Source organism: Caloenas nicobarica, chromosome 15 (genome assembly GCF_036013445.1).
Source record: "Caloenas nicobarica isolate bCalNic1 chromosome 15, bCalNic1.hap1, whole genome shotgun sequence".
In the NCBI taxonomy this organism is placed as follows: Eukaryota; Metazoa; Chordata; class Aves; order Columbiformes; family Columbidae; genus Caloenas; species Caloenas nicobarica.
The window spans coordinates 14085090-14148504 of NC_088259.1; the positions used below are offsets into that span (position 1 = coordinate 14085090).

Consider the following 63415-nt stretch of genomic DNA (forward strand, 5'->3'; position numbering starts at 1 on the left):
AAGTCATCTCCTACAGTTTCGTGAAACGCAACGTTTTGTGATATGCATCTTGTAGCATGTAAATACACGTTCAGTCTCTAGTTCAGATAATCTAGTTTAAAGTATATGAGCATAAAGGGGAGGACTGCAGAACTGTTGTTTGGGCTGTTGGATATCTGTATTCTCTGGTGAATATTTTCACTGTATCATTACAGCATCTGTTTGACAAAGCCCTTTGGGAAACTGTTGCTGTTTACAATTTAGCAGGCTGTCAAGACTGCTCTGTAGGCTCACAGGCGACATTAATACACAAGAATAATTTGTTTTGAAAGAGCTTTCTTGAATTTCACAGTAGTGAGGTAAAGAACTGCCACACAGCTCCTAGACTGATGCATCTCCAGTTTACATCCACGTATCCAAAAATCTCACCCCTTGAGATGAAACGAAAACACAGGTTCTGCTGGCTGAGGCACCGAATACACAGCATAAACAAGTAAATACAGGATTATTCTTCTTGAAGTACTCCCATCATGTCACTCTCTGAAGTCACATAACAATCCCTCTGCACACACAGATGTGTCAGGGGCACACAGGGACCAGCATCTGGGCACGTATTGGCAGATAGAAGGGGTGGCAATAATAAGAAAAAAATATGCTGTGACGCACGTGGATCCCATAGGTTGGATTTCAGTTCAAAAAATGCATTGCAATTCTTAAAATACAGCAATTAGCACCAGTAGAAACACTGGTATGGCAATCCACAACATTCACACATTCTGTACTTCAAAAAGTATTTTTGTTCTGAAAGAGCATGTATCAGAAGAGGATTCTGTTTATCAATAAAGAATTTGTAATCCTAGCATATGCACTATACACAACACTTCGTTTTTCTTCTTCATTAGTTCATTTTACTATAAGCCCCATTGGTGCATAAAGATAGAAAGTGCTGGGGGAATGCTGCTAATTAGTGCTCTGGATATAAACAAGCTGTTAGCTACCAGAACGCAGGGCAACCAGGTCCCCGTGATCCAATTTAGAGAAGTTCTGGTCACCTTCTTGATTCTGGATACAGAACGAGAACATTATTAGTATATATCCAAAAATCCACCAAATCACTCTTTGACACTAATTAAAGGAAATGTGAACTAAAACATTCTCCCAGCTGGTTACCATTGTCTTTGTGCACCACAAGCCAATAATGAAAAGATGGCAGACCAGATTATATTATATCCACTTCATTAGTTCTAGAAGCAGCCTTCTGAATTTTGTGAAGAATTCAAATGCATGTGAAAACAGTTGTGTGCAAATATGAGGCTATACTAAATACTGATTATTAAAAATTCTGGAAAACATGGGATTTAGTTTTTATAAGATTATCAAACTGGTCAAACAACAGACAAAACATCTAATTCCTGCATTTACTGATCAAGTTACATCCATCTATCAACAAAAAGTTAGACGCAAATAAACAAACAAAAAAACCTCATTAAAAATAAATCAGTATCTACTAACAGGAAAGCAAAACCATCTGGACTAAACTGGCATTCCACAGAACAAAACTAGTACAGCATGCAGCAATATGAGGCTAAACCTAATGATATTCCACACTGCCGGCAATAATTTACTGAGAAAGGTTTTCCTTTACAGGTCTTGTTTAATACAAATATACTGAATGATTTATCCAATATGAGAGTGTTTGCTGAAAAACAACTCTGCCACAAATCTCACTGATAATAAAAATAGTGACAGGAAAAGAGAGAGTATTTGCAACTTTTATTGTTGCCCCTGGCTACGAAAGAACCTACATAATGAGATCAACCCAGCACTGTAAAATAAAGTGCAGTCAGTATTTTCTACAGTAATTAATGTAATTACTGAAAATTCTATGAAGAGTTGCCCTCCGCCCCCTGCCCAAAGACAACAGTAAATGTCCTTCAAAAACACAGCAATCAAAACATAACCTGAAAATGTAATCAGTTTAAATACATAAAGTGGACACTGACAAACACAAACCACATACATTCAGGGAAAACAAACAAACAAAACCCAAAATACCCAATACCCCTAACCAAAAACAATCGCTCTTTGTTAAGCTGAAATTATAACCAAACATTTGAAAAAATTAAGCTTCTAAAGTAGTTACTGCAAAATCAAACCGAGAACAAAAACACTCATTTTTACCACCACTTAAAAACACATTTCAATTAAAAGAGGCCATTCTGAACACTACAGAACTTTTACAAGTTCTATTTCAATTTGCACATTCGGATTAAAAAATAGATTTTACAGCAGTGGATGTGAAAGCAATTGTATATATATACACACATGTCTGTACGTATGTCTACAGATCTATGTGTGGAGGTCATATGTGACCCCACTGCTACTAAAGCTGAAGAAAAACTCACCTTGTGACAAACTTCTGATTTAATTTCTTTGAGAGCACGTTCAGAGAACACACAGCCACAGTTTCTCAAGAAGCAAAACCTTCAAAGAAAAGAAGACAAGGCGTACAATTGTTTTTAAGAAACCCTGTGTCTAAAAGATATATGTGCAGTGCTGATTTAACACCAAAACAATACGGCAATGGGTGAGCAGGCATAGCCAACCTTCTCTTTACAAATCCTTGCAGCTAATCGAAGTATCAGCACCTGGAAGTAGCTACGTATTCATCTGGACAATGTGAAGAGTTAAATGAAAAATATTGGTACATTAAACCACAACAAGTTTTGTTATTTCATTCTCGGTATAATTCAGCAAACGTTTATGACAATCTCTCAAGGCGATCATAGCAAAACAGATGCTCTTGAGATGTTTTTGTACATCTGCTATAGGTTGACACGTTTCTTTGGAATCATCGCCACAGCCTGTTTTACTAAGAAGTTAAACTATTTGAATGGTTCCACCTTCCACCAAGTTTCTTTGTCCCACTGACTCTGACCCCAGCTCTCCAGCAAAGCTGCCACAAGCGACCCCCGCCAGGGTCTGCACTCCCACCTCTCTCCTCTCCACACAGAACATTCTTGCAGGATTACATGAAGCAATTACACATGTGGTTCATGTGATCTCCCGTTCCTGCTCTTAATCCTTTCCTCTCCAACACCTTCAACTGAGTAAAAAAAGTTTTAAGGTGGCTCTGGTAAAAATGGGGTTACTTTTCAGGTTCTCTCTTTAATTCCCTCTGAATATCTCCCAGTTAATCACTCTCTGGAGGAAGAAATACTTCCTAGCTATCAGGCTTTGAATTGGGCCTGTTCTCACTCACCAGAACAAGAAATTGGTAATTTGCCCAAACCAGGATGCAAGGAAATGTCCTTTTTCAGCCCAATTTGAAAAAACTATACTATTGCAGGATTAGAATAGACATACAATCCACCTCCATTCTGATCCTAACACAGGGAGAGGTAGAATTGTTTGATGTGACACAAAGGGAGGTCTCTCTCATCTGACCTCCCTCTGCTTGCCCATACCGATTCCCCGTGGTTTAGCCCACAAACAGCTTTTAGTCACTTTTTTTTCTGCAGATGTTGTCCTCTATTCCTTTATTATACACAGAAATTCATTAAAGAAAGGGTTCACTTTTTATCTTTTCTCTTGAACATGAAATACAAGGATGCTAGTAGTCCCCAGAACTCCCTCCTTTTGACAGAAGGACAAATCTTCCCTGCAAAGGCTTAAGTACATGAGTTTGAAACATTATCGATTCAAACACTTTTACCTGCTCTATATTCAGGTTAGCATAGTACGCACTTCTAAAAACCGAATCCAGAAACTTACTGACCTGTGTCTTCCATTCATTTCCAGTCCCACCACAGGGCATATGAAGCGTGCAGACTGGATATCATCGTATTTATCACCTTTTATACTCTCTTTATCACCACTCCAAGCTGGATTATCTGCAAGGTTTAGTTCTGTTACGTTCTGCAAAATAAAAACGCAAGCCTTAAGCTGGTTACTAATCATTTTTTGAGCTATGATAACATTTCTTAAGTTTTTTTCATTGTGGTTTACTACTTTTAGCACTTTTCATATATAGTGAGAACAGGAGCAAATCGAGGTTTTGTAGCATGTTTTAACTTTCCTGGCATTCTTTAACATCAGACACAACCTGTTTACCTTAATGCTCTTGATGTGTGATGCGGCTTCCATAGGGGTTTTATCAGCTGACTTGTCCAACAAAAATTCAATGACGGCATCTTTATTATACAACCTGTAATATAAAATTTTTAATAGCCATATTTGATTATCATAACTTACTTATAAACTCGTATTTTTTAATATAGTGATCTATATGGAAACATTCACACCTGCCCAGCTCACAGGCTACAATTGGCCGACACAGCTTCTCTTGGCTCAGGGCACAGTAGTACCATCTTGCCACCAACTCAGCATTTTTGTCAACCTGAAGAAAAAAAATACTCGTGATTTAAAACAGCTTTTATACTTGCAAACTAAACATAAAATCAAGTAGTACTTGAAGCATTAACCACATCCCCAGTTATCCTACCAAATCTGCTTCCTGCATTCAAAGTTATTCTGTAAAGTAACTTCAACGAAACCTTTTAGCAAAATTCACGACCAGTTTCAAGGGTCTACCTCTATCTCTTGAACATGTTTCTGCATCCTAGGACTTGGGACCTATCTTCCTAACTCTAATTCAGTTTTCTTATTTTTTGTCACTTCCACCTGTCCCCTTCCCTCTTCACTGTTCTTTGCCCTTCATGTGTTCTCCACTACCCCTTCTCTCTCTAGTTGTACACCTCACTCCTGCTTTGCTCAACCAGCAGTTCCATTTCCTGAAGAAAACAAGATAACAAGAAAACGAAGTCTGGGGATGTTGGGACGCTATGTGAAACTCCAGCATAAAAACATGAACTTTATGACACATTAGACCATAAAAGAAAGGCTGACGTTTACAGCTACTCTGACAGTCAGGTGTGGGTAGAAAATGGATTTTATTTACTTTTTTTACATCAGCAAGTATAATTTGCTTAAGTTTTCTGCCACTCCTTGGGAGATTTTTCCTCATCTTTATCCATGCACCCACACAGGTGATGCCACCGTACATCCATTCACCTAAAACATCCTAACAGGTGAGCCCAAGCAACATTCAGAACGCAAGCAGATGGAACGGCCGCGTTCGACATCACCAACGGTCTGGTCACACTATTAAACAATCTTCCGAAAGCGTTGCCAGCAGCCACTGTTCCCCTAAGTGAAGGAGGCCCCTAAACCCCACACATTCAACAGAATGAGCAGCGTCCAAAAAGCTCTCCAGAAGACACTGTAGCTGCCAACGCCACAGCCACAGCGGTGCCCGCAGCGCCAGGCCCGGCTGGCAGCGCTGCGGGACGGGCAGGCCGGACCAGGCCTCCGCGGGGCCTCCCCGCCCGGGCAGGGCCCAGGCGCACAGAGCCGCTCCCGCCGCCCCCGGCCGCGCTCCCCGCCGCCCTCACGCCGCCCGCTCCGACCTTCTCGGCTTTGCGGGGCCCCTTGACCAGCTCGTGCCGCTTGGGGATGGTGCCGCCATCGCACCCCATCTTGGCCCCGCAGCCCTGCACTTCCGGGTCCGCTCCCGCCCACCACTTCCGGGAGAGGGAACTTCCGGCGTTATTTGAGAGCGTCATCGCCGTTTCCATAGCAACCGCTGGGGGCGGGGCGACAACCGCACCCGCGGGAGGGGCGGGGCGTCCCAGCGCGCGCAGCGGGGGCCGCAGCGCCCCCACCCAGAGTCACAGCGTCACCCAGAGTCACAGCGTCACCCAGAGTCACAGCATCGCACAGGATCACAGCGTCACCCAGGATCACACAGCATCACAGCGTCACAGCATCGCAGAATCACAGCGTCACAGTGTCACACAGAGTCACAGCATCACAGCGTCACAGCGTCACAGCATCACAGAATCACAGCGTCACAGCATCACAGAATCGCAACATCGCAGCATCACAGAATCACAACATCACAGCCTCACAGCATCACACAGAATCACAGCATCACAGCATCACAGAATAACAGAATGTCAGGGGTTGGAAGGGACCTTGAAACATCATCCAGTGCAATCCCCCCACCGGAGCAGGAACACCCAGATGAGGTTACACAGAAGGTGTCCAGGCAGGTTGGAATGTCTGCAGAGAAGGAGACTCCACAACCTCCCTGGGCAGCCTGGGCCAGGCTCTGGCATCCTCACCGGGAAGAAGTTTCTTCCCATATTTAAGTGGAACCTCCTGTGTTCCAGTTTGCACCCATTGCCCCTTGTCCTGTCACTGGTTGTCACTGAGAAGAGCCTGGCTCCATCCTCCTGACACTCACCCTTTATATATTTATAAACATTAATGAGGTCACCCCTCAGTCTCCTCCAAGCTCCAGAGCCCCAGCTCCTCAGCCTTTCCTCACACGGGAGATGCTCCACTCCATCATCTCCGTGGCTGCGCTGGACTCTCTCCAGCAGTTCCCTGTCCTGCTGGAACTGAGGGGCCCAGAACTGGACACAATATTCCAGATGAGGCCTCACCAGGGCAGAGCAGAGGGGCAGGAGAACCTCTCTGACCTACTGACCACCCCCTTCTAATCCCCCCAGGTCCCATTGCCCTTCCTGGCCACAAGGGCCCAGTGCTGGCTCATGGTCACCCTGCTGTCCCCAGGACCCCCAGCTCCCTTTCCCCTGCACTGCTCTCTAATAGATCATTCCCCAACTTATACTAGAACCTGGGGTTGTTCCTACCCCAGTGCAAGACTCTATACTTGCCCGTGTCCCCTCCCTCCCCTTGCTCAGCCCCTAGAGTGGGTTTCCTGCTTCTTTTGTGAGGAAATCACCCCCAGGACACCCACTTTGGGGGATTTATGGCCAAACCAGGTGTTCCAGGACACCCACTTTGGGGGATTTATGGCCAAACCAGGTGTTCCCAGGCTACCCCCCGCTGAGGAGGCGCCTCTTGCCCTTCCCGTCCTGAGTCGCCCAGACCCCGGCCGCTGTGACTGGTGACAAAGACTCGGCCGTTCCAGGAGAGAGTTTAATACAAAACGTACAAAGCCAACGTTACTGCGTTTCCCTGTGCAAACAGTAATATTTACAAATGTCGATGTTGAAAAAACGGTATAAAGCATTGTGGCTGCAAGTAAAAATAAATCTGAGGAAGGTGAGAGGGGTTTTTCCACAGACACCTGGCCCATGCGCTGGCGCAGCACGAATTACCTCTCAGTGCTCGCACACCTCACTGTGCGTTTTTTGAGGGCAAAGACACGGGTACAACATCACCCAGAAAGGCCAAGCTTTGAAATTTTAGATAAAAACGTTAAAATAAATTAATTAGGAGAAATACAAATAAGACAGGCGTGCAGACAAACTCTCTGGGTGGTCATAGGGGCTTCATCGTTGCTGGATTTTGGATCCGGCACATCTGGGGATAAAGTCGATGAGCTGCACATGGTGAGGGGCCAGGACGGGAATCCCAGGGCAGCCCGGGCCGTGTGCTGGGATCCCAGCAAGGAACAACATCACCCGTCCAGTCTGTAGGAAGAGCTTGTCCAAAGGCTGTGTGTATTTAGTGGATAAAATACATCCCGTTTCAGTGCTCCAAACAGCTTCGAGCTGCAACAGAGGACAGCGAGCTGCCCTCCCCAGAGATTTATCGGGAGCCAGGACTCCTCCAAGTCAGTTTTCCTTCTGGAACATTTCCCATTAACATCTAGGCTATAGGCAGTGCCTGCCAGATTTTGTCCTGTAACACATTAATTGTGCTTCTACATTAAAAACAAACATTAGCTTTGCAGCTGTTTAAAAAAAAATTGTTATTACAAATTTTGAGTAATGTCCTCAAGAAACAATTGATGATGGGAATATCCTAAGTTACAGAACATTGTGCGGCAAAATGTAAAGAGAGACTAAATATACCTGAATAGAAAAAAAAAAGAAAATATATTTATCTGACCTATAAAGATATTTAAAAATAAGAAATCAGCCAGATAATAAAATAATTTTGCTTTAATACACAGCAAACTTTCCTTCCCAGCCACTAAGATGATGACATTTCCAGGCAGGATCTGAACAATGGAGAAGTACGTACAGAGGTAATTCTACAACTCTCTTCTGCACCTGCTGTTGCGTGGATCTTCACCTGCTAAAAGGGCAACAGCACCTGGGGAACTGCCCCGCAGCAGCTCTTAGAGGTGAGAGAAAGTTGGTGTCACCGAGCTGCATCTGCTGCCCTTGGCTGCCACCTGCCAAAGGAGCAAAAATGGAGAACGTGTAGAAACAGCCAAGCGCCTTTCACTCCATCATCGCTCTGAACTGCTGTGTGTACGTCGACAGCTCCTCAGTTTGATCCTGCAGTTCCCTCAGGGCGCCTGCGTTTGGATATTGTATCGCAGCATTTTTGGTGGCGAGAGCCAGGTTCTTCAAGAGGCTGCAAAACCGGCTGCTGCTGTGGAGAACATCGTTCCGAGCGTCTCTTTCTTGAGTTTCCTGGCAGAGAGAATCCACCAACTTCTGCCCCACCATAATGATCAGTTTGCTATGGGATATGAAGACTTCGGGCGGCTGGTTGTTGCTCAGACTATTAGTAAATACGGCAATCGCCTTGTGCAGGGCACTGAAACACAGCTTACACTGCTCTGGGAGAGCAATTTTCTTTGCAGACTCCTGCTTGCTTTGGATTACAGTCTTTTTTGCAGAGGGCAAAACCTGGAGAAGGGTTAAAGAAAAACAAGAGATTCAGCTTGGTGGCACACTGAATGTTTCTTTATTTGCTCTACCCAATATTCTTCACGTTTCTTCACTTACAGGGAGTTTGGTTGGTTAATAGTCTCCAAATTGCCCCAGCCCAGGGGTCTTTTCCGATAATTTATTTTTCCATAAAGTACTGGACTTCAAAGTGGTATTTTCTCACGATTGCCTTTTTTCCATGAACAAATGTCACTGAACACAATTTTAAGAATGGATAGCAGACAAAGTGCTGTAGCTGAACATCCATTCTTCCTACGGGCTGCACTTCAAGGTTTCGCATAGTACAAAACATTTAGGCTTGATCTTTAAAGGTGCTGACTTCATGGGGGTTATGAATGATTAAAACTGTACGGTATCAAGAGGATCAATCCTTATACCAGTGCATTACAAGGTATTTTGAAATACTGAGTCTCAGAGTCTTATCCCAAATGATACACAAAGGCAAGCAAATAAGTAGTATGACTTTAAATCAGAGTGGTTTGTTGGATTTGAGGAAAAAAAAATGGTTTGCATGGGTATTCGGCAGTAATTCTAAGAACTAGTTCTGGAAAAACGAACTATGAGAAAACAAGTAGATCTCTATGTATAGATACGTGTGTCCAAATGCAAATTATTTTGAATTTTAGCAAGCGCAGAAATCAGGGACTAAAAGTCCTCATAAGTAATAGGTTTTTAAAAACAGAAATACCTTTGGTTTTGAATCTGTACTCTTCTTTGCTACTTCTGTACCTGAAATGATTTTCTGTGCCTATTATAAATCAAAATTAAAGCAAAATTGAAATGGCTTACACGAAATATTTAAATATAAATGTGTTTTTCTCTTATTTGGGGGAAACTTGCCCTACAGCCTTCCTGTTATGGACAACAATGGTACATTTATTAGAAGCAACTGCAGGTTTTTTTCCTACTAACAATTTAGTGTCTGATCCTGCAAGATCTAAGACTGAAACCAACATCAACAAAACATAACATTTCCTAAATTCTAAGGACAAGCCAGCATTTCTCTGTGAAACTGAGAGTAGTAGACATTTGAGTAAATCTAAGAAGAATTATTCTAACAAGCAAATTCAATAATTCACATCAAGGGTTTAATTTGTTAAGCCGATTTTTTTTACAAAAGCATGCTTTCCAATATACCTGAAGTTAGAAAATTAACAATTCTTTATAGAGGTGTCAGAGTCACAGAAAATGTACTGGCAAGAGAAGAACTTCTAGTCAAAAGAGAAGAAACCAATTGCTAACCCCCAGATAAAACCTGTGTCTCAAATGGATTTAAACAGGAAAGCTAAATTTTTTTTCTCAGTGCTGGCTGGGTAAATTCTCAAAAGCCAGTTCTCTTTGTTACTTATAATTACGGATTATTCTACATGCGTCAGCTTGCACTTTGAATTCACATGAAGTCTGGAAAATAAGAAGTAGCACAAACTGAATTTGGCACTAATGCAAAGATAAAATAGTCCTAATAGCTCAGTACCTGCAAACAATCAGGAATATACAGTAAAATCCAGCGATACAAACCTGTAACTGAACATAGTCACAGTCCTCAGGGGCGTTTTCTTTCGGTTTCTCAGAAGAGACCTGACTTTGGTTGGGTTTATCAGAGGCATTTCTTTGAAGCGAATCTATTTCTATTCTTCTTGGCACCGTGATTTGTTTTGCCACTTTGTATTCCGGGTTCACTTTTGATTGCTTCACTTCTTGTTCCTTCTCGTTCTTTCTGAAGAGGAGCTTTCCGTTGGCGATGATGATGGATACAAACCTCTTGATGTCATCTGGAACCGTGCGGGCCACCATAACAAAGCGATCGAGATCATCGGGGTTGTTCTGAGGTTTCCTGAGAACCAAAGCCTCTAGTGACCAGTTGCAGCTGTTTAGAGCTTCTCTCGTTTCTGTTAAGATTTTGAATGAGTTAATAAGGATTTCCAGCTGTTTTTTAATTCTGGTCTGAAGTTTGTTATCAGTGAGGTAAAAGGCATTTACCTTTACGACTTGAGCAAAGGCCAAGAATTCTCCCAGAGATACTTTTATGTGATCGACTGCTCTATGAATTTCTTCAATGCTTTTCTCTAGGTGCTCTTGTAATCTCCATTTACTACTCACAAAGATCATTAAACTCGCGACCGAGCTGGATACACTGTGCTGCAATCTAGTCAGCATCTCTATGGCTACCTCAAGGTCCAGTTTAATCTCTTTGACAGGCTCTTCCGATGATGATGTAGAAAAAGACTCAGCAGAAGAGTTTGACGATGTAGAGAGCGTGCTGCTCCTGCTGTCCACACTAGACACGGATAATCTGTCTTGTTCCAATTTGGCATCTCTTGAGAGCTGTGGAGGAGCACTGGACGCTGGGTCTCCAGAACTATTGCTGGTTTTTTCCATCTCTTTTTTGGACTGCACAGTGGTGGGCAAACCTTTTGGAATATCATAAACGTTCTCTTCGGAAGTCGGATTCTCAGCCTTCGGAGCCAGGAGACCCAAGGGTACGTCACAGCTACTGTTTTGTGGCAAAAGGAGGATGTCCCGTGAGGATGGGACATCATAGAGACGGATTTCTGGAAGCGTTAATTTCCGTTGTGTTGGTGGAATATCGTATAGTTGTGGATTTACTACTTTGGCTTCAGTGTTTGTTGTTAGCGCCTTGTACCTGGCTGGTGGTACATCGTACAGCACCTGGTTCTCTGAGGAATAGCTAGAAGGGTTTTGTTTCAACCCTGTTTTTTCAGGTGATACTGGAATATCATAAATCCATTCTGACTTCCGAGGATTTGGCAGAGTATTGTAATGGCCCCAGAACTTTTTCTGAAATTCATTTTCCGAAACATCAGTTTCTCTTTTGGGAGGGACATCATATAACTGCAACAGAGCACACAGGATTTATAAACGGTGTTTTTAAACAAGGACTAAGCAACAAAACCGAATTCTCAGAGCATGTAAATGTATGCAACTCCACTAATGTCAATGGAAATGCACTATGGAAAGGCTAGCCCATAATTTCAATTTTCTTTCTAAAAATGCGCAAGCTGCACATCCGAAGGTTAAAATATTTTGGGCACAGGTGATTAAATCGTACAGCAGTGTCCCCAGGCAGTGAAATCTGTGGGCTCTTCCCTGCCTCCTTTGGGGTGGGAAACTTTCGTAGTTTTCTGGAATGGCTACAAGAAAACTGAAATGCCAGTTTATTTATAGGTAACATCAAACACTGAGTTGTACAGAATGAAGGAGGTAAGATTCTATTAGCCTCTGTGTAAGAAAACACTTGATTTTCCAGCATCCTCACCCACAGTCATATGTATACCCTGACGAAACAATAAATCACCAACAGATACAACCGACCATTCTCAAACAACTACAATGACTTTAAATATTTATTTGATATAAACCTGCTAGGAGGGATATAGATCTCACGCAAAGCCTTAAAAATGTGTGTGCACAGCTGAAATCGCAAAGCTGGAAAATGCTCTGTTCTTGTGTAAGAAAATCCAGACTAATACCAATAGGCACTTCAGGAGAGATTGTGCATCACAAGCACGAAGCACAAGCATGAGGGAGTGCAAGGAGCTGTAGGAGTGTGCAGCAATGAGAAATAATTGAAGGTACCACTATGTGGCGAAAATTTTAGAAATAACTGGCCAGGTCAGGCTTCCCCATCTGCTGAATACGTGCATAGACGGGGAGCGCAGACATGGGCGTTTCAGACCAAAGCCAGAATTTTCCAAATTGCCCATGAACAAAGAATTCTAAGAAAATTTTCTTTTGGAAGCAACAATAAACCGTGTATCCGAAAGGAAATCTGCTGGCAGGCGGCTGCAGCTGGTTGCACAATTGCTGCCAGCCATGACGACGGCAGCAGCGCCGGCTTCAGCGGGCAATTGCTCCAATGCCAGCACCCCGGCTCGGGGTGGCACCGGTCCTGCTGTCACTGCTGGACGCACCCCGGGCAGGACTGTTTTCTCCAGTTGCAGGGCAGCCCTGAACCTCCAGCATTTCTCTTAAAATCCACAAAACCGGGAAACCTCGGATGTCCTGTGCTGGGACGGTCTGCCCTGAGATCCAGCACCCCAGCCATGGGGGTGCGCACTACGGAGCCCGTCAAAATTCTCTTGGATCCTAAAACTATTCAGGGAACCTGAAATATTTGGCACGCAACTAATGAAGAGTTTCCATTGAGGCATTTTCTTAGTTGTGACATTTCAAATCAGCCCTTTTTTCAAGGATGGTACTTGACACACGGTGGGGAGGAGATGGGAAGCCTGATCCCCCTCAAGGCTGCCCCCAAAGCCAGGTGTGCTCTAGTCCCAGAAAAGGTGACAGGAGAGTGCTGCATGAAATGGGAACATTTTTTATCTGCTTAAATGTTCTATCTGCTTAAATACTACGAACGATCAGTCAGTCAAGAGCGTAGGGTATTTAATTTGCTTTCCACACTGTCATAAAAAGAAACTGCAAGAAATCTTGTTGCCTGCAGTCTAATAAGCAAGCACAAATGGAATGCTAGTCCTTGTCTCAATAGGTCCCCTGCCTCTCCCGGGGCCAGGTACTACTTGTCCCTTTCTTCTCCCGAGTAGCAAGTGATAGGACAAGAGGAAATGGCCTCAAGTTGCACCAGGGGAGGCTTAGATTGGATTTTAGGAAAAAATTCTTCCCAGAAAGGGCTGTCGGGCATTGGAACAGGCTGCCCAGGGCAGTGGTGGAGTCACCATCCCTGGAGGGGTTCAAAAGGCATTCAGACGAGGGTCTTAGGGACGTGGTTCAGTGCTAGAGTGAGGTTATGGCTGGACTCAATGACCCTGAGGGTCTCTTGCAACCAAAACAATTCTGTGATTCTATGTGAAGGACAAAGTTCTGCACCAAGGATATGCCGGTCTTGTCCCCGCAAGCCTCACCTGCGAACACCGCCTGAGGGAGGTTCAGCACCTGTGCCCAACATCACAGCAATGAGAGATTATTCTCTTGTGTCCAACGAGACTTACTTACATTACCCGCTGGTGAGTCTTTCTGGATAACAGCTCCTGCCACCTTTTCTAGGCTGGACGGGATGTTGTAAAGCTGCTTCTGCTCCTCCTGGAAACACTCGGTGGATCTGACCAGCACTGAGCGCTTCCGTGTGCTGGGTGGAGTGGCACCGCTCTGCTCAAAGGGGAAAAAACCAGCTTGGCTTCAATTCTTTTATATTCCTCAGCGAAGACTTGGGTGGAATCAAAGGCTCCCAGGCCATACGCTGCGTAGCTCCTGGTTTGGACAGCCACAGTGTGGCTGCAGCGAGATGTAGAGGAGACATGGTGACATTCGCTCTCCCCAGGGGAGCAAGATCATGTAACAGGACAGTTCAGCCGTAGATGCAACTGATGTGCTGCCCTTACCCTGAACGCGTCACGGTTACGTGATCTAATCCCTTGCATTTTGTTGCCCAGGAGGCGGTGGCGTGGGTGACATTTAGTTTCTTTTTGTACACGCGCTAGTGACTTTCCTGTAAACATCTCGAAATCTTCCTGATCAAATGACACAGAGACAAAGCACATTTCCTAATGGATAAACCAAGGCAGAGGCTGACACTGATACTGAGAATTCATCTGTGCCCTGGAACTTGGTGAAACCAAAGGTGTTTATTAGAAACATACCAGATTTAAGACACATTTCTCTAAATGTCTGACAGATTCAAAGGAGAACTGCTTTATGTTTTGAACATCCCTAAAACCAAATAATTTTCTGCCAGATTTTACAAAAAGCAACCAGAAAAACACTATAATTTACTTTAAAAGCTATTCTGCAGGGTCCCTGCTGCAGGGGTGGACCATGGCAGGACTCACCTGTGTGAGCGAGGGCTCCCGGCGCTGTGCGGATGGAACATCATACACCTCGCTCCTGATATTGGGCACTGAAGCCCGGCATGCTCTTGGGAGAGTAAACAGGTGCTTGGATGATGAGGAAAAAAAATAAAAATAAAAATAAAGCAAGCTGCAGTGAACAGTAAGATCAGGACATCTTTGACAACTCAATTAGTTGAACAGGCCACCCTTAGAGTAGTCACTCTTAAGTGGTTGAAAGCCTTTCAGCTTTCCATCGATGGTGATAGACAGGAACTCACCTTACAAGCAGGCAGGGTATTTTTTCCCCATAATTCTCCTTTTCTAGCATTTCTGCTTTATTTCGGAGAAGATTAGGACTGACACGTACAAATTGAAGACAATCTGCCTTACTAACCAAGGGAGGGAAAAGACTTGGAGAAAATCCAGCTTCAGTTATCACTTAAATCTGTAGCCTACCGAAAAGCAGAACCACTAAAAAAAGAAAGTGGGGGAATTTCTACTTCTCCAGTCTCACAGAGCCATTAGGTCAAGCCATATTTAGCGGGAGTAGGAGCAGCAAAAAGGTACAACTGAAGTGCGTTATTCCGCAGTTATGAAAGACTGACTCGTTTGGAAGGAGCCAACATGGTGACCTTGACGTCCTGTCCAGCTCCATGAACAGAGAAGACTGATATGGGAATGACATTATTTAGGTCAATTACAGACTCATTCTCCTGTTTGCTTAAAACATCATTTTAAGAGCTATGACTAGATCTGTGGGACAATTAGTTAAGACGCCAAAATATGAGGGTTGGGAAAGGACTTTTTTTTTTTAAATCAACCCCCTAACCATGGAGTTTTGTTCATTTAGCGTGGGTTTAGTCTGGCTCTCCGCAGCTGGTTTATAGATGGAACATTGTAAACTACTGACCCACAGAAACACCACTGTGTTACAAGAAATGATTTAAAATTGGAGGTAGTGTCCTCCATCATGTGAGTGTTGTAGCTACTAATATTTAGGAGGAATATTGAAGAGGAACAAGGTTCCAGCTTTGCAACTGCTTGCTTTGTCTTTGTGAAAGCTCTTAGCTCTCATCTGAAGAAAGGGAATGATGAGTGAACACAAATCCCCTCAGTCCTGTATGATATGAGCCATTTTCCTTGCAAACAGAGGTAGAAAAAAGTCTTCCCTGAGCAGAAAGGGTAAAAGATAAGTGGTATCAAGAAAGCCACCCTTAGCCAGGTCTGTTTTCAGATGGACGGATCTTAGTCAGCATGTAGCAAAAAAAGGAAACTCACTGAGTATCATAACTTACTACGACTTTAAGAAAAAATTATTTTAAAGTACCTTCAGTCACTGCAAAGCAAGAAGGTGCCCTGCGTATTGCACAACCGACCAAGAAGTGACCAGGCTTTCCTGCGGGGTGAAAGCACACAGGCTGCGACGGATTTTGGTGTGGCTTATTGCCTCCTATCAGCTCCCTCCAAGCCTCGCGGTGGCTTTGCCCAGCTGCTCGGCGGGCAGCTGAGCGCGCCAGGAACTTCGCCAGTTGTCCCGCGGGATGGACACGGGGCGGCCCGAGCGCTGCGGCTCCCGCTGCGCTGGCAGGGGCTGCTCAGCACCAGCGCCTGCACAGGGCTGGTGCCACCGCGGGGCAGCTGCTGCAGCGACAGCTGCCGCGTCGTGCGCAGGAGGCAGCCGATGTGAACGTCTAAATAATAAAAGCAGGCCAGGACTACATTTTTTTTCCCCCCTTTTTTCTTTCTCTGTTAGAGTAAACAAGGCTTAGGTGTATAAACTCGCAAAACGATGGAGACAGGAATGGCCACGGAGCTCTTCAGTCAGCCCACTCATTCAGATGAAGAATACTAGATGATATTTGCAGCTCGATTTGGGGGCACATCATGGAAAATTTATATCAATCTCGCATTCAATTTGCAAATACCTTCTTTAGGGTTAAGAATGCGGAGAAATCAGATCACAGCAAGTGCAAAAGGGTTTTTTGTAGCTTTTACTCAGGTTGAGCTGGCAGTTATGGTATTCTTTACTTCCTGCTCTATTTTGCAGCTGCTTTAAACTGTCAAAAAAAGGGAGAGACTACAGAATATAGAGACGCTCTTATGTTGCCCAGAGCAGTGTTTCTCACAGGATGCTATAAACTGTAGTAAAATTGATGGGAGTTTCCTAAACACCATTTATTTGAGTGGCCTTGCTGCAAATTCCACTGAAACACTCAGGCCAATAGCCTTTATGATTTTCCCGCTCCCAATGACTGTTTTAATAACAACATTTGCTTATATTCTTACCTGGCTTGTTGAGCTTTGGGTCCTTTCACTGAGCAGCTGCGCAGCCAAGGCCGGTACCCGATATATTCCTTGGGCGGGGACCCTCAGCGGAGATTTAACCCACCCCTCCATCTTCTCATAGGTAGACGACAACGTGGTGGGTTTGGGGACGGAGGGAACCTGGTAGATGTTTTGTTGGCCTGCTGGCGACTCGGCGGAGTCGCTGCGGGTGGAAGGAGGCGGCGGGAGGGCCGGGGAGGCGGCGAGGAGCTGGAGGCGGTTGGCGGGGGCCAGGCCCTGCCGGCCGTGCAGGGAGCATTTCCACCAGCCCTCGCTGCCGATGACGTTTTGGTCCAGAACCGTCAGGATGTCGCCTTTGCGGAAGGCCAGCTCATCCGAGCACTCGGCCTTGTTGTCGTATAGCGCCTTGGCCAAGGCGTTCTGGAGAGAGAAACAGCACCGGCTTTGCACCGTTACACCAACTAAAGCCTTCACTGGTTTCTAGCTTGGCGTTTATCTCTACCTTAATTTCAATTTAATTTGAGCCTACCTGTTTTCACGCTAAATAACATTTCTTAGAACATCAGTTTAAGAGAGTTAAAAGTTTGCAGCCTGTGTCCGCTACGTTCAATGAAGAAATAGATAATAATACTGCAATATACTTCTTCACCACCTTGTCCTCCGAGGCTCTTCAAGAGCACTGCTAACATTCAGTACTTTGACTAATTACTTATGAACAACCCTACATAAAAACCAGGCGTTTTTCCCATGGCATTCTGTGAATTCTTTGTAAGAAGCTACAGAGAAAATACATCAACCATACAAAAATAAAACTCACGTCGCCCTGCCTGTTACCCAGTTTACCCAAGGACTTCAACTGCACATGAAAAAGGTTAATTATTTTTTACCTAAAACCAACCAAACAAAACCGCAAACAAAAAAACCTCAAACCACAACCGTGCCCAACCTTGCTTATTTTCCTTTAAACCTTTTCTTTTCTCAGAGCCTTCTGAAGACAGACGTCTCAATGCCAACACTACCACTGGTAACACGAGTCCCAGAAAACCTGCTGAAGGGCCTCGGTACTTGGGAAGACCCAGACTCCAGCTGGTTGTGGCCATGCCCACCCCAAACCGGAGAGTTGGATCCCACCAATTCAGAGCATCCCAGGCTAATGATTTACATGACACGTTAGCTCAGGGAAAAATTGAATTATGCACGCAGTGACACCCAACAAATAGCTCTGCTGGCTGCTAAGTCTTCACAGCAGGTCAGAGTTTCTCTCCATCACACAGTATATCTTGCAGCATCTTCATAGTGCTCTTACTGTAATTTTTTTTTTTTAAGACAGGAAAACAAAGAAGAATAGAGTAAGCGACCTTTCTAAGATTACAGAAAATCTGTGAGATAGTAAATATTCTTATTTCCCAGCTTCTTGACCACAGGGCAGCCCTCCTGTCTCAGCTGAAGCCCATAAATTTCTGGCAATCATGAGTATGTAGATCACCATGTTTTATTCTTAGCATTTTGCTTACTCATTACAAGATGACAGTTAAAAGAGTGAAAAGTAGGAGCAGCAGGTAGCTTTATTCACCTGAGGCATTTGTGCAAAGGGTAGAGCTGTGGATGTCGTGTTTTTCAGTACAAGAGACCATTTGCTTTCAGCTTTAAAATGAGACTGACCGCTTCCCTGCCAGCAGGACACTGCCTGTGTTTCGGCATTAGTTTCTTATCAGAAAGTGCAAGTAATGTCCAAAGAGATAGTACACAAATAGGAAACATGATGCCTTGTATTTTTGTCCAGCGCATTTGCTGTAAAGCAACAGCTGGCTTGAAGCTGCAGCAGAAGAAAACCAATTTGTCCACTCAGCTGATGAAAGTAGCCTGTTGTTAGCAGCACGTGTTCCTTCATCAGGGTGGCCATGAACAATGGCCTTTTTATGATCCATCAGCAGCTGCCAGAGATGGACAACGATCCCATTTACGTTCTGTCCCAGCCTGGTTTAAACAGTCATCTTGCCTTGAACATGGGAGCCTGCTTTCTGCTCGGACAATGCCAAATGCTCTGAACCACCTGTGTTGAAGTTGAGCCTCTGGGAATCCCACCACAGAGCGCAGCCGGGGGGGCGTGGGCTTCGGGCATTGTTACAATCATTAAAAAACCCGAAAAAAACCCCAAACCCAAAACCACAAACCCAAACAAAACAAACAAACAAAACAAACCACGAGCCAACTCATCCTGTTATTCATCAGCAACACTTCTAGATCTGGCTTAAAATTTGATCCCTTGTTGGATGCTGTACAGGCACACTGAGAGACCCTCTTCTTCAGACCCGAAGAGGATGAGGATGGGCAGAGGAACTCTCCCCCTTTTGCAAACAGGCAGCTGAACTGGAGGAGCCTTATCTGGGCACACGTAGGAAACGGGTGGCGGAGCCAGGAAGCCTGAACTCGAGAGCTGAGCCCTGCCTAGTGCATCAGAGAACAAGACCGTCCTTCCTAGTTGCGCCAACACAAACAAGGGGAAAGTTGGGTTCACATTGTGGTTTTAAAAGGCATCTAAATGTCGACATTTCCCCTGCTAAGTCTTTCTTGTGGAAATAGCTTGCTAAACGCATGGGTTGATTAAGCCCAACGATGTATGAAACTGCACAACTCCATTTTCAAATCTCATTTGTTTTAGCATAAATATGCTGGTTTTGGCTAGTTCAGAATTTGGCCTGTACACATCAGTGGGAATTTCTGCAAACAGTAACTGCAGACAACCACCCAAGTTATACAGGGTGAGGAGATATTCTTCCCGTTCAGCAACATTCAAACACGACTGCAGCAGGAATTAGCAGGATAAGTTATTCCAGCTGTTCTCTCATCTCTTTTCCTAGAAACTGCTGGATCTGCTTTGCTGCAAAACAAGTGAAGCAGAGAACAGCCAGGTCAGTGGAAGCACCGGGGAGGTCCAAGCTCCATTCAACAGCCGAGCTATTCTACAGAAAGGTTGTCAAAACTCAGCCAAGCAACTTTTCACTTGGCAAAGTGAGATGAATATATTCAGGGGCACCCACACTGAAAAGTCAAATTTCAAACTGGCACCATGAAAGTCACGAAGCTCCTCAACAGAGGCGTCTCTTGCAGCACACATTCCTTTGGGTTTGCTGATCAAGCTTTCCAAACATCCAAGGGCGAGCAGCCCACAGCGAGACCCCAGTTCAAAGCAGAACACAGTGATTCAGATTTTGCAAGTTGGTCTCAGATTCATGGAGCTCAAATTAGGGCACACGGGCTCCCATCAGTAGGCAACATGCATACCCAGGAACCTTTGAAATCACCTCAATTGCAAGCCAAGCAGAGGGTTCAAAGAAATTGTAGGACGCTTTGGGGAAATCTGACCCAGCTAGAGCAAGAAATCTGTCCATAGATCATCACATATTCCATCCATAGGGTTGGAAATGAAAAACTTAAGATCTTAAACAGAGAAGTGATGGAGACAGGCCCCAACCTCCAGATTATAGAACATGAATTAATTGGAAGATTGTCACAGCTCTACAGGCCAGAGCTCTCAAATCGGAGGGGGGAAGTTGGAAAGGAGAGAAAGAAAAGCAAAGGTTCTCCCATCTACAGCCAGGCTCCCAGTAACAGTGGGAGAAATTTTACAGACAAAAGTTACAGGAGGTTTGTGGCAGGTGAGAGTCTGATCCAACAGCACCAATAGCCAAGGTCCACCAAGTCTATCTCCAGTTGCATGGAGTGAGGTCATTTGTGGTACAGGCTCCGGCTCATCTAATGTGCGGCTATTTGTCAGAAATCGGGCCCTACCTACATTTTCAGCTGTCTGGGACATATGTAAAGGATCACCGTGGCAGCTCCTCTCTATCATGTAAGCAGAAGCATCTCTGACCTGCCATTAACTATAAACAAGTACCACATTCCCAGGATCGCAGAGACCTTAGGGGATGCTTCGCTAGGAAAAAGCTGCGCTTTGGGGCCACTGGGATCTGCATTTTTTCTTTATTGCCAGAGGAGCGGAAACCGGCTGTCTAATGCTATCATCCACCAAGTGCCATCCAGGGCCAGCTGTGTGCAGTTCTTCGTTATTTTATGTGATCTCGTTAATGTGTCCTTACAATAACCAACATGTACTAAGTACTAAAGCAACACAGATGAGATCAAAGTGTTTTTCCTCCTTTGACGTTTGTTGCTTCTTCCCTGTCAGCAGCCCTGAAAAAAACCTTCCAAGACAAAGAACATCTTAAAAGCCGGTTCATCGCCCATGAGAAAGCACCTCGGCAGACAGCGCTGTTATTCTTCTCTCACTGAGCGGATTTTAATGAGACGATGACAGAGCACAGACCCAGAAAACATCCTCTGCGACCTCTTGCCGAGACTTTGTTCTCCCCACAAAGAGTCCATGACCTCGTTAGAAAAATGCAAATTACTCACACGTATCAAGCCGACCACACTGAATGGATTTACAGTATAAGAGCTCTGGTAACACAGGTTCAGTTAACTTAGGCGTGAAGAAAAGTTCTTGTGTAGCTGGAAGTGTGTCTCCTTTTACTGGATTGTAGATCCGGTGTTAAGATATAATAAGTCTCCCTACAAACGGGAATTTTTACATCTTTGTTGTTTGTGTATCTTTACCCAGCAATGCTCCCGCTACAAAACCCGACAGCCCTTGGGAGTCTTCAGAGTGAAAGCTGCTCACTCATGTTTATTAATGAAGAGAGGGAAAATTTTTAATTGAGAGTCAGTCAAGCTGATAATTGTACAAAATTGTATAATTCTATAAGATAAAATTCTATCGTCTCAAAATGGAAGTACTGACACAGACTGACATCTGTGCTCTATATACACAATAAATACCTGTGCTAAGGCAAACCCCTCCCACTATTACCAAGATCTCCTGACCCCTCTCCTATCCCAATCCCTGCCCACAGCCTGCAGTACTATGCAACAGGAAAACCCCACCCTCATAAAATATATTCAAATGTTGCTAGAAAAATCCTTCATGAATATCAAATGATAATTTGAGCATCTTACCTGCAACTCTGCAAAAATAATTTCTGTACCCCTCTTCCCACTCACTTCGTATTTGGAAACTCCAATTCACTACTATGTACTGTTTCACATGATACATAGGTACTGTAGTACTGCACAGCATTTCAAATTTTAAAAAAATGGTTTTCATCTATTGTATTAAAATTGCTTCTTAAAAAACCTGTTGAAATAATCTAAAAAAAAAATAGATCGCTTTAACCACTGGAGTTTCTTTAATGGATAAATATGTTTCAGCTGCATTCTGCACATTAAAAAAAATCTGAAAGCACTTTTACTGCAAGAAAATGGAACTTAAAATATTTGATGAGAAGGAAAAGATAGGACCAAAGGCAGTGAGTTGTTTGCTAAACAGTTGGGTTCATGCATCAGTGACACCCTCTGATATGTTTACAGAACTGTTTCCAGTTAATCTCTTTGCCTCTGAGCAAAGGTGAAGAAATAAACATCCTCCATTGCCCCATTAGCTGGGAACAGCTTCCCAGAGAAGTCGTTTTAAATGGTGGACCAAGTTGAGTCGATTTAAATCTTGCCCAATTCAGTTAAGTACAGAGAGAGTTCACATGGTCAACATAAGAAAAAAGAATTTACCTGAAGTGCTCAGATCTTTCTCTACCTGCATGTCCCTTCCTTCTGGCCGTGGGGTTTGCATGTCCCACTTGATGTGCAACATTTGCTGTGACTTGCAGAAGGCGCTTCTACTTTATTTTTTGTTTCGTTTGTGTATTTTGGAAAATGTGCTCTTGTTATACAGAAGTTTCAGATCTTTTTCTGTGAGCTTCAGCAAGGAATGAATAGCAGGTCTTGCTTTTGTTGCCTGTTCAAAGGGTTTATTGATTTTTGGAGGGTGGAACTGGGTGCTAATCATTATCTGAATGGTCAAATTTTTAAACTTCAGGCAGAACCACTTAGATGGAAATTGTTCAGCTTCACATTAGTCAGTGGTGGGAATTACAAGCCAATCCTGGTGATGTTCCCCAAACACTCTCTTCTCCACAAATGTAGTTAATCGAACTCTAGCTCTGTTAAAACCAACAGAAACCTCCCCATTTTCAGTGCGATCAGTATTTCATTCCCATTCATATCATTTTTGCGTTTGTGATATTATGCCCAAATTCAAGGAAAAATAAGCTGCTATTTCCTGATATTTAAAGAATGAATGTGTTTCTGGGTTTGGTTCCTCCTACTATTCGAAGGTTTTTGCCCATACGCACCAAGTTACTTCTTTTACTTTTCTAAACCTTTTAGCATATTACATTTTACTACAACATTTCTCTCCAAACATGGATTTAAAGAAACAGAGAGCTCTGACGAGTAGGAGATTTCTCCTGCCCTTGGAGCAATAGATGCTCCACAGTGGCCAGTTAGAGCAGGGTCCTCGCTCTCATTCCTCTGCCTGCCCAGGGAACAGGCGAGAAATCCCCAGGATGAGTTGTCAGGAGCAAATTGCAGATTTTTCCTGTGCAGTGACTGCTGTGTATCCCTCCTCCTGGGCACACGAGGAGGACAGGATGCTGTCCCTGCATCCATCTGACCTGCGGTGGTGCGGTTTCTGCTGATGCCGGGTGTGGCAGCAGGGACAGTGGGGACAGCAGGGACAGAGGGGACAGTGGGGACAGCAGGGACAGGGGGGACAGTGGGGACAGCAGGGACAGCCACCCAAAGGGCAGAGGCTCAGGGCTGAGTGTTCTCTGATTCATCATGAATCAGCAGCAACACCACAACTCCCACACGCTGCCGCTTCCTCCAGCTCCCTCGCTGCAGTTATCTGCCCAAACCCAGTTTTGGACAAAGTTGCGTTTATCTGAAATTTTAATGTTTCTCTGGGAAAAGCAGCGGATGGTTTTTCACCTGCGCCCATCGCTGGCGTGTGTCACCGCTCCCCTGGGGCAGCCGTGCGTCTTCCCACCCCCTGTCACTAACACAGGGGACACGGTGACCCTGCCCCGAGCCACAGCTGCAACGTCAGGCTGAAGGATTCAGTTCGTTTCACAGAAAAATTAACTCAGCTTAGCACAAAGCAAGCGAATGCTGGGTGTCTGTGGCCGTGCTGGAAGTCTGGGCAAAAACGTGAGCACAGGATTGTAAAATGGATTTGATCCCTTCACTTCTTCCCCCCTCCTCCCAGAGCAGAATTTCCTAAAAATGAACCCGGTTGCCACTTCTTTCCTATTTTGAGCTTCAGTTCTCTTTGCAGAGAGCGCTGCAGGACTTGGTCAATCATTATCCTAGGGTGCACAGACCTTCCCACGCTCACATAACTCATGTCAAAATTACTTGACATTTTCTTCATCAGAGTGATTCAAGTTATTAAAACATTTCCACTACCCAATTTCTAGTAATCAGTAAAAAAAAAAAAAAAAAAAAAAAAAAGAGGAAATGTATAACTCGAGTGTTAATCATTTAAGCTCCTTATTTCCATGACAATATGGAAAATAGGGGGTTATCCTAATGGCCAGCCAGGTAACTATTTTAATAAAGCATGTTATTGCCTAATATTCATGGTACAAAACCTTACCCTTCTTAACCACACTGCTGTTCTTGATAAAGCATGTTTTCAGCTTGACTTGGATTGTATTTTAAGAAATAAGACCATGTGCTCTGTTAGTAATGTGGAAATAAGATCAACAGCATGTTTTAAACGAAGCCCTGACAGATGTGGATTTTACACTGTATACACTGCCAGCGCTAATGAAACAGGCAAAGCCGTAAAATTAATTGCAACAGAAGTAAAATAATCTGGTACTTACATTGACCTTCATTTTGTTGTCTCCTGTTTCCCCGTCACTCCATCACCCAAGGAGCAGGACGGGGGCTCCCCAGCCCTTTCCCTCCCGGTTCAGCCCGTGGGTCAGGCAGCAGCACCGGAGGCTCAGCCTGGAAGCCCGAGAGCAAATGCCCCCCGTCCCCCCTCCACCTCCTGCTGCCTTTGCTGGGAGCCCCACAGCAGCTATTGGGAACGAAGGGAGCTAATTACGTAGCAAAATTATCTCCAGAGTGCAACTGGCTGGCAGCTGCTGATGCTAATGAGGGCCCGGGACAGGACTGACAGATGTCCAGATGTCCCTCTGCAGAGCCCCCGGGAAACGCCTGTTCTGCTGGGCAACCACATCCCAGCGGGGAAGGACCAGAAACTGAGGGCTGGATTTGTGAGGCGGTTTTGCACCTTTTACGGTCCCTCTCTCTCTCTCTTTTTTTTTTTTTTTTTTTTTTTTTTTACTTAGAAGTGGTTTGATATGCTTGGAAATTTTCATGTTTAGGTCTCAGAAAACCAAACAGATCTTCCTTGTAGTTATAGAAATCCCTGCAAAATAATCTCACTCTGAAGAGGCAGAAAACCTGAGGTGGAAAGCTTGACATTAACTGCAGCTGAAGGGTTTTTGTTTCTCTGATTATTTAAAAAAAAAAATTAAGATTATTAAAGAATAGTGTTATTTATAATTATTCACAGTTGCTGTGTGCTCAGCAACAGCTCTGCTCAGGTTATGCTTATGCAAATACACAGGTTTTACTGCTTTGTACTCGTGAATATCTTGGGGTTTGCAAACTTTTACTGGGTTTGTGTTTGTACACACTGCCTTTTCTCTGGCAAAAGTCTTTTCCTTCCTCTTTCCACGGTAGCTTCAACATGAAATTAGACGCTCACTCCCAAACCCACAATCACGTAACTAGAAAAGCTGTGCATCTTGGAGAGAAAATGCTGAATTGAAAATGCTTTCTCAACAAAATCTCCTCGGGGCTGGGGGCAGGAGCAGACAGGCAGCTAAGGCAGTGGTGCAAATGGCAAAGAATTCATGGCACAAAGCAGCTCATTTGAATGCCTGTGGAGCTCTGCTTTTCTTCTTTTCCCTTTTCTTTTCCCTTTTCCCTTTTCTTTTCCCTTTTCCCCTTTCTTTTCCCCTTTCCCCTTTCTTTTCCCTTTTCCCTTTTCCCTTCCCTTTTCCGTTTTCTTTTCCCTTTTCCCTTTTCTTTCTTTTCTTTTTGCCCTAGCAAATCCTATTTCAAAACGCATCTTTAGAATCATAGAATCACTTCAGTTGGAAGAGACCCTCAGGATCATCGAGTCCAACCATAACCTCACTAACACTAACCCATGTCCCTAGGAGCCTCGTCTAAACGCCTTTTAAACCCCTCCAGGGACGGTGACTCCACCACTGCCCTGGGCAGCCTGTTCCAACGCCCGACAGCCCTTTCCGGGAAGAATTTTTTCCTAACATCCAATCTAAACCTCCCTGGCACAACTTGAAGCCATTTCCTCTTGTCCTGTCACTTGCTGCTTGGGAGAAGAGACCAACAGCCTCCATGCTCCAACCTCCTTCCAGGCAGTTGTAGAGAGTGAGAAGGTCTCCTCTCGGCTCCTGTTCTCCGGGCTCTCGGGTGTTTGATCTGGAGACGGGCGGGTGACAGCAGGAACCCTCGAGCCCACAGAAACAAACCTCGCGTCGTTCTTCGTGCGCGTGTTTGCGGACAAGATGGGAACACGTCAGCTGGGCGTTTTGGAAGGAGAGACGAACTCCGGCTCAACAGCGTGCGTTTAAAGAACGCTTTGTCTTCCCTCGGGCAGCAGCGCGGTGCTGTTGAACGGCTCGAGGACGGCCCGAGCGCGGCCGTCGCGGGAGCTGCGCTGGGCGTTGCAGCAAGAGCCGCAGCGTTTCCCGTGCGGGCTGTGGCGCAGGTGCCAACGCAACTAGAGAGAAGTGACAGCGTTTCTCTGGCTGCGCTCATCAACCGAGGTCATTTTCAGAAACCGGTTTCCTTGCGAAGGCGGAATAGTTGGGGCACAGGGATAATTGCAAAGCGTTACCCAGCACAATTAAAGCTACTGACGGTTGGCACGTGGTGCTTCAAGAAGTCCAGAGAGTAGAAAAAGCACGTCCTTAGTGTTTTTATGTTAAGTAAAACATTCAAATATTATAGTAAACACTACTGCTAAGGTACTGGGAACCTTATAAACAGTTCATGAATTATATAGCAGAAATAAATTTGACTTTTTCAGTTGTTACTCAGTTGAATTTGACTGGGTACGCTATGGCTGTGTCTAAAGATCTCACAACAGAGCAGGAAATCAGCCTCCTACCACCATCACATTTCTTTAACCATTGGCAATCCATTGAAGAAAACTGAAAATATCACACCTAGAAATAGCAACTCTCTTCTCTGTATAGAAATGGAAAATGTTTTGCATCAATTTCTGATGACTGAATATGAAAAAGTCCTCTTACCTTTACATGCCTCAATGGAAAATTTCAAGCGCAAAAAAATGACTTCTTGAACTAGTACTAAGCTTTTTTCCCTCTACTATATAGTGTATCAAATTTCCAGGAGACAGTTTATTTACAGTAAACACTGAGATCATAATCCAGGATGAAAATAATAATTCCATTACACTGCTTGTTAGACTTGCAGACAGTAAGACAATCAAGGTACTGACTTTGAATCGAGACATTTTCAAACTCTTATAGCTGCACCAGAGTATTTTATCTATATATGTATATGTAAAATAATACTAGATGCACTATGAATACACAAATAAATGTAAAAATCCCCCTTATAAACTAGTTCCAGTCTTTCAAAAGAAACTAGTACTTCAAAATTTCTTGTGTTTCATGTGTAACGTAAGGAAATTATCTGTCGTGCAAGAGGTCACCTGGACTGTCACTGAAAGTCTCTGACAATATAACTGTGCCTCTGATGGTACTGCAAGGATGCTGAATTCAAACATTGAACCCTTCTCTAGGACCCTTTTTTCTTAATCGTCCATATGCTGTACTCAATAAAACAGACATACCTTTGCAGTTCTGTTGATTCCTGTGTTTTTATCCATCGTTGTCATTCACCAGCAGCGTCGCTTGAGCAACACAGAGAATTACAGGAGGATGACAAGACTTCAGCTTTGCACAGTGATCGTGTATTAGGAACTACGTCTCAAGAAAGCACATCTGACTGCTCTACCCCTAAAAGCATTTAGGAATTTGTAGAAAAGATTCTCATGAATGATGATTTTCTGTGACAGCAGATAAGATTAAAAAGAACAGAACGCAAAACGGAAAAGCCCTATTAGCGCCTACAAGTGAGGAGTCTGTCTGCAAGTGGAATTTTCCTTGATCTCTCTGTCACCAACTTGTCGCAATTAACCACAGTCAGAAGTCTCACCCTTCTGTTTTGCTACATGTTCCTGTATTTCCTCTTTTAGAAACGCAAAGAATACCGGAATACTACGTACCACAAGGGGCTGCACGCGGCCTGATAGCAGCAAGGCTGCCACAAACACATCAGGTCAGGATTTTGAAGCCGACATTTTTCATGCCTTTCAAAGTTGCCTCAACTTTTAAGGCACCAACACAATTTTTTGTTCCAAAGGGGCTGAGGTACGCTGTGTATTACCATCCATAGCCGGGGTGACGCGGCGTGAGAGGCTCCTCCTGGCCGTGCCGAGGCTGATGCGTGCACACAAGGACACCTGTGGGCTTTGGCTCCTGTCCTGCAATATTTTCTCAGCAAGTAGAGCAGTTTTACTGCAGCATCTTTGAAGAGTCCCTGACAGCCACACGGAGAACTTCCCAACCTGAACTATAATGATTTTAACTATTTTTCCTCTATTGCACTACAGTTTTTTCCTGGGATTCAGTCTCACAGGGCAGCTCCGGTGGAAAGAGCCTCTGTGTCCAGGAACTGAGAAATATTTATCCCAGACAAGTCCACCCTCTGAAGTGGAAAGGTTGAATCTGTTCCAATGGGCGGCAAACAAGCCTAATTCCAGAAGTGGCCTTTTAGGAAAGACTTTCCTAGAGCTGTGTGTTGGCCACTGACCTCTAAGTCAGCAGGCCAAGGAATGCTGAAGGCCAGAAGATACAAAACCATCATTATTTGTCTCCAAAGTTGCTTTGCTTTCAGGTCGGCGTGACTCAACATTCCCTGTGGCATCGCCTTGCCATGTTTTCATGACAGCTTCTTCCTGGAGAGGCAAGAGTAGGTTATGTGTCAGATGGACAAAACAGACATTTGGGCAGACCAGAGACCTTCTTGAGGAGGTAAATCCTGAGCCTGACCGTGGGACTCTGCAGAGCAGCTGGCTGGGATGCAGCTACCGAGAGCTACAGACTGCAAAATTACTGCTCTGGGATTTTAACCGATCCCATAGAGCTTCAGGGTGCGGAGCCTCTCAGACTGTAGCAGTAAGCACGATCACATGAAGAACGTCTACGTAGACACTTCCAGACTCGCAAAGGATGTATTCCCCATCAGTCCACATAGATCTAATAGAACGACTCCGCAGCTCTGGTGCGTTACAGCACTGCCACGTGTTGCTCTGAACACTGTGGAGCAGCCTTGCCCCTCTCATCTCATCCCAATCAACCACCAGAGGACAACTGGGATGCTGTAGCACTGAACTATTTCACTCCAGAGTTGCATTATCTAAGAGTTAAGTATCTTCCAGTCCTTATTTCTTAAACAGAAACCCTCCCCAAATTTCTGGCCTCAAGCACGATGATATACAATATGAAAAGAAAGAAAGGTGCCAATTTCAGGATGGTTTTGCGTTAATAAAAGTCTGTTTCTACACTGCAAGTTAAAAGACCACAGAAGGAAGCTTGAGGTGAAAGTGAGCACGCTGCTAACTTACCAACCACAGCACTGGTTGAATATATAAAGCACCAAAATAGTACGTTATAAGATGAAAATTAAGTTTCATTCTCTACCTCTCTTAAAAAAAACCCACCCCACAGTCTATAGTGTAAATCTATAGTTATACCTGATTCAGATGCAAGACAACAAACTAATTCATCAACCTCTAACACGTCCCCAAATACATCACCTTCCAATATTCAATTCCCATTTGTAATATAGAAAACTAATGCATTTCCTTTTTATATATTAAACAACTTTCAAACGGTAATCTTTATTTAAATACAGACAAAACCTGCACCCTCATCAGCCCTTGACAAGACACTTCATCAGTGGTAATGGGGAGTTAATGCAGCAGTAAGAACCACCTTACATTTAAAAATGCTCATGAAAGCAAGTGCTGTACTTGTGACTCGAAGCCTCCCAAAGGTGAAGCCCAAGAGCACTGCACACAGATGCCTCAATGAACACATTTAAAACTTTGCACAGGCAACGATCTGTAAAAATAAGTAGTGAATTTTCAAACTTCCAGGTTTAAGCACAGGGTTTCTTAATGATCTGTACTTCTGTTGGACAGGACGAGGTCTGGGAAACTCAGGACTATTAGAGTAACAGGGAGAAGAAACAGCAAGTCTGGGTTTTTGAATAATAGAAAAAAAAATTGTAATTCAAGTGCTATGTAACAGACAGAATGAAAATTCCTCAATAAAATGAATTGAAGTGACACTTCTGAGGTACACATACAAAACATGCACAACAGTTTCTTTGAGACAATACTGAAGGTCTCTATGGCAAAATTTTTCTTTTTCACACGTTGCAGCACCGTCACATTTTACCGTTGCATTGTGCACATTCCTGGAAAATACTATGATTTGAGATCCCACTTGTTAAGATAAATTCAAAAGAAGGCAAGATTTCAAGTCTGAGCTTTAATACCAGAACTAGAACATCATTTCTTGAATTCATCTAAAGAACTTAAAAACCTGTTTCAAATTCTTATGGCACAAGGCTGGCTCAGAATTGAAGATCCACTTGGCCAATAAAAAAAAAAATCCACTAAAAAAAACCCCCAGACTAAAAGATACAAACCAGAGCTTTACAAAGAATGAATCAGAACTGAAGGCAGTTTAAGGCTTCATTAAAATATTTGCCAAGTTCTGCTGTTACTTGTGTAATCCATTCTTTAAACAGACTTGGGTGGGATTGCACAGATAAAATGCAGAGCAAAACTGGCTCCTACTGTCCAGTTTGACCAAGATACAGTCACATTATCTTTCGCAGGATTTAGAAAGACAGGAGAACAAGTTTAATCCTCCCTGTGAGGATCATTTTATTCTACCCCCTCCCCCACTCCTTGAGAACAATTACAGATGACTTACAAAAATTAACGCCAGACACACTAATAAAAAAAAATTAGTGTGGGGCAAAACTTAGTCTCAGTATTTTGATATTTTTCTGCCACGTTTGACAGAATTAAGAAACAGACACAGCGCAGCTTTCATCTAGGCATCTGTTGGCAGTACAATCAATACAAGTTGATATCAATAATCTGGATCACCACTGTTTTATAAAGCTGTCCTTAGTCTGTCGTTGACCTTCTGTACCAAAATCTCGCCCTGTAGTCATCACTGCAGGTCATGAAGCCAGGGTTGGTGGGAGAATGGACAATGCAACGGACAATGCTGTTGTGCCCAAGAGAAAGAAGATTTCTCCTTTCAGCAGTTCTTGAATCCCAGCAGCAGAGACTTATGGTCCTTTCGTCTGGAAGCAGCACGTAATCTTCCGTGTGGTTGAAGACAGCTTGTGTCCTGTGTACTTGTCGTCCACTCAAACCGGCTCCTAAATATATGCAGCAAAATATTAACCCAAATAGGATCAGCTTTAGGAAGTTTCCAAAGACCTAAGAATAAACGTCCCATAAGTATCAATTTCTGCAGTCTACAAAGTAGCGTGATTTTCTCCATTAGTCCACCACTTTCACGTACAACAGGTGAATCAATAATGAATATTCCTTTGTAGTTATATGCACAGTAGATTCTAAAATTCCTTAGAAGACAGAAAGCTTAACTACTCCGAGTGTGTCAGTCAAGTCCAACCACTCAGGATGAGCGCGGCCACTTAACTTTAAGAGCACTTTTGCCTTACATTTCTCCTATGAGGCTCACAGCTGTAACTAAGGGAAAAGACCACAGATATCCTCAATATCAATTGCAATTTTTGGTTTTACTATGTATATATATCATATGGCACATTGTATGGCCAAACTTGGCCACACCTTCCCTCCATGCCCTTCAAATAAAACGTGTGTTTCATATATAGGCATTTACTTTGCAACATGCACACCTGCATCCTACCTGAGATTTTGCAGAAGTCTATTGAGGAGGTGCTGCACCCTGCTGGCTGCGAGCAAAATAGAGCTTGCGGACAAAAAAGGACCAGACACATCCCAAAAGCTGATACACAAAGTTTTCAACATCCTCTCCCCTTTCATGCTATGGCTGCTATTGCTTAAGCAGGTTACTGTTTGACCCAAAAGCTTCCCCCTCTCATAGCTGCTACCAACGCAAAGCTTCTGCATCCTTCAACAGCTCGTAAGTCCCGCTGAGGGCAGAGCACAGTACTGTTGGCAGGCGCCCAGGATGACTCCCCTGCACACAACCCCATCCTTCAAAAAGAGAAACAAACCAGCTGTAGCTAGTTCTCAGAATATTGCCATGGCTTACTAGAGCCATCTTTCACACAAGAGTCTAATGGTTAAAAGAATTCCCCCTGTCTGGGTGGGTACTCTGCAGGAAAGTGGCAGACTCCAGCCAGAAAAGGATGAGCTGTTACTTTTGACTCCTCCAGTTTAAACTGTGCCCCTACTCTACCAATAAATAGAAAAGAAACAAAATCAAAATGATCATCGGCAAGAGCAACGATGCAGTTTTAATCATCACTGTTTCTAAAACATACTCAAGAAAAACTAGAGAACAAAACCCTCTGCACAAATGCCCTAGTTCTTAGAGCAATGTTCCTTTTTACTTTTCCATAATTTAGTGATAGCTCCCCTCCAAATCAACGGAGAAATGATGTCAGAAAAGTCTCCAAAATCTACTCAGACTAAATACATTTAAACTGACTAACATACAAGAATCACAGCTTCTCTTCTGGACTGAGCCTGCATTAAGTATTTTCAAGTTTGGGGAAATTTATCCTCAAAGCAGCAGTCTTCCAGTGCCTTTAAGAATTACTATTTTCTAACGATATTACCATCCCTGCTGTGGGTCGGTACCTGAAAAAGAAGGTACCTGGAAGGTCACCTACCACATACCTGTGTATTTGACCAGTGTCCGACCAGTGGATATCTCCCATAGTTTAGCTACAGAGTCTTTTCCACTTGATAAGATATACTTCGAATTTTTGGAAAAAATAGCAGAACAGACTTCAGCTCCGTCATGTGCCTTCTCAAAAGTAGTGATGCAGCGATTTGAAACACCATCCCACAGTTTGATGCATCCATCCTTACTTCCCGTCACATACATGTTTGCACTTGCGTTGTAATTTACTGAACATATGGCATCAGTGTGCTGATCTTGAGGGTTGCAAGACACAAAACACTGGAAAGTATTGATATCATACAGTCGTAAAGTAGGGTGCTGGGTACCAACAAGTATGAAATCTCCAGAGGGGTGAAAAGAAATTGAGCGCAACATCTCTGCTTCCTGTTTGATCAAAAATACATAATTGGTGTAAGAAAGGAAAAAACCCCCTGAAATGGAAGTGTCAATTCTGGTCGCATTAAAGTGCTAACAAACTAGTTTAATTATCATCACAACGTGTTCTGTTTTTGCAAAATGGAAAGTGCTTCCTATAGGATTAAAATGACAGGCTACCTTTAAATGTGTCATAGCTTTTGTCCCACAGCAGCTTGCAGTGCCCCACTCATTTTTGTGATACGGCACAAAAGCAACGGGCAGCTTTGTCAGCCAGTCACGCACCCCAAAGCCCAACACCACGTAACCCCAAACTCTCCTCCAAAATAAAGATAATTGACTTCAGAGTTACCCATATTAGATTAGGTCTAGATTAATAAAAAGCAGACGGGCACTAGATTTAAACGCTATAGGTATCCATTATGCACGAACTCCTGACATGTAATTGCGATAACGTCTGCAAATTTCGTAGCTGCATACTCCTGCGTACCTAACCAGTTATAAACTCCAGCACAATCCAGCTTGCTGATCCCTCAGTACTTATACATTCAAGCTTTGCTTGTTCTGAACTGGTACTGGATCTAACCTGTATATATTTGAAGGCTCTTTTGGCAGAAGGTTTTGAATAATCAAACAATTTAAGTGTGTAGTCCCTTGAACCAGACGCTAGGATCTGTTCTGTTGGATGAAAAGCTAAACATGTAACTTCATCCACGTGATCGTAAAGAGTCCGAATAACAGGGTGATTTTCCATGTTTTGCTGTGCTGTCTCATTCATCATGACCTACAAAGAACATTCAACAAAGGTAGAGTGTTAGAAAGGAGAACATGCTTTGACAGGAAAAGTAGGTTTTATACTTGCTCATGTGGGAAACAACAGCTCCCTTTCTGACACGACTAGGCACACAATCACTATTATCTTAATTATTTGAAGGCCCATTATATGGTGTTATAAGATCCCTCTATCTTCACAAAGGTCAACTGACTTGCTCAAGGACAAATTAGTTTCAGTAGCAGAGAACTGATGCAAGCAAACATATCACCTTCTTCGTAAACAGCCCAAATCGACATACTGTATTGCTGCAAGAATTAAGAGAAGCTGCACCAACCAGGAAAACCGCAACTTCTACTCATGCAGGATACTGCTGAGAATTTGGGTGTACTCTCCGCAAAAAAACCTCCAACTTTTAAATGGCTACCTGATAACTATATTGGAGAAAAAATGAAGCAAATAAATATGTATTCTGTGAAACAGTTCTGAAACACACAGCCACTGGAGGCTGTAGAAGCCAAAAGTATAAGTGGCTTCAAAAATTAACTGTGTTCATACAATATAGCAATTATCAGCAACTATTACAAGTAACTTCTGGCTCAACTCTGCAGACTGCTGCCGGAAGCTACACAGGTATACTGGCCCTGTTTCTTCTTCCTTTTCTTCAAGGGTACTTTATGAGCCGCTGTTGGAGTAGGAAATACAGTGAGCCAGACATTTAGTCCAACCCACTGAGCCAGCCGCAAGGCGCAGACATGGCATGAAACATACCACACCTCAAGAATTCAAAAAGTGGTAACGATTCAAGTCATATTTTACCTCAATAGGCATAGCACTTTTGGCCAACATTCTCTCTGTATCAAGAATTTTTATTGAGGCATCAGCAGATCCCGTAGCTATCAACTGTCCGTCTCTGCTATATGTAGCTACACGACACGGTCCTTTATGAGATGTGACATAACAAGTCTCATATTCAGAAGCCTCAGGAGACATGGTCTGTACATCTGCATCAAACTCCAAGTCAATTCCTGTGCCTGGAGCTACCGTATCTGACCGTCCGATTGCATATTGAACAGCACTGTCATCGTTCTCCATTCCTGAAAAGAGAGAAGTTGATGCACTTAAACTGCGTTAACGTTCTCCTCAGACAGACACGCTGTGGCCAGATCTGCGCTGCAGATTCCTGTGACAGCAACGAGGTCGGTTTGAAGAGAGGCAGACCCTGCTGAACAAAGCTAAGCTGGCAGAGCAGATTTAGTTCTACAGAGGTGCTTCTCCTGAGAAATGAGGTACGTTGTCTATGCCAGAGCAGAACACAGCTCCTAAAATTAACTGTTGAAACACGACCAGCAAATATTGTAGGATGGTAAGTTCTGATAAATGCACTGACAATCAGTTACTGAAAACATCGACAGGCCTCTAGTCAGCTTTTCACAGAGGGAGAATCAAGCCCCGACATTATTAAATGAGATGTGAAGTAAATAACTGAAGCATTTACCGATTTTTTTCTTTTCTGCTTTATTGCATTGAAGAAAAAAAAAACCCAAACACACACTCCATGAACAAGTATCTCAGCATTGCAAATGGAAATTTTTGCTCCTCTTCACACCCACTCTACAGATTTTTATTTCTTTTTTAATTTCCTGGATGCAGCTAGAGAACAAGGACAATTCAGCACTGCAAGTGGTAATGGGACAGACACAAGAATTTTCAGCTATGTGCCTGTGATCGAATGCAAAAGAAAAGTTTTTGTTGCTATCACCTACAAATTGCAAGTCTAGCGTTCTTATTTCAAACAGCCACAAGGCTTCACATCTTTATACCCTTGGAGCTCAACTCGTTCAGGCAGCAGAACCAGTTCAGTTACGGTACAGACACAAAGTTAGGGCAAGATCTCTTCCAGGGACTTACTCAGCTCGTTTCAACAGCAGCTCAGGTGTTTTGACCACCTACCGCGGCACAGATGCACTTTCAAAGAGAAAGATACACAGAGAAAGAACAGGCAACACCTTTGCTGAGACCCTAAACTGTGGAGCTTATTTTCTTGAGACTGACATATAAAAGCTAATGAAGATTGCAAATGGAAGGGTTTGCTCCCTTTCCAACACTGTCAGGAAGAATCATATCGAAAATATTTCTAAAGATGGCAGAGAACTGTGCGGGTCAACTTTCTATGAGGTCTGTGGACTCAATGATCCCATTTACTGGAGTGTATTTTTAGAAGGTTGCTAGTCACGCAGGACCCTGGGCAGGTATTCTTATGTGTTACAGAGGTTCAAACAAACAGGTTTTGACAATACTCAGGGATTGGTTTTGCTTTTAACGCATACTAAAGAATGAAACATAGAATTAGAACGCCCTTCAAAAAGTGCCACAGAGGCAAAGGCTGTTTTTAAATATACAAAAATATGCTATTACTACACATAACCTTTGCATAAAATGTCTCTTTTCAGCAACACTAACCTGCTAATTCATAAGAATTTAAGATATGGATTTAGAAACGGAACTTTTATGTTAGCTTCTTATTCCGGCTTACCTAACTTAATTAGGTGCAGCAGTTGCTCAGATGGTGCACAGACTGATTGTGGTTTTATCTCATTTATCAAGCCATTGGCAATATTTATGTATCCATCATATAGCAGCTGACTAATTATCAGTTTATAAAGTTGCTGACGGTCTTTCAAACTGACTTTTGTTCTATACATTGTGAGCAAGGACTGCCTTGGAGGGGCCTGAAATAAAGAAAGAAGAAAAAAAAAAATCACATACAAGAGAGTCACACGGAACAATCGCAACCTTTTAATAAAGCACATCCCGCTGGGTTTCAGCGCAGACACCACATACTACCATGTTTTAGGTAAGAATCAGATGCAGAATTGGAGAACAAAAAAAAAAAAAAAAAAGGAAAACCTGTTGCACTTGTTTGCAGCAGAAATGCAAATCTCGGCAGGGCGCAGAGCCCGGGCTGTGCTGGGCAGGGAGCGCAGCGAGGATGCGCTAGCGAGCGGAGCGGCTGTGCCGCTGCCTCCCGCTCAGCACCGGGGGGCGAACACCGCGAACCGCGCGGGAACCGACCGCCCCCCGCCCGGCCCGGCCCGCACCCCCCGCGGCTCCTCCCGCTGCCGGCGAGACCCAGCACCGGGACCAGCGACCGGGCGGGGAGGGGGCGTGCGGGACCGGGGCTCACTGAGGGCGGGGAGCGCTCAGAGCGGAGCGCGGCGCTCACGGGAAGCGGGCTCCCAGCGCCGCGGAGGGCGAGCCCCGGCCCGGGCAGCGGAGCCGAACGCGATCCCGGTACCTACCGGCCCTTCCTTCTGCCTCCCTCGCTCTCCCCCTAAAATGGCGACCGGAGCGCGGAGCGCATCGATTGGCGGCGGCGGCAGGGGCGGCGGCGGCGGCGGCCGGGACCGCAGGATACTCCTCCGCGAAGGCTGCTGCATCGAGCGCCCGCAAATCGATTGGAGGCGACTCTTGAAGGAGAGAACGGCAGCATCACATGACCGGGATACCACGCGCGCGGGTCCCGGCTGTGTCACGTGGCTGGTGACGCGTACAGGGAGCCCCCCAGCGGTGGGGCGGGGCGGGGGGGCAGTGACCCGCCCCGGTGTCCCCTGTGCTCACGTCCCGGTGTCCCTTGTCTCCCCGCCCCGGTGTCCCCACGCCCCGTTCGGGGAGGCCGGGGTCGGCAGGGCCGGGCCCAGGGCAGGAGGCGGGCAGCAGGCCCCCGAGGAGCGGCGGGAGGGGCCGGCTCCCAACGGGAGGGTGGCTGACAGGAAGCGGGAAGGCCCGGGGTTCTTTTGTATCCCAAGCTGCAAAGCTCGGAAACGCCCCTTCCGCTGAGCCACCGGGATCCCAAACACAGGGACGCCAACGGGCTGTGAAATAACAAGTTGCTGGCGCTGAGCGCTGCGGGCCCCCCCCCGGCAGTCCCAGCCGCCCGGGCAGCGCAGTCGCAAGCGCCTCACAAGGTGTCAGAGCAGGATGAGCGCCTGTCCCCAGCGCTCACCGCCACCCCCCCGACGTCCTACTCACGTCAGCCTCAAGAAACGGCAGTCGAAGCGGCCGCGGGTCAAGCAGGGGGGATGCCATGCTACCCACGCCCCGTGGCAGCTGACGTCTATCACACGCCGCAGCGACACGACGACCCGACATCTTCTTTTTCCCTATCCTGAATCCCTTGTAAACACCAACACACACACTTAGGGTTGCCTTCGCACTTGTTTTCAGCACCGCAGGGACAGTTAAAAGTTGCCTTCGATCGGGGTTCTTCAAAGGCCCGAAGTACTGAACCTGATTTCGGCTGCCGCTCGTCACTCGGCGGCCAAGGTCCCCTCACAGGTGTGAGCAGGACCCCTCGGCAGCTCAGACAGCACAGCAGCTCCTTTGACGCTGCTGCTCACCAACAGCACTCACTGACCGCGTCGTCCCGCTGCGTCTCCAGAGCCTGCGCGGTTGTGGAAGGTGCCGCGGGCCGTGGGTCACCGCTGGTGGGACGCGAGGGGTCCGCGGGCTGGCGAAGGTACCTCAGGTGCGCTGGGCGTGCCGGGGCGGGCGTCCCGTTGGCGCTTGTCCTCAAGAGCTGGCGGCACGTGGAGCGCTGCCCTGGGCCGCACGTCCGGGCGCAGGCGAGGCAGAGGCCTGCTGCACCCCTCCGCCCTGCCGCCCGCTGCTCGGGGCTGCGAGCTGCCACCCGGGGCACCTACCTCGGCTGGCTGGACACAATGGCCCCGGCCCCACTCGCGCTCGGCTCCACGCGAGGTGGCAGCACCGCCTCTCCCTCGGCCCGGGCCGGCGGGTGCGTGTGTGGAGGAGGAGAGGGAAGAGGCCGGTGCCTGGCAGGATGCGGGACTAACCTGAGGCCCTTGCCGCCGCCGACGCGCTGCGAGGCCTCGGTGGCTGTGAGGAGGGGACGGTAGTTGTAGCGTTGCCACAGGTGGGTGGTCTGGGCGTACGCGATTTGCGTAACGGAAGACCCGGCCAGGCAGAGACTTCGCGGAGAAAAGTGAGTGAGCGGGCGCCGATCCACGCACTTGGAGTACGGAAGGAACCAGCGGCGGAGCGACGGTACGTAAAGTACGCAAGTAGCGCAAACACCGCCCTCGGGGCGGGCGGGGGGACCGGCTCGGGATACGCAGCAGGCTGCCGTTGCGCATGCGCCCCAGAGGCTCGCGGCGGCGGGGCTCGGCCTCGCAACGAGCGGAGCGTGCCGAGAGCCAATCGGCGAGCGGGCCGGTTGAAAAAGAACCAATCAGCGGGCGCGGCTGGCGGGAGAGGGGCCAATGGCGAGAGGCGGTAGTTTAAAGGGTATTTAAGGGAGGGCGGTTTGAATTCAAACAGCCGCAGCGGTCGGAGGGAGTGGAGCTGGGGTGAGCGGTGCCCGGGCTGCGCGCTGGGGACGTGGGCAGGGCCGCGATACTGGGGCTCTGCTCGCCGGAGGTGCTGGCAGGGCCGGGCCTGGCCGGGGGGAGCTGTGAGGGCAGGCTGGCCGTTGCGGGGCAGCGGTGTGCTGCGGCGGGACGGGCCAGGCCGTCCCGGGCCCTGCCGCGGGGCCTCCCGGTGTTGGAATTGCGGGGGAAGGGGCTGCGTGTTCTGTGGAGCTGATCCCTGTTCGCTACGTCTTACCTGTAGGCGAAGCTCTTCCTCCCGGGCATTATGGACAAGAATACAAAAGAGAACCATTCTCGGTGCTCCGGTCGCGCTGCCAAAGTAAGTGACTTGTTGGGTGTGTTTCACCTGATCACACCAGAGCTACGGGTTTCAGACTGTATTTTGTAATTACTTACTGTACTAAATAGCAAAATGAGGAAAAACTGTTCTGAAACAACGTCTTAGCTGTGCAGGGAACAATTGCCAAGGAGTTATATTAACAATAATTAAAAAAAAATAAGTTTAGTATGCCATACTTGAACTGAGAAATCCTCCTCGTATTTTAAGTATAATATAAGATCCTCTAAGGAGAGAGCAAATGTATGTAGCCAACTTATTCTAGATACAGCTTCCAAAAGCAAGCACTATGTTAATGTCATTATTGACATGCCCCTGCAGCAGTACTCAAGACCATCCTGGTTACATATTATTTTCTATATGCAAATATAGGTAGTTTCTCACTAGTTTAGCTTAAAACCAAGCAGGTCCTGGGAAGACTTCAGAATAGCATAAGCAAAACCTCTTTTTAATTAAGCTGTCAATGCATTATTTTTAGTGAACTGAACGAGAAGACTAAATAATACCGAGGGGAATAAAAAATAGTACAAACTGTTGCATAGGTGTCATTAGAGGGTCAAAAATGTGAGAAGCTAATCATTAGCATTTGAACTTCACTATAGGTAAAGTATCCTAGAACAACCCAGAATTTCGTAAATATAAGCCTAAACTACCTTCCCTTACTGGAAGCAAAAGATTAAAAGCAGATAGCTGAATCTTACTAAATCAACTTGCTTTGTTCTGCTGAACTCCCATGGCAGTGCAGGGTATGTTAAGACAAACAGCATTGAAGGAAGTAGTGACTCAAAGCAGTGTATGTTTCTATAGCAAAGATCTGCTCTCTTACCACCTTTGGCTGATGTTCTGCAGAAGTGTGTGGAAAAGTTCTTCTGCTAGCTATAAATAAGTATGCTATTGAGAGAACTGCTAACTTTTTCTTGTCAATGTAGAAATTTAAGAATGTTTTCATTGCTAAGCCATAAGATCAGACTACCCCAACATTTCCTGTTAATGTGCTTTGTGGTTCTTTTTATGTTGTACTGAATGGGGCCATACAAACTATGGTATGCTATTCTACAATTAATGTATAATCTTTTCTTTTTGAGGTTGCTAATCCCATTGAGGATGGCCCGAAACGTGTTCCCGTGTCTCAGTGTTCTGCGCAAAGCCGGTCACTCAACAGTGGTGTGCCAGCACAACGTGTTCCCTGTTCTTCAAACTTTGCCCAGCGAGTTCCTGTGCAATCACAAAAACCTGTACTGTCAAACCAAAAACTGTCTCATAATCAGACAACCCAGCAGCCCCGACCAAGGCTTCTGGCACAAACTGCTACAGCTCAAGTTCCAAGCAAGAACAATGAAAAACCTCAACAGGCTCCAGTACCTGGTAATTCTGAAGATGATTTACATGTATTTATGCAGCTGTGACACTTGAGATACTTCTGTTCTATGAAGCAGAGAGCAGGGCAGAAAACCCGAAGCTGATGTTGATGTTGTGGAAACAGTCCTGCAGAGAAGTATTAATACTTCTGTTTGCCTCAGAATAGCAGCACATACTGCAGCTTAGATGTTACTGCACCATCCTTGTTGCCAGAATTACCCATTTAGAGCCAACATGGGTGTTTAACAGTTTCCAGATGCTTGCTAGTCAGTTATGAGTTACTGTCATTGGCATTCATATGTGACAGTTATTCCAGTATTCATGTTAATCTCTTATAAGCAAGAATATTTTTTTGAGGGGGTGAAAGCTTAATGTTTTATTTCAAGAAAGATCTTAAAATTACATTTTGATAGCACTGATAACTGCTATGCTGCTTTGCTAATAGTAAGCTACTCTAGGTTGTTTAAAACATCATTGAATATATTCTAAGAGCTCAGGCAGATACTGCACGAGGGTTAGATTTGCTCCCGTGTGAGTTTTTGTATTGTGTTCATGGGTCTGGTACATAAAGTTGATCTACTTCTCTATACATAGCAAAAAGTACTGAAGGAGAAAGCACCTCTAAACAACAGAATGAAGAAACAACTAAAAAGAAAAATGAAGAGACTAAAAAGTAAGTTGCCTGCCTAAATCCTTCTAGTCCTGTTGGATTAGGTTTGGTTTTTAACTTCCGGGATTTCATGCTGCAACTAAGTTGTAGTTAAGATGAGGCTACTTGAGCCCCTTGGTTGTGGAGACCAGTGGCCATAAACTTCACAGAGACAACATATGAAACTGGGAAAGTTTACTCTGCCGTGATAATTCTCAGGAACAAAGACTTCCTGTAATCTAAAAACTTCTGGCTAAATGAAAACTAGGAGAGAACACTGATAGCTGCTGCCCTGGTCACAAGATGTACACGTGAAAGCAAAGCCTCCTTCAGACCTGCAAGAGACAGGAGTCTAAGGCTGAAGTTAACTTGTAGCATGACTACCCCAAATAGTTCTGACATGCACTAGTAATACGTCTGTATTCAGTGTGTTGAAACAAGCCTGGCTTGCTAGACACAGACTTGATTTTGTAGTAGTGTGGTTGATGTTGGTATCTCTGTGCATAAGCTTTAGGAAGGAAGAGGTGATCTTTCAGAACTTTCTTTTTTAAAAGTCTCAGTGCGTATCTTATCCTCTTGGTGTTCTCTTAAAGACTAAAATCTAGTTCAGATCACTTAAGTATCTATTGAATGGGAACATTATAGATTGTAAGCCTAGGAGTCAAAGCCCACCCAAGTACCCAGCTTTTGTAACCTTCCCTTTTCCTCTTGCAGAAGGCAATGGTGTCTTGAGGATTTTGAAGTTGGTCGTCCTCTGGGGAAAGGAAAATTTGGAAATGTGTACCTGGCACGTGAAAAGCGGAGTAAATTTATTCTTGCACTGAAAGTCCTTTTTAAAACACAAGTAGAGGAAGCCTGTGTAGAACATCAGATAAGAAGAGAAGTTGAAATACAATCCCATCTTAGGTAAAGTTTAGTGACCTGTTATACTCTTTGCTTCATGTTCAAATAAACAAAGTAACCTTGTTTATGGTAACACACTCTGAAGAAAATAGAAGTTTCTTTTTGAACAGGTGACATCTTGAAACTGCTAGTTAGGATTCTTGCCTTTCTGCACCAACATTTACGTTCGTCTACCTTGCAATGAACTAACTTCTGGTAACATCTTCCTATTAGAAAAAAAACCCTCCTTGTTTACTGCTTGGATTTACGTGGATAACTGCAATTTCTTAAGAGTCTGAGCTTGTTTTTGGTTTTGTTTCCTGGAAAATACGCCTAACTTGCTGAAGAAATTAGTTTTTGCAGGAAGTGTTTAAGTTTAAATTCTAAACACCATAGGAATTGGCACCTTCAATGGTAATCAGCTCTTCTAGCTGCTGTAGAAAGGCATGTTTAAGACGACATGAATTAGCCAAACTCATGGCTAGCAGCTTTGATAAAACACCATCTATCTGCTATGAAGCTCCCTTAATGGATATGTTGGGAGCTGGAGAAACACAAGATGAAGTTCCTATGCTTGCTTTGAATGGGGGAAGGCAGGAAAGGGAAATTTAAAGTCATGGACAAATACCTTGTTCAGAAGAATATTTAAATGTTTTTGCAGGCACCCCAACATTCTCAGATTATATGGCTACTTCCATGACTTTACAAGAGTTTACCTTATTCTGGAGTATGCACCTCGTGGAGAAGTCTACAAAGAACTTCAGAAGCTTACCAAGTTTGATGAGCAAAGAACTGCTACTGTAGGTCTAGCTGCTTATACATTACTTGCTCTTCACATGTGGAATACCTGCAGTATAAAGCTAGCTCTTCAGATAAAGTTCTTTGTGTTGTGTGAAACTGAAATTCCTTAAATGCTAGTTTTCTTGTGTGCTTGCCTTCCCAACTTATTCCTAATTACAAATTATTGCTCAGTGCTAATATACCTACATGCAGCATTGCTCAATATTGCAAGAGCTTGGTCACTTCAGGCAAAGCCTGTATTGCCAGACTTCAAGGGTTTAAGGAATAATTTCTCTCACTTAAACTATTAATTATGCCTAGAGAAGGCTATACTGTAGCTAGATAAGCTAGAGCAATGATGTCTTTAAAGATTTGTTCTCTTTCTAAATACAGTATGTCACAGAACTAGCAGATGCCCTATCATACTGTCATTCAAAGAATGTGATTCACCGAGACATCAAGCCAGAAAACTTGCTGCTTGGCTCAAATGGAGAATTAAAAATTGCTGACTTTGGATGGTCTGTGCATGCTCCATCCTCTAGGTGAGAATGCAATATACATCTTCTGCAGTGAAATACTTCTGTTGTGAAAATGTTGGCTTTCTTGTCACACTTGTAGTTGTGGAATGGAGGTAAATGTGAACTTCCTAAAATAGCGGGGGTGGGGGGAGCGGGATGGAAATCCTTTAAGAACAGGGCCACTGCAGCAAGAGGTCTTAGTAGTCAACTGATGTAGCAGAGGAGGGAGTGGTGTTAGCCTGTTTTTTCAGCTTGTATAGTTCAAAACTTGCTGAACCTGACCCAAGTGAAGCAGGTTGGTGTGCTGCTGTAGTGGTCCCTGAGATATGGCAAAGCAGCACTCGTGTTCAAACTTCCCACTAGCAATATACTTACGACATTTCCTTAATTAGTCTGAACTGCACCTGACAAAGGAAGACTATTGATCTAGCAAGTGAGATGAAAAAGGAGGGATAAGACTGATTGCAGTGACTAAAGTGCTTTAAAGCAAAAGTAAAAAATTTACTGGTGGAACTTCTTTATCAGGTATTCTGGTGGTGCTGAGTCTCTCTCCAGGATAGACTGAGGTGCAGCTGATTTCTAGGATTAGCTTTTATCTGGCTCTTGAAATGGATCTTCTAATTGCCACAATCAGTAGATGATTAACTTGGACTTTTCTTCAGGAGAACAACTCTCTGTGGGACACTTGATTACTTGCCTCCTGAAATGATTGAGGGAAGAACGCATGATGAAAAGGTGGATATTTGGAGCCTGGGAGTTCTGTGCTATGAATTTCTTGTTGGGAAGCCGCCTTTTGAAGCAGCGACGTACCAGGAAACCTACAGAGCCATTTCTAGGGTATGTGCCAATACTTACTTGGACAGCTGAATTGTGCTGCCTTTCAGTTCTGCTGTTTTATTGAAGCTTAACAAATGGTCACCTTGAAGGATATGTATTATAACTAGCACTGTAGCAAGACATAATGATAGGCATAAAACTAGGTCCCTAAAACTGTCTTCAGTCATTCAATAGAATAAGAGACCTTAAGGTACCTTGTCTGACTTCCTTGGTTCAACTCTGTTTCTGCCTGCATCTTTTTCATAAAGCAACTAGTGCTCTCCAAATATTTCCTTTCCTAATTTATAAAATGAATATTTAACGTTCAAGGTGTTAGTAAAAATACATAAGGTTAACTTTTCCCTTTGCATACCCTAGAAAGGTTCCAGCAAACTAATCTTGTTTGAAGTACATAGAAAAATAGACTAATTTAACTTCTACAAGTAGTGAGAACTTTGTTTTCTTCAGGATTATGATGAAATTCCTTAATCTCATCTCAATAGGCATGAGGTGCATAGTCAGCGAATCTGACATTTTTCCTTTCTGGATCTACCTTGGAGGGTAGAGCCCTTTGTCTCTCTAATTTGGTAATTGCCAAAGAACTTTTACATCATCTTTGGTGTCCTTCCCTTTCCTTAGGTGGAATACAAGTTTCCTCCATTTGTAACACAAGGTGCAAAAGATCTAATTTCAAAGCTTCTCAAGCATAACCCATTCCATCGACTGCCCCTGAAGGAAGTACTTCTCCATCCCTGGGTTACAGCAAACTCTACAAAGATGCCCGTCAGCAGAAAGAGTGATGGTGTTGCTCCATCCAGAACGTAGTCTTAGCAGGGGTAACCTCATGGGATTGACAAGAGGAGTCTTGTACTGTGACTACTGTAATGCTTCCAACAGGTCTTGGGATCCAATGGCAATCTTTGGGTTGGCTGTCATCTTAAACTCTAACTGCAATGGAAAGTTATTTGACTTTTAGCTGAGGGTTGTGGTATACTTAATACTTGAAATCCAGTTACATGTGGGCCAGGTTTGCTGATCTAAGTATTAAGCCGTTGAAGGCTTTTATCACATGGTCTGTCTTGGTAATGGTTCCATGTTCCAACAAGAAGAGGAAGCTGTGGCTCTTGTTTGTTGAACAGTGCAATGTCCTGGAGACACCTGCCTCCGGACTCGCTGGGCTGCTAAGGGTATCGTACCTGTGGTGTCACCTGAGACTGAGTGAGGTGAATGCATTTCTCTTGAGTGTCCTAAAAATGATGTGTCCATTTTTGTCTATTTTGTTTTAAATGTAAGCACTCAACATTAAAAATAAAGATTTGTTATATACTGCCATCACCAAGGTTCCTTATTGCTTCCACTGGCTGTCTCTTAACCACTTGGCTTTGTCATCAGTACAGCTTGACTCGTCTATTGATCACAAAATAAGTTTACTTCCCATCTCTGTCAAAAAGGAAGCTGGTATAAAGTTCTTGCTCAAAGTGATGGTACCACAAAGTCCACGTGGTCACATGTTAATCTATAATCACAACACAGGATTACAAGTAAGTACCAAATGTGTTGCTATTTAACCTTGTAGATTTTCTACGAACACTGAAAGCTAGGCCTGCTTTTTTTTTTTTTTTATGCTGTTATTCAAAGAACAGGTTCTCAAAGCACCTGTAAGAGAAAGATCTGGAAAGTATTGTTATCAAATGGGATATGTAACAGGAACTAATCTTAATATCTGGTGCTGTAAGATGTTATTCCCTAAAATGCAGCAAGGCTCAAACCATTCACCAAGAAAACATACAAACCAACTATTTTCCAGTAAAACACTTCAAGCATACTAAGAGAAAGCAATTTATTGTATTGTCATTATAAGACTTTAAGGTCATCTTTACTATTTTACAGATCATTTTAAAAAATGGTCCTTTTACAAGCAAGGATTCTAGAATTCAAAATATATTCTCAAATTAACACATACTTTGCAAAAAACTTAATCTAAACTAATTGCCAGTAGTTTATACAACCATATTTATCTTAACAGGTAATCTGAATTCTGATCATAATTTAAATGGAGCTCTGTTTCTTTACTGCAAGAAAATCTCTAGTGCTGGTGACTTAACTTTTAGGTGCATTTGTTTTAAAATACTCCTGCTTTATAAACAAAACATTATCAGAAATGACTGATTAAATGAAGAAAGCAAGGATGCCTCATGATTATTCTAGAATTCTTTGTCCTAAACTGATAGAAAGAGAGAGCGCATGTAGGAAGAAAAAAAACCATAGGGTTCTGTGAAAAGGAAAAAAAATAGGCTCAAGTAAAACTTTCTCTTGAGAAATGCGACTGTCTCTTAAAATTTAAAAGATTTGAGCTGTTCTAAAATGTAGTAGGTAATAGGAAGGAACCAAGTACTGTTGGTTGTGCCCTTCAACTGCTGTGTAGATACTGCAGTTTTTACCTACAAAACACTCAGCAATAAGCTTCCATCCATGTAACAGGTAAAACAATTGGATTAGGCAAGGGTAAAGGCAGAGCATCCTTGACAGCCAAGCTGATCTGAAACTTATGCTCTAATTAGAACTGGCTCAGGTAGCAGCAAGCTGAAACTGGTACCCTGGACAAGCTGCCAGCTTCAGCAGCCACGCCACAAAGCTGGCGTGAAAAAGGAAAAGTCCAGTTTGTGGTTCATTTGTCTGTTGTTTGTTGTGTGTTGTTGTTAGGTTTTTTTTTTTTTGAATAAGCAGCTAGTTCCAATGAACTTGCCAGCCCTTTCTCCTGTGCACTGGCTCCACATTTCACAAGCAAGCTGAGCAGCTGTGTGTGACATAAGCTCTGTTAGTGACACAGCTTATAGCTCCCATGGCACAAGACCACAATGAAGCTGATTTTTGGTACATCCTGCTCCTAAGGCTGGTATTTTGAGCAGTGTTTAACTATGTAATGCATCTTTACATTTATGCCACGCATGGATGTGTTTGTTTTGTGCACCAAGCCTCTAGCATGTGTACCTGCTCACTGCTGCAACTGTTTCCATCTTAGGACACTAAACCCTCCCTTAGGCTTAACAGCACAGCCCCACTGAGCCCAGGCTGTTATCAAGGGGCTCTTTGTTCCCTGGTGTCAGTCTCTACACTCTGCTTCCACAGGGCAGAGTTTGCTCTGTCTTACAGAAAGCCTCTGATTAACCAAGGAGTAGCAATAATCCAGAGGTACAAGGATAGATGTGGCTGTGAGTAATCTTCCCAGAGCACAAACTGCTGCTCACTTGTGAGCCAGAGGATCCTCAGAGCATCCAACCAGCCTATGGGTTGGACTTTCTGAATGTCAAAGGAGTTGGGGTACAATTTAATGTTATGGTTGAGTGGAGATAATAGGTTGCTCACAACTAAAAGAAATCACTAGTTCCTCCTTCCCTCCCTCAGCCAACTCTCATCCTAACCACATCACTTCTTCCTCTCAATTTGCAAAATTTCAGCCAAAAAAAAAAAAAAATTACTCTGATCACCAGGGTAATTTCCTGCTACTTGACTTTAATCAGATTCCTGTATGAGCAGATCGGTCAGAGTCATCTTGGGGTAAGTGTAAGCACAAAGACAATGTAACAAGAGCAGACCTGGAAGGAGGAACCAGGTCCACAGCCTGGCAGGTCTGGCTCAAGCTAACTCATAGTCCTAAGTCTGAAACCCAGGTTTACTGCAGAACGTTTCACTGACTACCTAGTTTTGGGATCCAGTCTTTAGGTTAACTGAAAGGTGGTATGTGAATACATATACATGTGTAACTACATTCTAACAGGAATAGTGTCTCAATAGGGATATGAAAAGCACCTCTAATTGGTACAGTCAACAGTCTGTCAGACAAAAGCACAGGAATTGTTCTTGAGAAGCTCTGAATTGTAATGTCTGGACTTCAGAGGCAAATTTGAGTGTCATTCACAGGAGCAGAGAGCTGCTAGGGTTAGTTTTCATACAAAAATGTGCCCCTAGTACAAAGGCAGACCTTGGTACATTAAAAACCCCACAGATACCTTGCCTCTGACTTGATGATCTTTGGAATATGTTCACATAGGAGGTAATTCTGGTTACACTGACTTCAGTAGACTCATGATTCCTTCTGAGTGTGTAGGCATAAAAAAAAAAAATTAAATACTTTAGTAAGGCCAGTTCCTAGCCTATAAATAAAACATATTTTCAAACAATAAAATCTTGAAACATGGAAGCACCACAAAGGAGCTGTAGTTTCAGAACAGTGCATCACCTATTCTGTCTAAAACCATTATCGCTGTGCATTAATTAAGTACACAGGTACTCCCACTTAAGTTAGTTCAGCATGTGCGTTGTATTCCAAAATGGGTCACAATATATGCCTTTTATAACAGAAGAAACACCCACCTACCACCTTAGATTCCAATATGTACACTTACCAAAAGAACTATTCAGATAGTAGGATATTGTTTATTCTACAGGCTATTAGATTATTTTACTGTTTCCCAACTACACAGTAATAAACTAATGCTGCTGCTCTATTTTGACAAGAAAAAAAATTAAGGCCCCAAAAGCTAGACTATAAAGACCCAGAACTGTGTGTTCTAAAGAGACTGCTCATTGTCAAGCATTTATATTACCGCTTGCAGTGGAAACCAGATACCATTTTAACAAGTTTTTCTAAAGAAGAGGTGGCAAAAGGGAAAGAAGATAAATTTACCTGAAAGAGCAAGTAAGAAATGGAAGAGGAGGTCAGCATTAACATGGATTCAAATAAATCTTTTAAAGGAATTTAGCAATCTGAAAAGCTATGTGGGTATAGAGCACTTAAGAACCAGTAAGAAATCATCATGGATTTGGGGTGGGAGGTTTGAAGAAACCAATCTTTCGGCAGTATCGGACAATAAATGGCACAGAAACTATAGTAATGCTGATTCGGACTGGAGCAAACAATTTATGAATAGCATATGCCAACACAAATGTGCTTGTGCCAGCAGCCATTTTAGATTGCAACGATGATTCACTGAAACCAAGTTTGAAGAGAACTGCAGTCATATCCACACCACTGGGGAAAAAGAAAACAAGATTTTTAGTTTATTTTAAGGTTGCACACTAAAGAATATAAATTAAAGGTGCCATTTTTTCAGAGAATTTAACATGGCATGCTTCCAACTCTGGAATTTATGTTTAGATATTGTTAAATATTAAAAACAATTAGTTATTTCAGCAGTAGCAGCTCAAGTTACTTTTGTAGCAACAACACAGGCAATATTTTCAGATGCACTTTTTTCTTAAACTGACAAGTTCCCTGTGAAGTCAAAGATGTTCTTAGTTTTACAATTGTATAGCTGCAGCATGTGCATGGAGAACACTCAGAGAAAATAATCTATTTCTCTACTTTTGAATTTAAAAAAAAAGAAATACAAGTTTGTGAATTTGTGTTGGAAATTCATCTTCCCAAAATTTACAATAAAGTCTATTCTGTGTCTTGATGAAATTTATCACATAAATATAGATCAACCTAAAGCAAATAAGGTACTTTTTGTTAGGCTTAGCGTGTTCTAAGAGAGGAGTACAAGCTGTTAAAATGACAAGTATCTTACCTAAAATCTAGGAAGTGAAGGAAGTACTACCGAACTCAAATAAGTGTTATCCACCAGATTCATTGATACTTTCATTCTCTATAGACATAGCAGTTTTCCTCAAGGTTCCTATGTTTGGAGTAATTTTCCAAGAGAAGTTGTTACTGAAACTTTGCCCCCTTCACTGGCCAATATTGTATCTTGTAACTGGGAACTAAATCATACTTGAAAGAAAAAAATTTCATTGTCACCCTGTGCCACGATGTAGTAAACGAGAGAAATTGGGCATTCACACTGAAGCCAAGAGTGAGCAGCAGGGAATGTTTTGAGAAACAATGTGTTTCCCTATATCCTCCATTGAGATACCTCATCCTCTACAGGCAGAACTGTTGCATTCCCACCAGAAGCCACATATACAATTTCTTTTTTAATCTTGTTCTAGTGGCTGTCACCTTCTGCAGTTTCAGCTGCAGAAACTGAGTTCAACACCCAGAAAAATAAATTTATCTCTAAGCTCCAGCACTTTTGTATGGCTGTATCTGTACAGACCATACTACTGCTTGAGAACAAAAGATATCTCTGCAGAACAAAAATAAATTCTCTCATCTGCCTTGTTACTCTGGTGCAGTCTCTGCTGTTTTCACCTGCTCACCACAGACTGTGAACCTATGCAAAAAGATCATGTACCTCTACTCTCATGCCTGATGGGAGATTAGTTCTATTTATGGATCTGTCTAAAAATTCAGAAGATTACTGTGTATAGATCAAGCAGGCATAGAGTACATCTTCTTCCAGAAATAAGCATAATGGCAAAATATTTTTCTTGGCTAAACCACTACCTAGAGGCTACAGACAACTGTACAAACCTCACCTTGACACAGCCAGGTAGAAGATTCCTAGAGATACTAATGAAATTCCAACATGGAATGAAACTCCTACAGCACCATATTCTTTAAAAACTTGTTTCAGCTGCTGGGTTTTGTTGAGTTTCTTGTTTTCACCACTGGGATCCGTGGCTGCCTTTTCGGGTGATCCACCTGCATCCTAAAAAAGAAAACAAAAGTATTTATTAGCATTAAGCACAATATCATATTCTAGTCAGTTGAACCAACGTGAAATAATCAAAGAAGTGGTTTGTATACAGTGCTGTTTCGAACGCTTTGGGAAAGAGAGTAATCCGCTTTTGCTCTTTCACATCAGATGCCTACGGCAGAGCCCATGCCAGCTCCCCTTTCCCAACTATTCATATGAGCTCAGTGCAAGTTCTTACACAATGCAAGTTTCACAATTAAAAAGAGTTATCATAGTCCCAGTCTTCCATTTTATCCAAATGTGTGCCAAGGCACACCCACACTGTTGCTTGAGAGATGAGACTGAGATGCCACACAGATCTTTGCTTACACTCACTGCTCAGCTTTACACAGTGAATTCTTGTAACAGCTTTTTGTTCAAGATTAAGCAGCTGATGGCACTGGAAGCCTACATGATACCAGACTGATGCTGGCTTACTAACAACTTACTCATAGAACAGGTCCAACATTTCAGCTCCTATAAATCACCCCCTGTAGAAAGGAAGAACTGGGAATTGCTGCTGTTGTCACGGTGTAGACAGCAGCTACACAGATATGCCAGTGCTGGTGGAAATAGCTCAACTTCGCTGAAAATACTTGTCACAGTAAAACTTATTGACAGGTTTTATATCTGGGTAAATTTAAAGTGCAGAACTTCATACTAAAATATACTCCAGAGCAATCTGATAGTGCAATGAAGGTAAAGAAGGTGTATTAAGGTTTAAAGCTTATAGTCAATTTTTCATCCAAACAAAAATGATCGTTGTCTATTTAAGGAGCAAACATGACGATTTTCTTCAGACGGCTGCCAGGAAAACAGGAGCTGATGATCCACAGGGATACATAAGCCTCAGAGGAACTCTGGGTCTTCAGCCACACTTGCAAGATGGATCATAAGGACTGAAAAACACTTTCTTTGCGTTTTCCAAGCATGTTTCCATTCACTCACACTCTCAGGCACACGTCAGGCAATTTCTGAATGGTAGAGAAGCAAGGTGTTCAAAAAGTACCACTTTAGCAGACATTATGTAGACTACCCAGTACAGTCACGTCCAGAATAACATACAATTTGGCAAAGAAAGGTACTTATTTTCCATATAATTCTGCTACAATATTTCTGCTAGATAGCAAATTTTATTCACATCATTTATGCAAAGATTCAGCTTCTGGATGAACTAAGGCATGAAACCAAATCTGAAATGTCATGCTTTGTAAAGTGGTTAAAGAAATTAACCCAGAAAATAAGCTGTAGAAATTAAACCGTAAATGAGGCTTTGTATGGAAAGCCCTCATTTAACATCGAGGCACAAGTGGGTGTAAAGCAGGTCCCTGTCTCCCGCAGAAACCCAGCACACGGGTGGTTTGCTCATGTACTGCAGTGCAAAAACCAGTTGCATGTAAAGCCTTCACTTGCTTTTCCCGGAGTCAATTCAAATTTAAACAAACAAACCAAAACAATTGTACTTCACAAAAATTTTTCCTTCTCAACTCCAAAATATGAACAGAAGGTTGAAGGCACAGGGAAACACATAATTAACTGGGGGCACGTTGGTATTTTATCTCGCCCAGAGCCCGTCTGGGCTGTGAACCCCATGGCACTGCAGGAAAACCTGCCCGGGAACACCCGGGATTCTCTGTCTGTTTCTGCGTGAATCCCTAAAACCCCTTTTTGTATTCCTCACTCACCTGAAGTGCTCAGACTCCGCAGCCCACAGGGAAAACACCCCATACACACACCACAGGGTGTGAAAACACCCCCAAAAGGTGGAAAACACTTCCAGGCCAGGATAACTCGTGCTTTAATCTACAATCCGCTCCCCAACTGCCTGAAAGGAGGTTGGAGCATGGAGGGTGTTGGTCTTTTCTCCTGAGTAGCAAGTGACAGGACAAGAGATATCAGGAAAAAATTCCTCACACAAAGGGCTGTCGGGCATTGGAACAGGCTGCCCAGGGCAGTGGCGGAGTCACCATCCCTGGAGGGGTTTAAAAGGCGTTTAGACGAGGCTCCTAGGGACATGGGTTAGTGCTGGAGTGAGGTTATGGTTGGAGTCGATGATCTTGATGGTCTCTTCCAACTGAAGTGATTCTATGATTCCAAATATGTGTTTCAAAACAGGATTTGCCAGAGTGAAAAGAGAAAAGCAGAGCTCCACAGGCGTTCAAATGAGCTGCTTTGTGCCATGAATTCTTTGCCATTTGCACCACTGCCTTAGCTGCCTGTCTGCTCCTGCCCCCACCCCCGAGGAGATTTTGTTGAGAAAGCATTTTAAGAGGCGTGTAGACGAGGTTCTTAGGGACATGGTTTAGCGCCAGAGTTACGGCAGGACTCTGCTATCCTGAGGGTCTCCTCCAACCGAAATGACCCCGCGATCTCCCTGCAGGGCCGGGCCCTGCCGCCGCGCTTCCCCCTCTCACAGCGCAGCACCTCACAGCGGGGCGCCCACACGCCCTCTCCCCCGCCCACCTACCTTGGCGGAACTGCGGGCGGCGGCTCGCAGCGTTCCCGGCGGCAGCGGCGGGCTGAGGCGGGCGCGGGCGAGGCGGGAACCGGCGGCCCAGGCGCGGAGAAGCGGCGGCGGGCCCGGCCGCAGCAGGCCGTACATAGCAACGGCGCCAGCGCCGAGCGGGGCGGGCGGCCAGGCCTGACGAGCCGAGCGGGGCGGGCGGCCAGGCCTGACGAGCCGAGCACCCACCCCGCCTGGGCGGGCTCAGTTGTGCATTATGGCGAACCGCCTCTTCCTTGCCGTGGAACTGTTAGGCTGTGTTTAGCTATCTTACGGTTTTTTTAAAAAATATGTTTACCTAGCTGACATTTACTTTGCTCTCGGGATGCTTTTGGGTTGCTCCGTTCATGAAACAGAGACATATAGTGTTAAGTGCTATAAAAGATGTTGCAAAAGCTGGGGTATTTACTAAAGGCTTAGAATCTCAACATGTCTGCCAGATAATGGCAGTAGTTATAGAATCATAGAATCATTTTGGTTGGATGAGACACTTAAAATCATAGAGTCCAGCCATAACCTAAATCTGGCCCTGAACCATGTCCCTAAGAGCTTCGTCTCTGCATTTTTTTAAGCCCCTCTAGAGATGGCGACTTCACCACTTCCCACGGCGGCCTGTTCCGCTGCTTCACAATCCTTTCCGTGAAGAAATGGTGCCTAATATCCCATCTGAAGCTTCCCTGGCAGAATTTGAGGCCGTTTCCTTTCGCCCTCTTGCATGCTACGTGGGAGAAGAGAACAACACCCTCCGTGCTACGGCCTCCTTTCAGGTGGTTGCAGAGACCAGAAGGTCTCCCCTCAGCCTCCTCCAGGCTAAACACCCCCAGCTCCCTCAGCCGCTCCCATCACACTGGTGCTCCAGCTCCCTCACCAGCCTCATCACCCTTCTCTGAACTCTCTCCAGCACCTCAAGGCCTTTCTCGTCATGAGTGGCCCAAAACTGACCCCAGGATTCGAGGTGTGACCTCAGCAGCACCACGCACAGGGCGACGGTCACTGCCGGGGTCCTGCTGGCCGCACTATTGCTGACACAAGCCAGGGTGGTGTTGTACTTGATGACCGCTAGCAATGTGGCTTCCTGATCGTAAAATTACAGGTTTCTTCACTTGGCTGCTAAAGAGCTTTGTTTGTATCTCTGAAGATTCTCCTCACATGATGCAGTTGGACCAGCAGCAATAACCGGGTGGTTATTATTACAGAAAACCATCCAGCGCCCTTCTAGAGGGAGCTGTGGGAGCGTGACCACAGCAGCTTTTTGGTGTGGCTTCCCAGGTAGCTCCCTAAGGAGGAGAACTGCCTTTTCAGTGCCCTCGTCTTTATTTAGGCCTGTGAACGTGGAGGGGAAGCAGTGCCTGTAGTTTTTCAAAGTGCTCCCCAAGTCTCCGTGCACACTAAAGCGGAGTGCTGCTGCAGTTCTGCTGCATGGAGTCACAGCGCTGGCAGTTTATTTAATTACTGACTTTATCTCGAAGAGCTCTGGTAATTTGCCAAGAGTTCATGGTACATGGCAAAGTGCCAACAGAGGGCTTTTCCAGTTCCCAAAGGGTTTAAAGCACCTCCGAGACCAGAAGAAGCCTTCCAACAAACACGGCAAAGGCCTTGCATTTAGAGCCTTGTTTTTATATTAGAACCGTGACAGGAAAAGTAAGAATTAAAAATACCATTGAAGTATGACACTGCTGTGGGCAGACTGTAGGTGTTGGGAAGGGTATTCCTGGCAGGTGAATCCCAGTGCCCTGGGCAGCTCCATTTCAGCCAGTAAGGCTTTGGTTGATGGGAAAGATCTGTCCCCATCAGGTAATTTTCAGGATCGGTGCGTAACCATGGTGATTTCAACCACTCAACGTTAATGCTACTGAACATGGTTTAATGTCCGCGGGCCGATCGCTGCCCTGCACGATGCCGAGGCTTTTCGTAACTGTGGTCGCAGCAGCTTTCCGAAATGGTGGCTCCTCGCCATGGCCAACAAGGCTGCTCCCTGCGAGGGGAGGGTAAATATCGCATAACTGTATTAATAAACTGAAAGAATGCATCTGAATGCTAAGCTCTGGCAATAAAATACTTCTCTTTTCCTAGTTGCTAAGCCTTTTCCTCTTCAGGCATGTTGTTTTTAGAGTGATGTAAATGGACGGGGCTGAGGACAATAGGAGAACTGTGTCAGATGAACAGGAGGTTTTCTCTCCGGAAGAGTTTGCAGTGTAGGAGCACAAGCTGGAGCTGCAGAGGACAACACTGGTACAGTGCTGGGACAGCACGGTGGGTGGCTTTTGTGAAGTGCCATGTGCCACAGAACAGATGGGTTTCAAGGAGCATCTTGGAGGAAAAGAGGGAGAGAGCTTTGCATTCATTAAAACAAAGTCTGTTTGGACGTAACAAACAGCGCTGCCAGTTCTAGGGTTTTGCACTTCCTTTAGTTCTTGTCTCTCTCTGAATGCTTTGTGGAAGAAGAGTTTCTCAGAACACAATTTCGCATGTTTATTATGTTTACATATTTGTTATGTTTATTACTGTTCCAAAGCAATTTGCTAATGTGTTTTCTGTAACTATCTATACACCAGCACCACCTGAGTACACAGATGATATTAACATGGCAATGCCCTAATTGTAGCACACTACAATTTTGACTTTTTTTCTTACATAACGCTTTGTCTTCCATAATTTGACCCTTTAAAGTCAAAATATCTCTTGGTTTTGCAGTGCTGTAGGAACAGTGACAGAACCATAGTATGCTATAAAATGCAGTTTTTGTAACTAGAAATTCATATTGCAGAATTGTTCAATCTGTGGTTTGCCAACATTGCCCTTGATGCTTGTGGGACCCTGCAAAGAGCTAGTTCAGGAGTTAAACTCATTTGTAAGGATAAATCTGATTAGGAATCCAGTAACAGTTTACTTTTAATAATGTCTTAGTCACACTGCAATGATGTTTTGATGATGAAGAGATATTAGAAGTCTTCTAAGTTTTAAAAATTGCATGAGAGCAAATTCGCTACACGTTTTTCAAATCATTTAATCTACAAATAATTTGAGGATCATGAGTGTGATAGTTCCAAAATATAATGACTTCTAATGGACAAGTAGGAATTGGTTCCTGTGTGAGAGTGGGAGGCAATTGCTTATGCGTGATGGAAGCTGTATCACTTAGTATTATAACAAATGTAGTAATGCCATGTACATAAATATAATGAGAGAAGCTGGAAACTGATCATGAACCTCATTCAGAAAAGCAGCTAAAGTAATTTTTTTTATATTATAGTAAATTAAGGGCATGACATGTGAACTAGAGTTTTAAGTGACCCAGTTATTTAGTAGATTGGCTTTTTCACATCATGTTCCAAGGTTGCTTAAATTAAGAAGGTGAGATAATGTGGGTAGTTGATAAGACGAACATGAATTAAAATATCAGGAAAGGAATATCAGGAAATTATATTTCCTTGAAATTAAAGACTATATCTATGCAAAGAATAACACAGTGACTGTTTATTATTTGAGGAATCCATATGCAGTTTATAAACATAGTTTATAAACTAGTTCATCACTAGTTCCTTGAGACATGTTATCACATACCCATTCACAGTTTGGAAGACAGGCTTTAACATTTAACTCAAGTCACCTTTTTTGGTATCCAGCAAAGTTTCCATTCCTCATGTCTGTGAAGAAGTTACCATCTTCTACCCTTAGACTGATATTTATTTTGCAGTGAAGTGCAAACAATTCATTCAGGTACCTGGGGTTTGGCATTTGGATAAGATTTCAGTTGGCTATTTAATTTGTCATTCGGTGCAACCCACTCTGAGGAGTCGGCTTTAGACCTGTACCTCTGGAGAAGAAAAGACTATCAAACTTTTAAGCCAGATGAAGTCAGCTAGCCCATCGAAAGTGCGGTGTCTTGTGGTGATGAATATAACAAAGAGAGGGATGCAAAACAATGCTGTTTACTGATTTTTATTTAGTGTCTGCTACTATTAAAATGGGTAAAGTGGTGTTTTGTGAAGTGAAAAATCGTGGAGCCAAGTTTGGAAGCTGAATGTTTAATCTGCTTTGCCTCCTCAAGCTGTTTAACACCTCTTCTGATTCCTATGGGCATTCAAATCTGCACAGCCTCCCTCAGATTTATTTTTTTGATTCGTCTCACTACAGTACTGGTCATAATTTAGCTTCATGAGAACTTAGGAAAAATTAGACAAGAAATGTGTTTTTGTGTATGTTTTTCTAAATGTTCAGCAATTTCAAATCATTTTCACAAATTAAAAAAACAGTTGTCCTCTTCCCCTTTAGGCTTAAAAGCTATGTAAATAGTTGATAACAGGCTGTTGTAGCAGCCCATGACTCAGATTCTCAAGTGCAGATTTGCCTGCCCTTTGCTCCATACCAGCGTTGCTATAAAGCAAATTGTCAGTCTATTTAGACAAAACAACTAACAGTCAAGGCCAGATTCCCTCTTTTCTACCTCTCACCTCGTAATGCCGTAATGAGATTCTGGCCAAACAACTCAGCGCAGTGCAATATTCAACCTGCAGTGTACTCAGAAAAGGCTGATGTGAATTACTAAACACAGTCATTAGCCCCTATTTGTATGAGGTGACTGGAAATTGTTCCCACATCTTTCAGCTGGTTATGCTGCTGCGCTGGGACACGTGGCACAGCCGGGCTGGACTCAGTGCATGCAAGTGAGTTTACATTGCAGCTTCTGAATATACATCTTTAGTTTGCTGAAGAGGTTCCGATGTGACTGGCCATAAGGGAAGAAACCTCCCGTGAAGTTCCTTAGAAGCATGGATCTTAGCTCCAGAGCCAGCCTGCAGGAGCAGTGTGACAAAAGAGCCTTTTGCAGAAGGGCAGGTCCCTGTGCTTGTACCTGATCTCTGTTCTTGCATCAGAATTGCACCCATAAGTTTCCTGAGACCAGAAGAGAAGCGGGTGCAGGAGGAGAACGTGCCTTCATTTGGTGTCTTCTCCGGCTCTTTATTTTCAGCCAGAATTTGAGATACACCCAAAATTGTAACTGCTTTGAATGACCAAACCTTAAATAATAACATTATTACTTGCATTAGTACAATCATTTAATAGACGTGATTAGCTTACAATATGGGCCTATAGCTAGGGAGAATTGTAGATTACAAACCACAGGGATAAGCAGCCTTTCCTTTCTAATAATCCATCCCTAACACTGAGGAATATTCTTTTAAAGCATCTAGCCTATCACTTATAAAAAGTTTAAGTCATATTTTCAAGTATGATTTGGTAAAGTAGGACCACTATAAATACAGTAATTCTGTGTAGGGTTGCCAGCTTTGAGCTCTTACAAAATAAGGAGCCTCTTCATGGGCTCTGGACATGCGATAATCTTGTTACTGGCCATATTACGGTGTCATGTTACTGTACCTGGTCCTGATCTTGCATTATGGTGGTGCTTGTTATATACTCTCAGTGGGAGAAAAGAGGTGCGGCAATGACGAATGATTCATACAGATGCAGACAGAGACGCACAGGCACAGAGTTCTTGTTAGCAGCGAGAGCAGAGCCAGGCAGAGCTGAGCTTTTATTAACAGTTCTTGATTTATAGGTTTACAGATATGGACCTGGACTAAGAGGTTAGACAAGACGTTTTTTCAAAAAATGTTATCCCAAACACACCACGCTTGTGGCTGTTTTCAGTTACGTTCCCATGCATATCTTGTGGGCAGCATTCTGACCCACTCATTCACACGCCCAGGCCCTTTATATTTTGACTAGTTGCGGTGATCTTAGCATTATTTCTTCTTTGACCACGCGGATGGTCATGTTAGTATTGATCTTCCTTTATCATCCAGGTGGCTGGAACCGCACGTCTTACTTTCCCACATAGAGCCTGTTCTTTGGCTCGGGCATGTGGTCACCTTGTGACTTGTCATGTTCTTCTTGTGACACTAGCTAGCTGGCACATGCACCCATCCATCACCTGTCAACAAGTGTGAACACAGATATTCTGCCTGTATGAGTGAAGACTTTTAACATGTCTGGCAGCTGTTGCTTGAGAGCAGGCATTGTAGGAACTGGTTTGGGACCAGAACCGCACGTATAAAGACTTTTCTTTGGCACATGATCTGCAAAGCAAGAAGGCAGAATGGAGGGAGGTCGCTTGTTCACTGATGTTTCTCCTCTGCCAAGCACATGCCTTACAAAGTTCAGTCAATGGATGGCACTGCTGGCTTTTCACAGCTGGGCTAGTTTGGGGAGCTGACTCATTGTTCAGTTTAAACCGTGTCTGAAAACTTGCTATTGCAAAGCGGTTATGTCAATAGTAGTCATGCAGCCAGCTGCCCCGGAATGAAGAGGGAGTAGATGTTGTGGGCTGTTGAGGAGCTCTATTAAAGAAACGTACCTGGATCTCCAGCCAGTCCTCACCCATCACTCCCTAGTTCTCATTAGGAAAAGCCTTGCTGTGCCTCATGCTGTGTAGGTACAGAAAACATAGTGATTTTTGTTTGTTTGTTTGTTGTTTGTTTGTTTGTTTGTTTTTAATTGAGATGGCCTACAGCACATTTTACTGCTAGGAGCTCAACCTGCTTGTGCTCTGAGATAACCAGAAATCCTGTAACTGTTCTGTGCTGAGCTAATGAGCTCTGCTGAGAAAAAGCTGTATGATTCCAGGCCCAATGCCATGCTGGTGTGGTTACCTGGCTTCTAATAAAACCAAAGTATGAGCATATCTGCTGGGAATACGGACAGATATTGGATAAATTGCTGCATGTTTTTTTACTGCTGCAGAAGGTTCTTTACTTGTTCTTCAGATGTGCATCCAGTTGCTAAAATATGCTTTCAAGATCTGCCGTATAAAATCTGCTGCACAAAATCTGCTGCAGTAGCAAGTCTGGAGGAAGGAAGGCTCAGAAGGAACCCTTGGCACGAGGGAAAAAGGAAGGAAAACCACTCCATTGTATTACTTTCCATTATTCATTATTTCTTATTAATAATTAATAAGACATTCTTCATTATTTGTTATCCTATGGGGATAGTACATGAGAATTCACTTATTATTAATGGATTTAACAAGTTTATCTGTTTATTATAGCCTACTTCTCACTTGAGCTCACAAGGGCAAATTCTTCATTACACTGTTGTAAACCCAGAGTTTGTAAAATGGGAGAGAAAAACAAGGAAATATAGCAATGTGAATTTAAATGGGGAATCAGAAAGGAGGGCTGGAAAACTGAAAACGATGTACATTGCCTGCCAAAAACGTCACTAAGTTAAGCAGTTGTGTTTTGTACTGACTCATGAAGCAAACAGACAACAGTGTTTATCAATTGCTGGGAGTGGTCCATATGAATTCACCTTTTTGATGCAGCCTATGGGGTCTGGAGTTGTTTCTGGGTAATGCTTGAACACAAACATTAGGCATGTGGTTGTAAGCAGTTTCCATGGGAATAGCATTAAAAGCTATTTAAGAATGAAATAAAAATGAACACATTTTTGTAGACTTTTATGCCAAAATAATTGATGCTAAAAGCCAGAGTGAAGCAGTTCACACATATTACCTAATTCTGCTTTTGTTATGGGTGAAGTATTTATAAGTACTTGTGACAGGTGAACACTGTGCAGACAGAAAATATATGAACATTTATAATTCTGTTTAATTCACTTTATGTGCAGAGGAACTGTACTGATGAATGCTGCCATCTTTCCTAAGCCAATATTTAATATTAGTATTTAATTCTCAGTGAATGGAAAGAGCTTGGGCTTAGTCCAGATTATTTCCTTCTTTTTTGTTACCAGAATAAAGTCAGGAATTTAAGAGGAAAAGAAATATAAACTCTTTGGCATTTTTTGAAGTTGAGGAGGTGATGCAGGAGTAACAAACTGGGGCATTCAGCACTCATAGACACCCTAGAATAATAAACCAGCATGTAAACTGACAGTAAACAAGAAGGGGGAAAACCAGCTTGTGTGGTCCTGGGTAACGCTGCTTTTACAGTGGGTAACCACAGGGTACAAGGACGGGAAAGAAGAGAATGGGAACTGGGGACAAAATTGATTCGAGAAGCAGAATCTCATTACAAGCTGCCAGGGAACAGTGGCTAACAGAAAATGTAAATAATTATTTCAACGAGATGTGAAAAATTCCTTGTCAGTATCATTTTGAATTGGGTCACCGTTGCTCCAGTGCAATATCATCATAATTGCTGGATATGATAAAACTAATAGAAACCAGGAATGTTAATTATGAAGCAGGTCAGCTGTCGTTTACTGTTAGTGACAGTGTCACCCAGCTGCGATACCTGACTAGCCTCTGACACGCCGTCGGCAGACACTGCTTTCTAGGAGCTGATGGACCCCAGATCAATAACTTACCTAACGCATTTTCTGAGCCGCCTACAAGCAAATTTACACATGTGAGATTGGAAAGAAATAGTCCTGAGTTTATGATACCCCCTTCTCTTACAGCTCTTCCCCTTGGAATAGGATGTTCTCCCCGGGTGTCACGGTCTATTCGGTGATGGACTCGTGATGGTTCGTTTACCTTGATCTCGAAGCGCAAAATTAAGGCAACCAAAATGCCAAGGGGTTATAATTCAATCAAACAGTGTTACTTTACTAATTTGCCCGTAAAGCGGCACGCGATAGAGCGAGAGATGGAGAGAAAAGGAAAGGTAAAAGGAAAAAGGGGGAAAGAGGGTTGGTTACCACCGAACGAGTCCCAAAGGCGTCCGTCTGGTCTCAGGTCCCGTGAGAAGAGTCCTGCCGGTCCTCCGTCGTGATCCACGGTCCTTTGGTGGGGAGATCTCAGTGATGTCCAGTCGGGAATTGTCTTTTATGCTGCTTCACCCCGCCTCGCTCCCATGGATTGAGGCCAATCTCTGCCTTTGTTTTGCAATCCAGGCTTGACTGCACAGACCCAAGGAGTCCTCGCTTTGCTTGCCAGAACCCGTCTGTGCCTGCGCCGCCACTCTCAGAGGTCTCTTACTGGTCCGTTGGGTGACCTCAAGACCCTTGGCGAGCCTTTGCACATGCTCTTCTTCGTTGGCCTTTGTTACAGGGAGGAGGTGGGGGGCAAGTCTGGCCCAGGCAACAGGTGAAAATGCATCTTCTGGACAGCAGTTATTGTCCCCAGGTCGGAGAGGCCTTCATAACACAATCCCTTTTAGGAGGTGGGGGGGCGAGTTTGGCTGAGGCAGCAGTGAAATCTACCTTTAGTTATTATTTCTCGCAGCCCCCAGGTCAGAGAGTCCTGTGCAACCCAATTCCTTTCTTCAGGCCTCTCTCCAAGTCACCGTCCAATTCTTTCTGTCAGGCCATCTGTCCTCCAAGTCCCTGATGGCGATGTTCAGGCAGATACTGTTCTTCGGACTGACTCTTACACCGAGGGTGCAGGTCCAGGACTGTCCCTGGGGAGGTGCAGCTCTGGCTGTGTCCAGCTCCCGGGCACCCAGCCACGTCCTGCCCGCTCCTTTGAACCGCTCTGCACCACCATCGGGCTGGAAAATATGGAACAGATATGAAAATGTGACCCTTGAAGCACATGCTGACATTCGCCTCGGTACAGGTTACCAAACAGGGCAATTATGACCCGACCTTGTGGCAAACTCAGCATGTGCTGCAGGAGATGCTTAAAAAACCTTGGGACTTTTCAGGTCTGTATTTAGAGGAATGAGGAGATAATCAGTTCAC

At 44.0% G+C, this 63415-nt stretch overlaps 5 protein-coding genes across 10 annotated transcripts in view; 1 reads left to right on the top strand and 4 right to left on the bottom strand.

The window, feature by feature from the left end:
• Nucleotides 1–5548, bottom strand: part of RTF2 (replication termination factor 2) — a 26493-nt gene extending 20945 nt beyond the window's left edge. For both annotated transcript variants that reach the window (XM_065645886.1, XM_065645885.1), the window contains exons 1-5: nucleotides 5448–5548; nucleotides 4284–4378; nucleotides 4093–4186; nucleotides 3758–3897; nucleotides 2385–2463 (exon numbers count right to left, since the gene is read on the bottom strand). In XM_065645886.1, coding sequence (XP_065501958.1) covers nucleotides 2385–2463; nucleotides 3758–3897; nucleotides 4093–4186; nucleotides 4284–4378; nucleotides 5448–5516 — 477 coding nt within the window. In that variant the 5' untranslated portion in view covers nucleotides 5517–5548. The remainder of the gene's footprint in view (nucleotides 1–2384; nucleotides 2464–3757; nucleotides 3898–4092; nucleotides 4187–4283; nucleotides 4379–5447) is intronic.
• Nucleotides 5549–7009: 1461 nt separating this feature from the next.
• Nucleotides 7010–27666, bottom strand: CASS4 (Cas scaffold protein family member 4). Of its 2 annotated transcripts, none has more exons than XM_065645699.1 (6): nucleotides 27612–27666; nucleotides 16793–17212; nucleotides 14507–14611; nucleotides 13674–13826; nucleotides 10218–11552; nucleotides 7010–8657 (listed from the first exon to the last, which is right to left on the bottom strand). In XM_065645699.1, the coding sequence occupies exons 1-6, from the start codon at nucleotides 27654–27656 to the stop codon at nucleotides 8244–8246; spliced, it is 2472 nt and encodes an 823-aa protein (XP_065501771.1). In that variant the 5' UTR covers nucleotides 27657–27666; the 3' UTR covers nucleotides 7010–8243. The 2 variants fall into 2 exon arrangements, with proteins under 2 accessions (XP_065501771.1, XP_065501772.1); XM_065645700.1 differs by lacking the exon at nucleotides 27612–27666 and adding an exon at nucleotides 24574–24722.
• Nucleotides 27667–29720: 2054 nt separating this feature from the next.
• CSTF1 (cleavage stimulation factor subunit 1) lies at nucleotides 29721–38979 on the bottom strand. 3 transcript variants are annotated; one of them, XM_065645899.1, is made up of 8 exons: nucleotides 38770–38979; nucleotides 37949–38400; nucleotides 37219–37386; nucleotides 36453–36648; nucleotides 34736–35013; nucleotides 33731–33928; nucleotides 32763–33153; nucleotides 29721–31288 (listed from the first exon to the last, which is right to left on the bottom strand). In XM_065645899.1, exons 2-8 carry the CDS (start codon nucleotides 38066–38068, stop codon nucleotides 31029–31031), a joined length of 1611 nt encoding a protein of 536 aa, XP_065501971.1. In that variant the 5' UTR covers nucleotides 38069–38400; nucleotides 38770–38979; the 3' UTR covers nucleotides 29721–31028. The 3 variants fall into 3 exon arrangements, with proteins under 3 accessions (XP_065501971.1, XP_065501970.1, XP_065501969.1); XM_065645898.1 differs by having other exon boundaries at nucleotides 37949–38495; XM_065645897.1 differs by having other exon boundaries at nucleotides 37949–38979.
• A 589-nt stretch (nucleotides 38980–39568) lies between these two features.
• Nucleotides 39569–45469, top strand: AURKA (aurora kinase A). 2 transcript variants are annotated; one of them, XM_065645664.1, is made up of 9 exons: nucleotides 39569–39626; nucleotides 40490–40491; nucleotides 40726–41005; nucleotides 41594–41672; nucleotides 42363–42554; nucleotides 43192–43330; nucleotides 43704–43852; nucleotides 44491–44665; nucleotides 45284–45469. In XM_065645664.1, exons 1-9 carry the CDS (start codon nucleotides 39569–39571, stop codon nucleotides 45467–45469), a joined length of 1260 nt encoding a protein of 419 aa, XP_065501736.1. The 2 variants fall into 2 exon arrangements, with proteins under 2 accessions (XP_065501736.1, XP_065501735.1); XM_065645663.1 differs by lacking the exon at nucleotides 40490–40491 and having other exon boundaries at nucleotides 39569–39622.
• A 1050-nt stretch (nucleotides 45470–46519) lies between these two features.
• Nucleotides 46520–53866, bottom strand: FAM210B (family with sequence similarity 210 member B). The gene is made up of 3 exons (XM_065645682.1): nucleotides 53732–53866; nucleotides 51065–51237; nucleotides 46520–49676 (listed from the first exon to the last, which is right to left on the bottom strand). The coding sequence occupies exons 1-3, from the start codon at nucleotides 53864–53866 to the stop codon at nucleotides 49460–49462; spliced, it is 525 nt and encodes a 174-aa protein (XP_065501754.1). The 3' UTR covers nucleotides 46520–49459.
• Nucleotides 53867–63415: the final 9549 nt, after the last annotated feature.

Excerpts from the sequence above, each read along its gene's own strand:
- AURKA (XM_065645664.1), top strand. The coding sequence starts at position 39,569 with ATGGACAAGAATACAAAAGAGAACCATTCTCGGTGCTCCGGTCGCGCT. Across the intron at positions 41,006-41,593 it reads TCAACAGGCTCCAGTACCTG|CAAAAAGTACTGAAGGAGAA; the intron begins GTAATTCTGAAG and ends CTCTATACATAG. Across the intron at positions 44,666-45,283 it reads CCTACAGAGCCATTTCTAGG|GTGGAATACAAGTTTCCTCC; the intron begins GTATGTGCCAAT and ends CCCTTTCCTTAG.
- CSTF1 (XM_065645899.1), bottom strand. The coding sequence starts at position 38,068 with ATGTCGGGTCGTCGTGTCGCTGCGGCGTGTGATAGACGTCAGCTGCCA. Across the intron at positions 37,387-37,948 it reads TGCCGTTTCTTGAGGCTGAC|AGTCGCCTCCAATCGATTTG; the intron begins GTGAGTAGGACG and ends CTCTCCTTCAAG. Across the intron at positions 31,289-32,762 it reads GACACTGGTCAAATACACAG|GAGCCGGTTTGAGTGGACGA; the intron begins GTATGTGGTAGG and ends GCATATATTTAG.
- CASS4 (XM_065645699.1), bottom strand. The coding sequence starts at position 27,656 with ATGACAACGATGGATAAAAACACAGGAATCAACAGAACTGCAAAG. Across the intron at positions 14,612-16,792 it reads CCCAAAGCTCAACAAGCCAG|CACCTGTTTACTCTCCCAAG; the intron begins GTAAGAATATAA and ends TCATCATCCAAG. Across the intron at positions 11,553-13,673 it reads AAGACTCACCAGCGGGTAAT|TTATATGATGTCCCTCCCAA; the intron begins GTAAGTAAGTCT and ends GCTCTGTTGCAG.
- FAM210B (XM_065645682.1), bottom strand. The coding sequence starts at position 53,866 with ATGTACGGCCTGCTGCGGCCGGGCCCGCCGCCGCTTCTCCGCGCCTGG. Across the intron at positions 51,238-53,731 it reads CCGCCCGCAGTTCCGCCAAG|GATGCAGGTGGATCACCCGA; the intron begins GTAGGTGGGCGG and ends TTTCTTTTTTAG. Across the intron at positions 49,677-51,064 it reads TTCTACCTGGCTGTGTCAAG|TGGTGTGGATATGACTGCAG; the intron begins GTGAGGTTTGTA and ends CTTTTTCCCCAG.